The 72,089-nt window shown below is 34.4% G+C and overlaps 5 protein-coding genes across 5 annotated transcripts; 2 read left to right on the top strand and 3 right to left on the bottom strand.

Annotated features, from left to right (window-relative positions):
* Window positions 1–383: 383 nt before the first annotated feature.
* On the bottom strand, window positions 384–12,704 carry LOC124539696 (myrosinase 1-like). The gene is made up of 9 exons (XM_047117025.1): window positions 12,574–12,704; window positions 9,074–9,186; window positions 6,758–6,940; window positions 4,994–5,386; window positions 3,799–3,893; window positions 2,480–2,627; window positions 1,853–2,004; window positions 1,140–1,378; window positions 384–582 (listed from the first exon to the last, which is right to left on the bottom strand). Exons 1-9 carry the CDS (start codon window positions 12,600–12,602, stop codon window positions 402–404), a joined length of 1,533 nt encoding a protein of 510 aa, XP_046972981.1. The 5' UTR covers window positions 12,603–12,704; the 3' UTR covers window positions 384–401.
* Window positions 12,705–16,030: 3,326 nt separating this feature from the next.
* LOC124539853 (myrosinase 1-like) lies at window positions 16,031–23,970 on the bottom strand. Its single transcript, XM_047117210.1, has 6 exons — window positions 23,836–23,970; window positions 19,175–19,290; window positions 17,433–18,103; window positions 17,035–17,340; window positions 16,710–16,954; window positions 16,031–16,239 (listed from the first exon to the last, which is right to left on the bottom strand). Exons 1-6 carry the CDS (start codon window positions 23,859–23,861, stop codon window positions 16,080–16,082), a joined length of 1,524 nt encoding a protein of 507 aa, XP_046973166.1. The 5' UTR covers window positions 23,862–23,970; the 3' UTR covers window positions 16,031–16,079.
* A 14,752-nt stretch (window positions 23,971–38,722) lies between these two features.
* LOC124539884 (tetraspanin-33-like) lies at window positions 38,723–53,672 on the top strand. Its single transcript, XM_047117243.1, has 7 exons — window positions 38,723–38,962; window positions 41,102–41,176; window positions 44,717–44,845; window positions 45,684–45,857; window positions 47,812–47,991; window positions 49,625–49,800; window positions 52,540–53,672. Exons 1-7 carry the CDS (start codon window positions 38,879–38,881, stop codon window positions 52,550–52,552), a joined length of 831 nt encoding a protein of 276 aa, XP_046973199.1. The 5' UTR covers window positions 38,723–38,878; the 3' UTR covers window positions 52,553–53,672.
* Window positions 53,673–57,885: 4,213 nt separating this feature from the next.
* Window positions 57,886–64,955, bottom strand: LOC124539857. The gene is made up of 6 exons (XM_047117215.1): window positions 64,748–64,955; window positions 63,737–64,108; window positions 62,957–63,054; window positions 62,263–62,471; window positions 61,406–61,625; window positions 57,886–58,089 (listed from the first exon to the last, which is right to left on the bottom strand). The coding sequence occupies exons 1-6, from the start codon at window positions 64,878–64,880 to the stop codon at window positions 57,886–57,888; spliced, it is 1,236 nt and encodes a 411-aa protein (XP_046973171.1). The 5' UTR covers window positions 64,881–64,955.
* Window positions 64,956–65,457: 502 nt separating this feature from the next.
* Window positions 65,458–68,463, top strand: LOC124539832. Its single transcript, XM_047117189.1, has one exon. It carries the CDS (start codon window positions 65,764–65,766, stop codon window positions 67,873–67,875), a length of 2,112 nt encoding a protein of 703 aa, XP_046973145.1. The 5' UTR covers window positions 65,458–65,763; the 3' UTR covers window positions 67,876–68,463.
* The last annotated feature ends 3,626 nt before the right edge of the window (window positions 68,464–72,089 follow it).

Genomic DNA, 72,089 nt, shown 5'->3' with positions numbered 1-72,089 from the left:
CAGTATTGCATTGTTTCGAATGGTGATATAGGGATGAATGGTTATAGCGCGTCAAGTGTAAGTTGGCGTGTGGCAAAAACATGTACTATTTTTTTTTGTTCATTTATATCTTGTTTTATTTACCCTTATTAATAAAACTTACCCAAAATCTATTAAAAATGAGACGTAGAGAATTATTTTCTAGGGAGATATTGGTAAAATAAACAAAAAAGTGGCAAGACAAAGGATTTAGCAGGTGCTGCCACAGGAACGCCAAATTATACTTGACAGTCTATAATATTGCTTACAGCGCTTGTGTCTATGGTCAATGGTGACTTACCATCAGGGTGACAGTTCGTCTACATTAAAAAAAAATAAACAAACAAAGCTATAAAACGAATAATTTTACTGCATAAAACATATCACAATTCTACTTTTGTATATCTTTTCTTCTTCGTTATCGAAATATTAAGATTATCTGGTTTCCAATCTTCTTCCACGATTCGTTGTTCTATAATTCTTTTATAAACTAGTGCTGATAGTCTGGGTTTCCTCGTCTTCTCTTTAGATTCGAAGTTAACTTCATATAATCCGAAACGTTCGCTGAAAATGACGTAAAGTCATATTAAAATACGAAATTGCAACAATCTGACAAATACATAGTTTTATTAGTACCTCGTGTTTACTGAAATTTTGTTAATGTCGAATAAGTAACTACATAATCTTTAATGATATCGTTGGTTTATTATTATAAGTTTATTTGTTTAAAAGCTTGTATACGACGACCATTTCAATTTTAAGTCCTTGTTTTAATATTTTCTTTTTTTCCGCAAATACTTTTAACTATGCCGATTCATAAAGCCAAATTATTTATTTAATTATTCTTTCTTAATAAATAACTCATATTATAGATACAATATTACAATCATAAATAGTTGATAAAAAAAGCTTAGAGCAAATACTAGTTGACTTGTAGGCTAGATATATTATACATAAGAAATGGAAAATAATAAGTACTGCGGTGGTAGCTTCAGTTAATTGTTAAATGACGATTCAAAAGTGCTTGTAAGAGCCCACTTGAATAAAGTTTATTTTGATTTTGCATTTACTAAAATTTAATACAATTCTCCAAAATGGTCGATTTGATTTTGATTAGTTACCTGGTACCAGCGGTCCATTCGACGTTGTCCATCAAACTCCACGCCGTGTAACCCTTCACGTCAGTTCCGTCTTCAATGGCCAAGAGGAGAGCTTTGAAATAGTTCCTCAAGTTTTTGACCCTGGAGGAATCCTTCAGGCCTTTCGTGGTGGACCAGCCGTGTTCCGTGATGAAGACGGGCGGATAATCGTAAACTTTATTTATATGCAGGCTCATTTTGTACAAGCCATAGGGTGCGCTCTGAAATACCAAACAAAACCTTTTACTAATTCAATGTTATTATTTTGTAATTTGATAATTTATTAGACTTTCCCTATTTCTTTATAATTCTAAAAAAGCTTCTTGGTGATAAAATTGCTGATAAATAATCTTTCACCAGGACTGGCCCTATACAGGGTTATTGGTAATTCGACGTATATCCGTTAGGAGGTGACAGGAGTGACTATTTGCAATAATTTTAACCCCCATATGCAAGATGCAAAAATGAACCATTTTGGAGTTATCATGTTTTTATTTTTTTTTCAAAGTTCTTTTTTTGTCTTTTAAGGCCAAAAAATTATTGAAATAATTTCGTTTTCCGTCTCCTCATATTATAACCCTGTATATCATCGTTTATTGAGAACCGAAAGGTATTAACTCAACGATTAGCTTAAAGATAAAGACAAATGACATATCTTACCAAAGGTTAAAAAGCAACAGCTTAAAATACCTTACCCTTAACCAACTCGATTGAGAAGTCTGCCAATCCGACGATTGACTCAGCTCAACGCCAATGTCGTCATCGATAGAGGGAGACGGCAGACGTTTCTCTGCTCTCTTCACAAAATACGTTGTGTAATGGTTTGCACCCAGGAAGTCTGCTGAGCCTGACAATGAGAAGACTTTACCTTACAGACTATTTTGTTAGGAAAATAGTATCTAATTTTATTTACTAAGCCTTTTAATATTAGCTTTCTTTCATTTCTTACACGAATATTTTGTATCCTATACAAAGACCGCTATTTGAAATGCAAAATGGCATCCAGGAACCGCCATCAAATGCGACCTTATTAAGTTACATAACACTTATTTTTAACTCTGTATGATCAATTATCTTAAATTTTGTCTTGCAATCGTAAGCGATTATCCCTTAGCGGTGAAGGAAAACCTAAGGAAACCTGCATGTGTCTAATTTCAACGTATTTGTGAATCCAGTAACCCGCATTGAAGTAGCATGGTGGAATATGCTCCTAACCTTTTCCTCAAAGTGTGAGGAAGCCTTAGTCAGTTAGTTTAATTTGGAACAAAAGTTATGTCCTCTTACTTATGGACGCCTTAAGTTTATAAGTAAAATAGTATTACCTTTCAAAAGCTTAATCTCCTCTGAGCTCAATTCCGGCAGTCTAGACTTACGGTAACCCTGTTCGATACTTTTTTGTAGGACTCGTTTTTTGACTACAGCCGGGAAATCCCCTTCTTTTGACCATATCGGATTCATGTACAGGCCGATCTGAGGATTTATAAACTTGTTCGTAACGACGATAAAGGTAATGTACAAGTAGTGGTAGTGTGTGTGTGAGTGTGTGAGTATTGCGATCGTTGTCATTGTTTATTGTCTATGTGTGTGTGTATTTATTATGAATGAATTCGTTGTGTGAAGTGTTAATAGATTATACTACAAAATTGAAAAGTATTGCTATAAGTACAAATTAAATATATGTAAATATAATCATTAGAACTTTCTTTTAGGTTTATAATAAATACTAGGTGTATACTAGCATAACTGGAAATCATTGGAAGACGTATGGTACACCGAATCTTTTTTTAGATCTTCATTCCTATTTTGTGTTTTTTTTTTTGTAGATTTATTTACTACTTAGGTAATGTACAGAATTATTTTTTTAATCTTATAAATAAAATATATTATACACATTGGTCGACATATGTATGTGACATTATTCTTATCCCAATGTAAGTAGCCAAAACACTTGTGTTATCGGAACATCAGAAGTAACGACGGTACCACAAACACGCACACCCAAGATGTTGAAAACTAATAAACTATTTCTACATCGGTCGGGGATCGAACCTGGGACCTCGGAGTGGCGTACCCATGATAACCTACTATATATTTATGCCGTGTCCTAAATAAACATTTCTTTTTTTTCTACCAACAAAAGACAGATGAACAAACATTATAACAAGTATTGTACTCATACTAAATCACCAATTTTAGATATTAACATTGTAAGTCAATTTTTGTCTTGGTTATTATCGGGCGATAACTGCACATAAAAATCGATTAAGGCCTCATTTTAAAGAGCTCCCGCCGTAAATGTGCAGAAAATTAAAGAGAATTCATTATTTTTATTTATTAAATTGTTACAATTAAATAAATAAATTATTTTGAGAGAACGGCAATAAGTTACGGGCCGGTTATAGAATAATAATGTATCTGACATTAAAAATTAATTCAAAAGAGGTTTCATCGGCTTTTAAATTAAAACAAAACTGGTCATAGGATTTGAAATACCTTAAAAAATCTAATTAAACGCGACCGACTAGTTGATTATAAATACATATTATTAAATCCGTTTATCTTTATCAGTGCTGATATAAAAATATCATAAATAATTTCAAGCGTCCGTTATCTAAAGTAAGTTTGTAAAAAGATAACTCACCGTAAACTCTCTGTACAAATCAGTTGATTCCACATTTTCGGTCGTATTATCGATTGAGTCAGCCCAGTTCAACGCTAAAGATATGCCCACGGAACCTGAAAGAGAATCAATTAAAATTAATATAAAAACTTCTTGGTTACAATTACAAAATATCCAAATAAAAAAAAATCGAACACATTCTATTTAAAAGAAAAATTTATATTTGGAAATGCTCTTTTTGATTTTTTTAAGAATGCATAGGGGCTCAACATCTCTCACTGGTATGAAGCACAGATTATAAAACAAAAGAAAACAACGATTTTTTCATTAGGTCTAGATAATCTTATATATTAATAGCGTAAAAAGGTTTTTGTCTCAATGATATCTGCATATAAAAATCGATTATAGTCTCATTTTGAAGAGCTCCAGCCGTAGATGTGCAGAAATTCAAGACTATTCTTGATTATAATTTTTTTTTCTTTTTTTTTGTATAGGTTGACGGACGAGCATATGGACCACCTCATGGTAAGTGGTCACCATCGCCCATAGACAAAGACTCTGTAAGGAATATTAACTATTGTCAATGTGCCACCAACCTTGGGAACTAATGGGATGTTACGTCCCTTGTGCCTGTAGTTGCACTGGCTCACTCACTCTTCAGACCGGAACACAACAATACTGAGTACTGTTATTTGGCGGTAGAATAACTGATGAGTGGGTGGTACCTACCCAGACGGGCTTCCACAAAGCCCTACCACCAAGTAAATTTACCAAATAGTTACAGTATAACAAAGAATTCATTTTAGAGAGCTAAGAATGCTGCTAGCACCATTCCACGAGGTCATAATTTGTATAGTAACAATATATATTTAGTTAGTTTATTACTGGTATATAGTAATGCCTTCATTTAAAAAAAATATCGTATAAAACAAAATAATGTCGACGTGTAACTGTAAACGCTACAAATTCAAGTCTTTAATTAATATATTTAAATGGATCTGACGTTTTAATATTTATCAAAATACGTTGACCATATCAAAAGTTGTATCAACTTAATTTATTCATACATATAAATTTATCATAAAGTTTCTAAGAGACGTAAAATCAAAGAACTACAACCACAAAAAATAAATACAAAGTGGCTCGAAACATAATGATAACGTGGGTAAATTAGAGAGGCCTGGTAAGTTGATAATATTTTAGTATTGTAACATACCTTTATATTTGGTTTTATATTCCGCTTGATACAATCTGTAGGCTTTTGCATGCGCCAGTAAGACATTCTTAATGCACAAATAATCTGCCACACCACTGGACCCAACGGCTGGAGCAAATTCTATCCCACCATAACCGTCCACGCATATCGAATTAGGTTGGTTGATTGTGATCCAATATTTGACCTTGTGGCCAAACTTTTCGAACACGACCTTCGCGTAGTCTTCGAACCATTCAACGGAGAGCGGGTTGGCCCAACCTCCCAAGTCTTGCAATATTTGCGGCAAATCGAAGTGGAATAACGTGATCATTGGTTCTATATTGTATTTGATCAGTTCGTCTATCAAACTATCGTAGTATTGAATGCCCTTTTCATTGATTTCGTTGGAGAAACCTAAAATACAATGAACATATGAATATACAAATTACATTAAAGATTTCGTGGCGTAGTATTCATGACAGGTTAATGAACCATCAGATGGTAAGTGCTCACCATTACCTATCGACATTGGCACTGAATGAAATTTCAACCATTTTTTTATATAACCAATGCACCACCAACTTTAGGAACTAAGGTGTTATGTCCATTGTGCCTGTAGTTACACTGGCTTAATCTTCAAACCGGAATACAAAGATACTAAGTATTCCTGCTTGGTGGTAATATACATGATGAGTAGATGGAACCTACCCACACATGCCTCACAAAACTTCCAAGTATTTATATTGGATATAGTTTTTCCTAAAAAAAATATTACGAATGAACTACAATTATGTAGTAACACTTAATTTTCAAAGAACTGCAAATTTACTAAATATACTCTTTTCCATTAAAATCTTTAACTAAATGAAAATAAAATGAATAGATTTAATAAAAAAAAGTATTTATTGGCCTAAAAAAGTAAAAACATATGAAATTAGTATAACTCCTGTAGAATAATCTGACAAAAAAACATAATTATTGCTTTTTTGAGTTAACTTTGTGATTTTTTTTATATCGTATCAAATTAATTAGGTATGAAACGTTTTGAAAAACTATTTAAAGAAATAAAAAACTTTCCAGCTACAATGTGTGGCTAAACATATAAATACCTTTTGTCAATTTTACCGTCTTAGCATATTGCGCGGGAAATTAATCTACTATTTACTTATAGTACATAATTATATGCGCAAACAGTCTATATCAATATTATAATTTCGAAATTAATTATGTCTGTTTGTATGCTACGCTTTGGTGCCAATGCACCGCTTTTTAATAAACGCCAAAAAAATAACTTTTTTTCAATGTTGTCTGTCTGAAAATCTCTCGAACGGATGCAACCGATTTTGATGAAACTTTCACTGGCAGGTAGCTGATTTAATAAGGAGTACTCAATGACATTCTAATAAACAGATATTTTATACCCATATTAAACAACAGAAAAAGTGTGCCGCGGCGGGGACCGTTTATTTTACATTTCGTTACAAGTAAAAATGATAGCTTGATAAAAACAATGAGTAAAAGAGATAATTAGATGTTTTAATTACGCAAAACGTATTACTACATAATTATGATGTATTATAACATATTCCTGGCATAGTTATGATGAAAACGACTAAAGGTAAACGTCCCAATCAGGACGTTTTCTAGTCTTCACTTTTTGCGCGTCAATGACATATCTGTTTACTAGAACATCATTGACAGTACTAGATTCTATAAATATAACGACAATAACTTATTTGTTAAAAATAAAAACGTATATTTTATACCTTAAAAATATATATTTACCAGTGGGGAGTATTCTGCTCCAGGATATAGAAAATCTGTAATGATCAACCCCCAGTTCTCTCAGCATTTCCACGTCCCTTTGGTAATTGTGGTAGGAGTCGCAGGCATCGTCGCCGTTCCTACCATCAGCTATCACACCCGGGTGGTCGTGTAGGAATCTGTCCCAAATACTTTCGCCTTTGTCTGTTCACAAATATGTAAAGATACATTACTGTGGAGATTTTGATGTAGTTTTAAAGATTTGTATACATGTTGAGTAAATATTGTAGCTAATACGTCCTTGATAGGTTTGTAATTGTATATTATTGTTAAAATATAAGTTAATTGTAGTTTTTATAATAGGTATATATTTTGAAAGCATTGGTTATCGTGCCTTAGAATTGTTCAGACTAAGCGAGACAGAAAACTAGTTATAACGGATTTTAATCGCGTATATTAATTATTTTGGACATCCCGACGTTTCGAGCACTTTGCAGCGTTCGTGGTCACGGGTAGACTGTCCATTATAACAAGTTTTATTTAAATGTGTAATAATCGCGAAAATTTAAGACAACATTAAGCAAGAAAGGCTTTGAATTACTTGCATTAACTTTGTTGTATTTGATTGTATGTTGTTTATATTAATATTATAAATGTGAAAGTAACTCTGTCTGTCTGTAGCTCTTTCACAACTAAACCGCTGAACCGAATTTAATGAAATTTGCTATGAACACCAGGAAAGGGTATAGGCTACTTTTTCCTGACTGAATAAAGTTTATTTTGATTTCATTTCATATATAATCAAATGAAATCAAAATAAACTTTATTCAAGTAGGCTTTTACAAGGACTTTTGAATCGTCATTTGACAATTAAGTGAAGCTACCATCGGTTCGAAAAGTAGATTCTACCGAGAAGAACCGGCAAGAAACTCAGTAGTTACTCTTTTTCAACGTTTAAAAAATACAAAGCATGAGTTAAATACAATTATTTAAATTAATATATCCTGTTGAAAGTCAACAGGATATATTAATTTAAATTTGATTTTAACTTTGCCGTTTAGTAAATTCAAATCGTTTGTTAAAAATACATTGGTAGAAAAAGCATACTATTCGATACAAGATTTTGTAGATGATAAAAAAGCGTGGAGTTAATACCTGTTGACTTCCAAGCAGGATACATTAATTGAAATAATTGTATTTAATTAACATGACGTTGTATTTTTTAAATGTTAAAAAAGAGTAACTACTGAGTTTCTTGCCGGTTCTTCTCGGTAGAATCTACTTTCCGAACCGGTGGTAGCTTCACTTAATTGTAAAATGACGATTCAAAAGTGCTTATAAAAGCCTACTTGAATAAAGTTTATTTTGATTTGATTGATTTGATTTGATTTGATTGACTGCACGCTTTTTTATCATCTATAAAGTCTTGTATCGAATAACACCCAACACCCTAAAACGCGAGCAAAGCTGCGGGGAACTACTTGTAATATATATGTGTGAGTGTAGTGTGAAATGATTATAGTTTAACTAATGCAAATAAGTTTATATAATGTAATTAATATAACGCGTCTCGCCAAGAGTATAATGCAAGAATGTATTTGACGATTCTTCCATGACAAATATAGGCTATATTTATCTAAGTATATATATTATTCTATATTCCAATGAAAGTAGGAATAAAGTTAAACAAAATTTATATTATCGTATTTCATACGATTTGCTAATAACGCAGCTGTATTGTGCACTACTAAGAGTTTATGATTAACATATCTCTTTTTATAGTATAGTTTGGCGGACGAGCATATGAGCCACCTGATAAGTGGTCACCATCACCCGTAGACAATGAAGCTGTAAGATATATTAACTATTCCTTACATCGTCAATGCGTCACCAAACTTGGGAACTAAGATGTTATGTCCCTTGTGCCTGTAGTTACACTGGCTCACTCACCCTTCAAACCGGAACACAACAATACTGAGTACTGTTGTTTGGCGGTAGAATAACTGATGAGTGGGTGGTACCTCCCAGACGGGCTTGCACAAAGCCCTACCACCAAGTAAATATAATTTTTATAATGCAACACTATTACACTTAACTGCTTACACGGGGCCATTCATTTATTTCATAAGGCAATATTGGCTAGTTTTTGACCCCTACCCCCTACATCCCTATCTCTGTTTATGTTTCAAAGTAACGTTTTTTTAAATGCTCATTTATAATTTCAAAGTTCTAAAGGTACGCATCCGAGTAAGCCACGGCAATCGGTTTCCGCGCTTTTTCAATTAATAAAAAATGAATGCTATCCCAGGACATGGAGTTGATCAATGATCACCTTACCATCAGCATCCCAGGCCCCCTCCACCTGGTACGCAGCTGTCGCGACACCGAATAAGAAGTCATCACGAAACCGTCTCACTTTCGTGTCCGTCCAGCCATGGATTCCTGAAACACTGTCATAAAACATTCAGAAATGATGTCCGATTAATGCTACAGCCATTTGTCACGTAGATTTGCTATTTGAGAAAAAATATTATATTGTTCAAGTGTGTGCGCAAACAGCCCCTTTATACGCCCACACAAGTTTATTTTACCCAAATCTTATCCCTCGGTAAGAAGAAGAGAGTTCAGTACCAATGAAATTACTTCAACTGTCAGTATCCAAATTTTAGTCTGTTGCTAAGACCTTGACGGAAAAATAAATATGTCTGCTGTTGCGATCCTGGATTTTAACCCAGAACCTTATATCAACATTATAAGCTATTCACTAAACTATGATGAAACTTTAGGATTTAAATCTGCGCCATATTATGAAAACGATTATTGTTTATAGAATTCTAAATTCAAAACGATTAAATATACGGTATAGATCTTTTCTTTCATAAAGGAAAACCCTAACGCATTAACAACAACAGCCTGTAATTTCCCACTGCTGGGCTAATGGACTCCTCTCCCTTTGAGGAGAAGGTTTGGAACATATTCCACCAGGCTGTTCTAATGCGGTTTGGTAAAATACACATGTGGCAGAATTTCTATGAAATTTATCACATGCAGGTTTCCTCACGATGTTTTCCTTCACCGCTGAGCACGAGATGAATTATAAAGACAAATTAAGCAGATGAATCAGCGCTGCTTGCCTGGGTTTGAACCCGCAATCATCGGTTAAGATGCACGCTTTCTAACCACTGGGCCATCTCGACTCCCACTGGGCCATCTCGACTCAACGCATTAAACTATTGCCTTACTAGTGTTTATTATCTTGACTAAAATAAGAGTAAAGTCAATGAAGACAGACGCATTAACCATTTCTTACATCGCCAGTGCACCACTGACCTTGGGATCCTAGAAATTGGTGCTCGTACTTGTTAGAATTATATATCTTGAGGATTGAATATCGGATGAGGGAGTGAAAGCTACCCAAGCCTAACTGATGATGAAAGACTTAGTTGATGTGAGAAGTGAATTCGAAACGTTAGATCATTACTTGATAGCAAGGCTAACTTTAAATTAAAGATAATACAATTTTTTCATAATCTTATGTTGTTGGAAGTAGAAAATTGAGACAAAACCATCTATAATGATCGATATCAACCGCAATGGAAGACAATCAAGATTCTTAATTAAATTCTTAGTTTAATGGCTTTTAGTTGTGCCGGCTTGGCATAGACTATTTCGCCAATATCAAGAATCTCAGTGCGGTTCTTTATAATGTTGACAAGTTCTGTTATTCTAGATTTAGGATTAACAAGGAAATTGCTACCAATACATCATCTCACGTCCTGCTCTTATCCCAATGTTATTTGTGGTCGGCGCAGCATGTCTTCTCTTTCCATAATTCTCTGTCTGACGTCATCTCACAAGTAACATTCTATTTTTTTTATGGATTAGTTTGGCGGACGAGCATATGGACCTGATGATATATTTTTTTTTAATTTGGCAAGAGAAGCCTTTTTAATGCTTTCTCTTTACCAACTGCATAGAATAGATATTTACATATGTTAGGATTTATTCGCTATTTCATTTTTTTTATAGTATACGCCGGTGGACGAGCATATGGATCACCTATAGACAATGACGCTGTAAGAAATATTAACTATTCCTTCCTAATTCCTTGTGCCTGTAGTAACACTGGCTCACTCACCCTTCAAACCGGAACACAACAATACTGCGTACTGTTGTTTAGCGGTAGAATATCTGATGAGTTGGTGCTACCCGGGCGGGCTTGCACAAAGTCCTACCACCAAGTAAAGGTTTACTAGATAGGTATCTAACCTTCGCCTTTCACACACATCCATCGTTCTTTGGTCGTCCTCTACCTCTATATCCATTCACGTCCATGCTCAAGGCCTTAATGACTACTATAAATAATAAATAAATATGAGATAACATCACATACATTACTCTGATCCCAATGTAAGTAGCTAAAGCACTTGTGTTATGGAACATCAGAAGTAACGACGGCACCACAAACACCCAGACCAAAGACAACATAGAAAACTAATAATAATCTACATCGACTCAGCCGGGAATCGAACCCAGGACCTCGGAGTGGCGTACCCATGAAAACCGGTGTACACACCACTCGACCACGGAGGTCGTCAAACTACTACTATACATGCCTTGAAAATGTAATTTAATTTGTTATTTCAACAGTACCGATTAATCTCATTCGCGTCTTCACCATCCTACGTGACATTGGCGAAATAATCTGTGCCCCGTCTAAAAAGCCTATTCATCTAATTAAACTAAGAATTAAATTAAATAGTTGACAAGTGGCTTACGAAATTACGATGCGTTTATCATAAAAAATCTGTAATTGTTATTGTCATGATGAGTTTCTAGTTTTTTCTCACGAAATAGTTTTCATATGAATAATTATTTTTCTTGTATGATTATCATAGGCTTTTATTTTTTGTTTGTCGGCATTTTATGAGCTTTAGTATACCGAAAAAAAAAGATAACAAAATAAATGTTCGATTTTTGAATTTACCTTTTTTTTATTGAAGAATACATTTTCTTATGAATTATTATTTTCCTTGTATGTTTGTCAAACGACCTTTTTCTTTACCGGCTTATATTCGATTTTTGAAATTTTTGTTCATGTGATTTTTTTTTTTTATTTTTAAAAGGCGAATATTTACTAATAACGAGGAATTGGCGTACAACAATGTATTTAAACAATTTTTGTTTACATTTAAATATAAAGTACTACACCAGCGTCGAAACAGTGAGGTGGGGTATACTTTAAAGTATTCTTCAAACAGGATTGAGTACCTTAACCCAGCTGTGGGCTTACTGATACTAAATTACTGGTACTAATGTTTGATTGTTTTAATTTTACATACTTCTTTTTTTAGTGTCCGTTATTCGTCAATGCATCGATTACTTTTTTTACATTTGAGCCATTTTAAATATCTGTTTAGTTTGCCAGCCAGTAATGGTTAACGGGCAGAGAATACCTACAGAGCATCAATATCACTGTCTGTGGCATACGATTCTTTAAAAACAATAAATAAAAAAGATCATGTGTACTAAACGCACGAAAAAGACTAATTGACAGGAAATCATAATAGAAACTGTAATGACAGATAAAATACATCAAAAAAATTGTATAAACAGCTGTTTAAATACAAGAAGCAATATTACGGGAGGATGAATATATAATTTCAATACCAGAATTAAAATAAAAAAAACATTGCATTTGAATTCAAATAAAAAACATGTAGGTATTAATTACGTTAGAACAAAATATTATTCAACGATGAATCGACAATTCTAAAAATTATTGAATATTATTCATAATTTATTCAATACGTGTAAAATAAAATTAAATAACTCACCTGATTAAAACTAAAATCACTGTAAACATTATGTCACGTCAATAATACAAGTTTGAATGAAGAAACACGCGATAAAGATAATAATTAACTGATAATGTTAGCTACACAAGTGTGTAGTATTGTATCTATAAAGGCATGTATACATATGTTATATTTACAGTCGCGTTCGGAAACAAAACAGTCTATAAGATATTCCATAGTATGAATCAAGATGAACAAAAATTAAGTACCTAATTCCAATTTTTGATAGCAATATTTTACACTTGTAACTGTTTTTGATTAATGTGTTATATATGTAATAATACAAACTTATTGTACTTAAGTAAACATTTTTCGCAAATCAATAATGAATATTCATAAGAATTGCTCTTAACCAATCAGATACCGTCAATTCGATGTCACGTGTAGCTTAATTGGCTTTTATCCAATGGCGTTTGAATAGTCCGTAAACGTAACTAAAACTATCGGATGTCCGAAAAAAAAATCTATTCGAAACCGTAACTAAATAAAGAGTAAGTACTGAGTTGGCCGGTTTTTTCCTTTAAAATCTGAATTACGAACTTTTGTTAGCTTCAATAAATATGGTTTGTAAAATGACGATTCACAAGTGCTTGTAAAAGCCTACTTGAATAAAGTTTATTTTTTGATTTGATTTATTCCGAAAGAATTTTCTAGGAAATTCTCTTGGATTTGACAAATAATTCCTACCCTCTAATTATTTGTAAAAAAATTACAATGTAGGGTAGACCAAAGAAGCTACGTCAAATTTATCACGATATCTATGGTACGCCGATTTTCGTTGTTTCTTTACTATATTTTTCATGTATTATATACAAAAACCTTCATCTCGAATCACACACAAAAAAAACGTAATATAGTAATTTGAAAGATCTAATATACATGCATACATAGGGACAGACAGCGTTAAGCGAATTTGTTTCATACTATGTAATGATAATGATGAATTAATAGCGTGATGTTTCTATTTTAATTTATCCTAATTCTGGTTTCTAATAATAATTGTTATTTTCTTTTTCTTGTGACTGTACTTAATACTAAATAATTGGCTGTTGATAAAATCAAAATATTATCATTTTATTTTATGTTTTACTATTAATATTCTAATATTCGCAACTAAAACTATCCGAAATAATTCCAAAATCGGAACCGGTAAAATATGATTCACATATCCTTAGCCATGTGCAAATTCCTATATATCATATACATAGCATCAGTGCTATATCATAGGTACATAGTAGATTAATCTCTTTGAGCTAATAACGTGGCTTTCAAACGACGATATTCGAAGACGTCATTAACAATAACAACAACAACAACAGCCTGTATATTCCCACTGCTGGGCTAAAGGCCTCCTCTCCCTTTGAGGAGAAGGTTTGGAACATATTCCACCACGCTGTTCCAATGCGGGTTGGTGGAATACACATGTGGCAGAATTTCTTTGAAATTTGTCACATGCAGGTTTCCTCACGATGTTTTCCTTCACCGCTGAGTACGAGATGAATTATAATGACAAATTAAGCACATGAATCAGCAGTGCTTGCCTGGGTTTGAACCCGCAATCATCGGTTAAGATGCACGCGTTCTAACCACTGGGCCATCTCGACTCATTTTCGTCATTGAAATCGGATGCTTTTCTGACGGAACGGACAGACCGAAATTTTACTCGTAACCTTTCTGGTAAGTGTCCACTATCAACTTCAACAATGTCACTGTAATAATTGTAAGCAACGGGTGCTATGGTCTTTATACGAGTAATTACTGAGTCACTATGTCATAAATGACAGCAATATAATTATTACTGAGCTACTCTTACCAACGCGCTATAAACAAACGTTAATGTCAAAGGATCTTTAATATTAGATATTGAATTACTGACCTTGTAATGAGCCTGTATTAAAAAAATAGCAATTACGCACCAAGGTAACAAGCACGCTTGGTTACAGTTGGATACAGAAGGCGCTTAAATAATCGCTAATACATGTGTATTTGATATTAATATACATGGCGTTTTGGTGGTAAGGCCACTGTATCTATTCCGTGTTAGCTATTCAACCGTTCATGATAAATAGCTGTATACGTTCAGGGTACTACATCCCACTGTGTCAATCTCGTCTTAACTATTCAAAAAGTTACAGCCCGTAAATTTCCCACTGCTCTGCTAAGGCCATTAGAGATAGGGTTCGGAACATATTCCACCACGCTGTTCCAATGCGGGTTGGTGATAACCGGGATGCACGCATTCTAACCACTGGGCCATCTCAACAACTATTCAACCGATTGTGATAAATAATTGCATATGCAAGGCTGACCATAGAGTACTTATCGCACGTACTTCATCCCTTCCTAGCCGTGGGAACTAGGTTTTATACGATTATTATTGTAGTTTCCTATTGGATTTATAGTGTCCTATTAATATAAGAGTGAAGATATATTTGCATATAATATATCGCAGCCAAAAAAGTAAATCCGTCTTTTAATTAGCCTAGTCGTTTTGGTAAGCACTTCAACCAGCGGTTTGAATGACATCAGCCGTTAGTAGAATATTCTGATATCTTTCACTGCCTACGATTTATAAAGTGTAATTGCGTTCTCCTACGCAGATGATGGTATAATATATGATATGAGATATATTATATGATACTAGCTAAACCAGCGGCTTTGTCAGCTTGGGATTCACATTGTGACGAAAATCCTTCAACATCTTGTACATACACATATATTCCAATAATTGTCCCTCAAAAAGTGGAAAAAAAATTGGGTATAGGTTCTCGTACGATTTCATTTCATGAAATTTGATTCAGTTATTTAGCCAGGAGAAATTTAACAAACAGACAGATGCTTTCGCATCTATAATATCAGAACAGAAGTACAAAAAAGTATAATGTGTCGCACTAGTTGTCGCTTGTGGCTTTGCTCTTTTGAGGTAGTTGGTTGTCATTAGTTCGGCAAAAAAGTTGCCCATGTCCTTCCTTGGAGTTTAAATTTGTTTCATACCAAATTTCATCAAATTCGGTTCATTAGTTTGACCGTGAAAGAGCGACAGACAGACAGAGCTACCTTTATAATATTAGTATAGATTGTGATCTCATGTTTGATGACTCCCTCTTGAACTATTGCAACACAGTACCGTGTCTTTTTTATGGTTTACGGACGAGCATATGGGCCATGTGATGGTAAGTGGTCACCATCACCCATAGACAATGAAGCTGTAAGAAACATTAACTATTCATTACATCGTCAATGTGCCACCAACCTTGGGAACTAAGATATTATGTCCCTTGTGCCTGTAGTTACACTGGCTCACTTGCCCTTTAAACCGGAACACAACCATACTGAATACTGTTATTTTGCGGTAGAATAACTGATGAGTTTGTGGTACCTACCCAGACGGGCTTGCACAAAGCCCTACCACCAAGTAAATAAAACATTATTTTTGCTTATAATAATTTATTTACATCATTATCGTTGTCATAAATATAGTCAGTCTAATGTCCTTCATCGATCCACATGGTGAGAGTGTCAGGTTCGTAGTTGGGATCGATGACACGCGTCCTCAGGATCTCCTTGTAAACGAATGCAGATTTCCTTGGGGTACGCGTCCTTTCTGGGTCATCGAAGTTCACGTGGTACAAACCAAATCGTTCTCTGAAATTTTTAATTAAAACTGTTTTAGAGACATTTTCTATGATATTCTCTGACATCAGAATAAAAGAGAAATGACCTTGAAAAACATTTGTCAACGGCTAAGATACAACTGTCCTGTACCTACATAACCAATATGCACCAACCTTGGGAACTGAATTGTTACGTCTTTTGTGCCTGTAGTTATTTTGACTCACTCATTAAATATTACCGCTGGGTTGAATATGTGAGTACGTGGTACATACCCAGACGGGATTGCACAAAATCCAACCATGCAAAAGCAATTATGTTTTCTATGCTTAATATTGCACATAATCGCATAAATACTAAAATTATTTGTGGTAGAAAATCTGATATCTGGTGATAAGTGGATGGTTCCTGCAACTAGACCTCCGCAAATGCTATATCCCTTTCATATAATCTCTACAACTATTTAAGTCTTTTAAATTAGATGGATTATATTCGATACTCACGTGTATCCTTCCATCCATTCGAAATTGTCCATCAAACTCCAGGCCATGTAGCCTTTCACATCAACACCAGCTTCAATTGCATCTAACACGCTGTTCAAAGCCGACCTGTAGTATGTAATTCTATCTTCGTCTATCAAATCACTTTCCGGTAAAGTGGACCAGCCATTCTCAGTAATATAGAACTTCCTATTTTTAAATTTGTTGTGGAGATGTGTAAGGCTGTTGTATATGCTATTTGGCGAGAGCTGGAAAAAAAAATATAATTTTAATTAACGGTTCGAATAGAAGATTTGAAGGTTAAATAAAAAAAAAATTCATAACTCACTTTCAACCAGGCTGAAGCGGAGGAGAGCCACTCTGGTGGTCTGTAGGAACCAACATCGATGTCAGCAAGCAATGATGGAGTAATGTATTCGGTCTTATATTCGTCAGCTGATATGTAAGTGGCAGTGTAATGATTCACTCCGAAGAAATCGGAAGATCCTTGAACGTATTTCTTTTCTTCGTCTGTGAATTCTGGCATACGTGATTTCTTGTAGCCCTGCTCGAGACTTTTCTTCGCAACGACCTCAGATATCTCCTTGGGGAAGCCTCCATCTTCGGAAAATATTGGATTCGCGTATATACCCCACTTAAAAGAAAATGCAAAAGTTTCATTATTATAAATATTATAAATTAAGAAGTACACTCATGATAATAGTAGCTGTACTACTCAGTACTTACTTCTGCTTGTCTTCTTAATTCGGCTGCATATTCATCTTCCGCACTATCAGTCAAAGGTCCAAACCAGTTGACACTGATAGTGATACCACACTCGCCATTTTGGGTGGCCTTAAAGTCATTAACGTATGCTTTGTATGCACTTGCATGACCAATAACTAGATTTTTGGCGCAATAGTAAGTACCGATATCGGTTACGTTCAGGATCGGAGCTTTAGTGGTCCACCCATAACCTTCGTAGCAAATTTCTCTCGGCTCGTTAAACGTGATCCAGTGTTTGACTCTATCGCCGAACTTCTCGAAAACGACACGAGCGTAATCCTCGAACCATTCAGGGAAGAGTGGATTAAGAAACCCGCCTAGATCTTGCAATTTCTGCGGTAAGTCCCAGTGGTAGAGCGTTACCATTGGCGTTATGTTATATTTAATCATTTCGTTAATGTAGTTATCGTAGAAAGCTACGCCGGCTTCGTTGATGTGGTTCGAAAAGCCACTTGGTAAAATTCTCGACCAGGACAATGAGAATCGGTAGGCATCCAGACCCAACTCTCTCATCATCTCGACGTCGCGTTTGTAGTTGTTGTAGGAGTCTGCGGCAATGTCACCATTGCTATTGTCCTTGATGACGTGAGGCTTAGTGTGGGTCATGCGATCCCAAATATTTTCACCCTTACCTGAAACAGATCGCCATGACGATAAATATTGAAACAAATATTTATAACATCAGCTATCAGATCTTCCGCATCTGGGTCACAGGTCAATGATATCATGCTGTTATAATTAATTATTACGCCAATGACGTATATTTTTGTGATTGCGCGATAAGAGTTCTTGAGTGTGATGTAGTATTTTTCTTATTCAATTAAATTATGCGCAGATAGATGAATAAAAAACAAGTTTGTAAAACATTAAACTTAAATGGCAATAGGCTATTTGACTGGTTTTTAAAATACATTTTATATTATTTAGTAGATGTTAAGGAACCCAGTAAAAGTAGATTTTTTTTTATTTCTAGCATATATTTGCCGAAAAATATCATATTAAAAATTCCATATTTAAATAACGCGCCAAAACCCTACTTGGACAGTATGGCGCTGCAATGGGGTCGGCGACGTACTTTGCTGTATTTTAATCTGTGGTACATATAGGAGAAAAGCAAGGTTTACAACAAAGTGACTTCATCATAATCCCGGCCAATCAGGAGCCTTCTGTGTCACGTGACAAACGTTTGAAAAAATGCATTTTTATTTATTGACTTTTAAATAAATTAAGTATTATTTTCAAGTTTCGTTAGTATATAACCCTTTTTTTAAACTCATAATATACACTGATTACAATAATTCACAATTTATTTTTCGCATTGTCAAATAGCCTATTGATCTTTGTATAGTATTGTTTTAGATAGTGCCAATCCCTAAATGTACTATGAGATAAAAATCCTTATCTCCTCTTAAGCAATCTTGGTGTTTTTTCCACCATCATCATGAGGTTTCGGTGCTTAGTGTATACATGGTCTGCATTTCAATAAACATAGTAGCATTTATCCTTCACGAGAGTACGAGATAAAACGTGAATTAAACACGTATTAATCACTTGAAGAGTTAGTGATACTCGCTCTGATGTATTCATACGATTATTGAAATGTTGCCAGTAAGCAATGTGAATTTGGAATGACATTAAATTTGATCTGATATTTGGTTTTTAATGTATTATTTTTAAGTGATGTGTTATAATTGATTAATTACCATCAGCGTCCCATCCTCCTTCGATCTGGTAAGATGCTGTGGCTGTTCCAAACAAGAAGTCATCTGGGAAACGCCTCTCTTGCTTCGGCAGAGCATTACAGCTTGCTATTATTAAACTGCAAAATATAAACAAGCTACTATTAATATAGGAATCAGGTGACACTATACCCTTACAATAACAACAACAACAGTCTGTAAATTTCCCACTGCTGGGCTAAGGCCTCCTTTTGAAGAGAAGATTTGGAATACATTCCACAACACTGCTCCAGCGCGGGTTGGTGAAACACACACGTTGCAGAATTCTATGAATTTAGACACATGCAGGTTTCCTCACGATGTTTTCCTACACCGGCGAATATTCAGTGGTGCTTGCCTGGAATTGAACCGGCAATCATCGGTTAAGATACATGCGTTCTAACCACTGAGCAAACTCGGTTCAAGCACACCAATGAGTAATTGTAGAAAGTAGGCATATGTAAAATCATGACCCCATAAAATGCTATCCCGAATGTAAGCAGCCTTTCCCGGTTTCGATTCTTTTCTTTAAATAAATATTATGATTACCCCCTTTATATTATATTTTTATTTTTTTTCATTCTTTCTCTTATACATATATTATATCATACATATAAGGTCATATGATCGCCTGACGTTTGAGGAACATAAGCATACTTGCCAACTTGCTTTTATCAAAACCCATTTTCGATTTTAATATGCGGTGTGCCTTAAACGACATCGAAATTGGGCTCCACACCCCAAAGATTTATATTTAAAAATTCGAATATGATTTTGTAGTGTTGTAACATTCGATTTTTGTACAAATTTATTAATATTGGCTGACACATTTTTACCTTCACAAAAAAAAATTATATATTTAATGAAATTATTTCCTTAAATACTATATTATTTTAATAAACATAAATAATGTATCCTCCAACACTGATAAATGTATTCAATATAGCGAGAAGTTGTAGGGATGGCCTGCAAGGTCGACCGCTTGTTCAAGTAACACTATCAATAAACGACAATACAACACTTGAACACACAAATTGATATAAATTGAACATGAAAAAAATATTCATTAATAATCAAAATATCCTGTCCAGGGGACCACTGATATTGAATGGGTAGAAGATCAGACTAGACATATTTTCCCAATAGTCGTAAGATGGAGTGTATGCACAGATATAATCTGGCATCAGAAGTAATCGAATAGTCTAATTGTTGATAAGTCAATATATGTATGTAATAATCCTACATCAGTAGTTATACTAAAATTTTTTAAATCGAAAACTAAAGTGATCACCAGCGCGAAATGTCAGAATATGTTATGCGACGTTGACCACGATAATTAGGATGATGTCATGACCAATTTCGACCACGATGACTAAACTGGAGACTAAGGAGACACAAGTGAGTGCACAACACTTTCTGTCTCGTCAATCTTATAATCCGATAGTACCGTAAAGGCTTCAAACATAGGAGCAATGGATACTTCCAAATTCCAGGCACAGTGTAACAGTGTTACTGAGAATTAGTGGACAGAAAATTCAATCATTATTTACCGGGTGGCTTGGTTGAATCCAGGGCCTCTGAATATATCTTGGTTAACACGAAACCAACGCCTGTTTGAGTTATATAATTTATTCGAAACACGTATTAAAATGCCGTATTATCGTAAATTGGTTCTCAAAATTAGAGTTAAATACGAAATGAATTACTAGAGAATCGCGCTGTAATTCTCGAAAATGTTTATTTTTTGTTAGATACACATCACTCATTGGTAATGAACCAATCAGCACGTCAAGCAATTATTGTTGACATGACTTCCGCGCAATAATCTCGTTGTAGTTCTAATAGGTGGCAAACGAGCAGGAGGCTCACCTGATGGAAAGTGACTACCACCGCCCATGGACATCTGCAGCACCAGATTCTAGCAGGTGCGTTGCCTTAAAGGAAGGAGTACACTCTTTTCTTGAAGGTTCCCATGCCGTATTGGTTCGGAAAAACCGCCGGCGAAAGCTGGTTCCACAAAGTGGTTGTACGAGGCGGAAAATGCCTTAACGCTGTTGTGGATTTTCGGACATCCTCACAAGATTACCAAATGGATTGTTTACTCAACGATCATTGGTCTTAATCTCGTTTCGGTTAATCGTGTATTTTTTATAAAATATTTAATAGGTTAATTGTCACACAAACTAATGTTGCTTGAGGAGGTTTTTTTTATGGAATAGATTGGCGGACGAGCATATGGGCCACCTGATGGTAAGTTGTCACCATCACCCATACACAATGACGCTGTAAGAGATATTAACTATTCCTTGCATCGTCAATGCGCCACCAACCTTGGGAACTAAGATGCTATGTCCCTTGTGCCTGTAGTTACACTGGCTCACTCACCCTTCAAACCGGAACACAACAATACTGCGTACTGTTGGTACGTATACTGAGATACCAATACCTGATACATTAACCAATATATAATATGTAATATTTGAGCTGACATTTTTATAAGAATAAAGTAAGATGTAAAGGTCAAGCGAAATCAAAGACATTTTAAACTTTTACAAGTGGATATAATAAAATTTCAATTGAGGATAATAAATTGAATACTATATAAGTAATTGGTACAAGGTCTTTCCTGGTACTTAAGACATGTAATACAAGACAAGTATACACGACTCCAATGGCAAAACGAGTAGATATACATATACAATTATGACCTTGAATTAAGATGATATTATTGGTAGAAATCTGAAAATAATCTAAGGTACCATGAAGGAAGTCACTTTGAGCAAGAAAATTAATTAGGCTGGAAATGTCTTCATTGTAACTTAATTTTAATATAAGCATGTTACAGCTGTATTTATTTTAGTTTATTTTTATGTTGGCTATTGTTTTTAGTTAATTTTGCGATCATTTTAAAAATCGAATTCGTTCTTGTTCAAATATACGAATTTCCACCATTATTGTTATACATTTGGATAGCTAAGAAAACGGTTATGTAAATAAAATAGTCTGCAAGACTATTTTCATAACGTTTATTTTTTAAAGATCTTTATGATGAAAAAGTGCAACTAAATAATATTATTTGCTGTTTCGCATTTTTAAATTTTGACTGATAACTATCGTTTTAATATTAATGAATAACCAGCGTTTAATTGATTTTTAAATGATAATAACAAATAAAATTTAAATCAATACTTTTTTAAATTAATGTTTGTAGTTGCATTTTTGACTCATGTTATAAAAAGCTAAAAAACGTTATAACTTCAAAAATGGATCATTTTCGCATTATCCTCCTAATATAAATGTGTCGAATTACCAATAACTCTGTACATATATCTACAAGTAAATATATATTAATCACAATTTATTTTGATTGCATAATGTAACAGAACTATTAGCAAAACGCATAGAATATGTAAATTTAAAGTTAATCGTTTACCTTCATTCCACAGGCTATTGGAATATAGATAACTTATAAATTAACTCATTAATAAACTAATTTAAATACAATGACATCATAACTGACATGGTGTTACACAAGCTTCAATAAAAAATACTTTAGTATGGGTGCTTAAAAAATTAAGTACTTTTTCAATTGAAAAGGATAAAGTTAATGGATACTTATATTAATAATATCAAGCTATTAGGTTGTTTGTTTGATCGCGCTGATCTCAGATTTAATAGTACGATTTGAATAAAATATTTGTATTGAATAGCCCATCTATTGAGTATCATGCGACATACATAACCCGCGGGAGCGGAACAATATTGTTAAACACGATTGAAATCGCGCGGGGCTGTAAGTTTATATCTTTTTTCATCTTTTATCATATTTATATATTTTATAGCCCGCTAATTGAAGATGCTCTAGGCTAAATACATAATAGTCACCATTCGAGTATAAAAATAAACCAAGCGTCTGTTCATGACAAAAGTCAATCAACTTAGAAAAAAATATGTATTCATTAAAATTGAATACCTATCGTCAGACGCGTTCGCAATTTATAATAATTTAATTAAGTATATTATTAATTATAATCCTTTTGTAAGTACGCAAAACATAAAAAAGGGTCCAAGGCTAATCCATGTGGAATATTTACCCATTAAAACCCCTACCTTTCTTTTTGTACTAATTTGAAGACGTCAAATTAGAAACTGTAGTCAAATGTCAAAAAACGCCTCTGCAAGGTCAGTGCAAAATGAAAATCACGGAAATCCTAACCGATGTAAGACGAAATTTATAATTGAATAAAACCAATTAATAAATATGAAGGATAATTAATCACAGCATTAACGATTTTACTCTCATTAATATAACAATATATGTATATTGAATTCAAACAAATATACTATTTATATTGAAGAAAGCATGTGCAACTATTATCATGAATGTTAATTTTGAAATGTCATCCCTAGATTATATTAAAATTTCACCGCAAAAAAATTCACTTAAATTAATAAATTCATAGATAATAGAACAAATAACCCAGAAATACTAAATATTATAAAACAAATATAATGAATATTTTGATTACAAACATAATATACAATCATAAAAATACACAAGTCAGTATTTAAATTTTACTTTGTATTCACAAGTGTTTTTGCGTATTAAATACTTACAATAAAATTAAATTTATAATAATACTTACCCTATGTATAATAAGTATCTCAACATTGTTGTGTGTACTGTTTTATGACATGTACAAAGTTGGCAAACGCTGTGTCGGTTTATATAGCGCCCGCTATGAACGAGCCACTCCAACTGACTAATCTTGTAATCAGATAATTTTCATGGCTGACATCCTCGTATTATGTATAATATTGTGTCCATTATGTATTAAAAACCAGGACAAGTGTATAGAAATTGAAGCTTAAAAGTTATAACACGATAACAAATAAAATACGATTAAGAGACATTTAATATTTTTCTTCATATATAGATAGGGTTCGTAACCTTAAGATCTATTTTCGTGTGCTCAGTATGAGCGATAATCTGCTTTACCGATTGAGAATGACATATTGCACCGCAATGATTTGATGTTTAAATTCAAAAGGTAGCAATACTTTGAGACTTGATAAGGAATTACTTTGAAAACTGAAGAAGGTTTTCTTACTCTGACTGTACTTATTTCTTTATTTTATATTTTAACTTATAAATAAAAGAGATATTTCGATGGCCTATGCCTCTGCAAAGATTACTTTTAAAGAAGTGAAGTAAAAGTATCTGTCCTTTTATCCAAAGCACTTTAATTCTTGCATTGATCTAGCTTAACTTATCTAGGTAGGACTACTAATTTAGTGCCATTTACTAAGTAATCACAACTAAATAAAAAATACAATATATATACGGATTTAACTAAGGCTTTTGACACTGCTATTCATGATTTTATTACTCATAATATTATTATTTTTAAAATGAAAGGCTTTCTATACAAGCTCATTTTTAGATTGGTTAAGACTGATTGTTCTATACTATTTCAATTAGATACGATTCGCCCACTTATTCGAACGAGTCAGGTGTACCTGGGGGATCGAATTTAGAGCCCGTATTATATATATAATGTCTTTTTGACCTCTTTTTATCACTGATTAGTTTCTATTTATGCTGATAGTAAATGCGTAAATAACAAATGCCCTACTCTTATGTTGTGTTCCTGTGACCTTTAAATTATCTCTATAAGCTCTTAGATGATAAGTTTGTTGTTAATAATTCTGTAAATGTATTAGCGTAAGTGATTGTAAGTTAACCTAATGAGTAAATAAAAACTCGCGATTAAGTCCCAAAGTAACTCTTTGCTTGTGTTGTCACCTTAGATAAAAAAATCAGGATTTGTTCTGAAAAGTTAATATAATTGGTCACCCTAACGTAGATTGACGTAGGATTTCTTTGCAGTTTCTTCAATGCATCTCAAGTGTGTAAAAATTAAAAATATTGCGTTAATTGTTTGTTAAACGGTTTGATTTTTTATGACCGTTGGTTATTGGATAGATATATGGTTAGATAGATTTCCATTACTTCTATTTTTGTTTCAATGACACTTTATTTATTTATAAATAAATAAAAAAATGGTTTCAGTAATTTTAATGATTTGATGTTGGCGTCTAATTTCTCAAATTTATTGTTCGTGATAAATTTTATAACGTAGTAGGTATGGCAGACAAGTCTAATGTGGACGGACGATGGAGTTTCGGGCAGCATTTTGTCCATCTCGGCCCGAGGCTCATCAACGCCGCTGCCGCTCTCGGTCGCCTCCTTCCGAATGTGGGGGGGGGCGGGATCCCTATGTCAGCGTCTATATTCCGGCGTAGTGAGGTCGATGGCGCTGTACGGTGCCCCGATCTGGATAGACACTCACCGCTAAAAATCGGGCCCTACTGCGAAAGCCGCAGAGGGTCATAGCGGTGAGAGGCATCAGAGGGTACCGTACGGTTTCGTGGACTGCGGCGACACTTCTCGCGGGCGATCCGCCCTGGGAGCTCCAGGCGGAGGTGCTCGCGGAAGTGTACCGGTTCCGGGTCGAGGTGAGGGACCGCGGCGACCGTCCAGGGTCAACGGAGATCGGGCGGATCAGGACTCTAGCCCAGCAAGCCCTGGTCGTCCGATGGCAGGAGGATCTGGGGTCACCCACAGCAGGCCTGGCGACAGTGGAGGCGATCCGTCCCCACTTGAGTCGCTGGGTTGAAAGGAAGCACGGCACACTGTCGTACAGAATGACGCAGGTACTTACCGGGCACGGATGCTTCGGTAAGTACCTGCACGCGATAGCGCGGCGGGAGGAAACACCCTCCTGCCACGAGTGTGGTGCGCCATTGGACACGGCGTACCACACCCTGTACGAGTGTGCTGCGTGGGGACCCCAGGGGCACATCCTTGCGGCGACTATGGGTGGAGACCTCTCGCTACCGAGCGTTATCAACGCCATGCTCAGTAGCGAGATGTGCTGGCCAGAGATGCGCTCCTTCTGCGAAAGTGTCATGTCGCAGAAGGAAGCCGCGGAGCGGGAGCGGGAAAATAATGCCGCCGCCGACTCGCTCCGCAGAAGACGACCGGGGAGGAGGAAAAGGCGCTACGCGCACCTTCTCCCCCCGCCTCAATAGGCGCCGCAGGGACCAGGGGGGGTCCCAGTACCCCGGGAATTCCCCGTAGGAGTTGGAGGCCCGCATAGGCGGGCCGACCGTCAGGGCGTCACGGTAGCATGCGTAAGCGATCCCGTGGCGTCCGCCGAAAGACGGAGAGGGTACCGCTGGTTTTTTAGTGGGTAAACCCGGCGTACTTAGGCGCACGAGGCGTCCAGGGCTCCGGGGAGTCCCACACACCCCCCCACTTTCCATCACGTGGGGGAAGCGCGTAAAGCGTTTTTCCAGCGAGAAAAAAAAAAGACAAGTCTAATGTCGCTGGTAATGTAGTGACTCTTCTTCAAGAAGGTTGTACTCAACGTTATGTGGCGTTCAACGGACCTGGAATAGGTTTCAAGAAATTTGATCTTTGAAAAGAAGGCCTGACATACATGTATTGAGGCCAGTGACAATCAATATTTTGTGAGCTAAGCTTTATGAAATTTGCAGTGTACCTACAATAACATCAATTTTTTAAATGTTTCTAGAAATGTGAGTTTTTAGTGTAGTTTTAGTTTTAGCTATGGACTATCAAAAAGAGACTTTTAGAAGTCGATATACACTGTCAAAGATTGCCTAGGGTAGTACTCTATGGGCACCGTATTATAAAAAGCCAAGATTTTTGCAAAATTGTGGGCTGTGGACCGATGTAGAATGGAGCAAGGTTTTATTTTCTGATGAAGCCAGAATCTCTTTATTTGGAATGACGTTGTAAAGTTCTGAGGAGATCAGGAGAGCGGTATGGAGATGCGTGTTTAAAGAAATTACACCGATTGGTTGTGGTTTGGGGACACTCTCTCGTTTTGGGCTGGCATAACTTTTGAAGATCATACAACATTAGTTTTCATAGAAAATAAATATCTAAATGCACAAAGCTACATCACGGAACTCCTTATTCCTCGTGCATAACCAACGTTAGCTGTTGCAGGTATTGTTTCTGTGTTTATAGACGACGATGCTCAAGAACACCCACTGGATGACGTAGACGTTTACTTAAGTGAAGTTGAGATCCGCCGTTTAGATTGGCCGGCACGAAATTCCGACCTCGAACCCATTATTGAGTTTATATTAAGTATAGAGCTGTCCCCCATCAGGTGGGGACTATGTACTAGCTGAGAACCACCTCGTCTCGTCAATAGGGCGTCTCGGGTTCACGTGGCCAAAATACCTCCGCCCCATGATTGTCTCCTATACCTTGGTTTTCGCTGTACAGAGAGTGATCCGACGACTTTTATGTTTTTTCATTCGGTGAAGCGGGTTATCAGAGGCACTTTACTCACGTTCCCGCTCCCTAGCCGTTTAATTCCAGTACCTGTCAACCGTACATATGTCCATCAACAGTGATTGGTACCCCTCAGAGAGTTCCGACGAATTATAACTTCATTTCAGGACTCCACACTAACGCACGCATTTGTAAGCCTCCCTATTGATTAGGGACAGAATTAATTAAATAAATTTGCTGCTCGTAAATTCATGGTAAAGTGGCCTCAAGTACATGATTTGGCATTAAAATTTCCTAGAACCGCTATTTTGTGAAATGCCAATACCATAACTCGGACAGAACTCTTCAAGTCGTGGTTGGGGGTAAAATATGTCATCACTACTATATTAAATACCCATGCTGCAACTACGAAGTCCGAGCCTCATCTGGAAATATCCAGCCAGCATTATAATTGGGGTCAAGACATCATGACGCTTGACTTTTGCCTCCGATACTTATTTTATAGGAAGAGATATGACAAAACAACCCTGAGAATTTAAGAAAACATTGACCTAAAATCAAATGCAGCATTTCCTAACTAGGCTAAAAATGGGTGTCTTACAAGGAGTAAGTTTAGGCCCTATTCTATTTTTCAAAAATCAAAATCAAAGTATACTTTATTCAAGTGGGCTTTTATAAGCAATTTTGGTTTATAAAACTGTCGACTGGGTTAATAAATCCATATTCCTACCCAAGGGGATTTGTATCAAATCCAGCTAAAACATTTATAAATAAAGCAAAGTAATACAACAATTATTTATCGTTAAATAAATTTAACAATAAATAAATAGTTATGAATGAACAATTTACACATACTTTGTTGTGGAAAAGAGTTATAAATATAACTTATCGTTTGTTTGTGTACATATCTGAGGTTACGTAATATTATGATCTTTCCAAATCCAAATATGACAATGACACGTTTAGATACTTTCGATCAGCCTTATCGCGTACTTGAAGTATATTATAATCTATGTATTTTGTAACAAACAAACGTCTTACATAATTTTATTGAACTTTGAATGCCTATTTGACGGATCGATTTTATTACATGCTAAAGTGATTTCGTTCGAAAGGAAATCGATGATAAGGATATTTATATTAGTAGAACTGAGATGGCCCAGTGGTTAGAAGGCGTACATCTTAACCGATGATTGCGGGTTCAAATCAAAACAAGCACCACTGAATACTCATGTGCTTAATTTGTATTTATCATTCATATCGTGCACGCTGGTGAAGGAAAACATTGTGAGGAAACCTGCATGTATCTAACTTCATAGAAATTTTGCCACATGTGTATTTCACCAACTCCATTGGAACAGCGTAGTGGAATATGTTCCAAACCTTTTCCTCAAAGGGAGAGGAGGCCTTATCCCAGCAGCGACGAATTTACAGGCTATTGTTTTTATTGGTAGTGTGTGGGCGTCTACAGATTTGCGTTATGTTCGTACGTATACAGTCGTTTCAGTATACGCGTTTCAAAAAATCTTTATTCGTATATACGAGCATATACCAGCGTGTTCGGATCCGGTGAGTGAGAGGACTTAGTAGTTATGCAGAAGAAATATTTCTACTACTTTGTTACTTATTCACCGTTGACTTAAAAGACGAAGAAGACATTGGATGTCACCGATAACTTCATAGAGACTAAGAACCGGTTAGTTTAATGCATTTTATCAATTAATTTACATGTGCCTTTGAACACTTTTGATGAATTATTTAATATATTTAAATCAGCGTTAGCTCACAAGGATCAGGATCATTTTTAAGGAAATGCGTAATAAGTCTCTACGCTCTCTCTCTCTACTATACGCTTACGCCCAGGGTCGTAGCCAGGATTTACTTTCTTGGGAGGGTTCGTGCGCCAAAAAAACACAGATTCATTTTAAAATAAGCACAAATGTATTAAAATTATACATAATTTATACAAATTTATTTAAATGTCAACCTATCACATTTTATGCTATAGGAGGCAAACGAGCAAGAGGCTCACCTGATGGTAAGTGATTACCACCACCCATGAACATCTGCAACACCAGGGGGCTTGCAGGTGCGTTGCCGGCCTTTAAGGAAGGAGTACGCTCCTTTTTCTATGGATCTGAAGTCGTTTTTGTTCGGAAAAATCGAACTGGTTCATCAGATTTGTTGTGCGAGGTAGATATTGACTTAAAAATCGCGCTGTTGTGGATTTTTAAACATCAAGGTTTTGCGGTGAAGAAGCTTTGAATTTTGGCGAGATGTCTGAAAGTGAAATCTGAATAATTCCTCGGAATATTTCCCGTGAAAAATTCGGTAGAAGATGCAGAGTGTTCCAACATCTGTAGAAATAATATGATGATTTGCGTAGGCAAAGCCAAGGGATCAAGCAGGTCCGAAAAGGCTTGATTGTCGATACTTCGAGCCGCTCAGCGTTGGATACGTTCAGATGAAAGAAGCTGGTAATGGGGATCCGCCCAAAGGGAGAGCAGTATTCCACGTGGGGCCGAATTTTGCGCCTTGTATAGTCATAGGCGATGGGCCGATACGAAATATTTTGCCTTACTGAGCACACACAGCTTTTTTAAGCCAACTTGGCTCGCCTTCCAGTTGACCGCGGAACTGAACAAGGCTTGAAATATCCACGTCAAGTATTCCGATACTAGATGTAGCGGCTATAGCAATCTTCTGAAGTTGTGGAAATATGACAAATGGTAATTTTTTTAGCGGTTAACGCGCAAACTTGCGTCTCTTTTTGGGGTTGAAGTAGAAGTTTAGCCAGGGGGTCCGTAGCTACTAAGTGAGCCGGTGAAGGCATGTTAATAGAGTAATAAAGCAATCATATATGTACTCAGTTTAGCCGGCCCCAGACCGAGAATTTGTTTAATGAAGACTCGATTTCAGACACAATTGAGTTCCGGTTTATTCCGGCCGGTGATCGGTGTACGAGGTGTCTACGGTACTGCCGTCTACATAGCAGTGAATGTTACAGATTTGCAGCAAGTCATTGAAATGCAGAAGAACTAGAGTGGGTGACAGACCGCAACCAATTGGAACACCAGTATTGCACCATATATGTATAACGACATTAATGCCCCGATCCGCCAAAAAGCTGATTCAGTTGCATAATTTCCCGGGAAACCCGTAAAAATATGCGCTAATGCCTCCCCTTGCTCTCAACCGCTTCCACCCACCTATGACTAAGGTAATCTAGAAGATCATCGGCTGAATAGCCCCGACGAAAACGAGAACAAGGAGGTGATGGCTATAGGTCAAAACACAAAACGTTTAAACACTGCATATTTTTCAATATTAAAACATTAATTATCGGTCCAACAGACGACGACGGGACGGAAAACGATACTATTTATATTTTTTCCTCTAAAATACCTTAAATACAATAAAAAAACATTATGAAACTTGTTCTACAGATTATCTAAAAAACATAAACGTCTCAGCTCTCCGAAAATACATAAAAACTAGGAATTTATTTCAAAGCAGCCGAAATAAAATGATCAGACAGCCAATGATAGAAATGTAAAAGGGCGCGCTCTTTAAAATTCCAACAAAATTAACTAAAAATAACTTACTTACTTTAACATAAAATTTAGAAACATAAACAGTTCAATACTTAAGTTATAAGTAAGATATTTTGTATTATAGCCTAAATAAAGTATTAATTAGCGAATTCGAGAAACTCTCTGTACAAAGCACAGTCCACACAGCATGTTCTAGAGTGAATAATGCACAATATATCCTCGTTATTATCCTCACGAAGAGGTCCCTGAAAGGAGAGTTATATACACGATAACCGCGACTTTTCTTGTCTTACCGAAAAAAATATGGGGGGAGGGTGTTGAACCCCCAAAAGCCCCCGCTGCCTACGGCCCTGCTTCCGCCTACACGTGCCTAAATACGCTTCAAAAATCAAATTTACACATTGTATTCAACAAGTTAACTTATTCGTGTATAAATAGCTAGTCTGCCGCCTTAAATCTACCCTACCGACTTGGTTCTGAGCCGAGGTGCGATCTCATAGGAGACCCTCAGGACGAACTTTAAATTTAAATTCTACCGCCAAATAACAGTACTCAGTATTGTTGTGTTCTGGTTTGAAGGATGAGTGAGCCAGTGTAACTACAGACACGAAGGACATAACATCTTAGTTCCCAAGGTTGCTGGCACATTGACGATGTAAGTAATAGTTAATATTTCTTATAGCTTTGTTGTCTATGGCTGATGGTGACCACTTACCATCAGGTGGCCTATATGCTCGTCCGCAAACCTATACTATAAAAAAAAACTCTGCGGGGCCTTTTTTTGTCCAATTCATTACATAGATACATATTATATATGAAAAGAAAAAGCCAGGGGGATATCGTTTAAAAAAATAAATAAAATAAAAATGTTTTTATTGCGGACAACTTTGATCCATAAGCAAATCCATCCAATCTGATCAGCGGACAGTCTCCGCTGTTGGCAATTTCGCTCAGTACATTGTTTAAATCCCAAGGTGTTATCGTTCCAACCTTTCGCACACAAGCGTTCCTTAACAATTTTTTAAATTTGGCATCAGAAGCATTTTGAACGCTTTCTGGGATCCTGTTGTCGAAGCGTATACATTGCCCCACAAAAGAGTTACTGACTCTATGCAGTCGAGTAACAGGAGTAACAAGATTGTGTTTGTTCCTTGTACCAATGTTATGAGAATCACGTTTTCTCATAAAATCATCAATTTTTTTCTGAACGTACAAAACATTACAGAATATATATTGATTGATTTGTATAGAGGTCACTTCACTTTCTATAATTTTACGTTCGCTTTCAGTGGTGAGTTGCGAGTTTTTTTCTTACAGAATAAATCTACTGATAACATACAGTTAAGTACCGGTGAATTTTCAAGTGTATTGACGTGGGTGGGCAAATCTGATTACGAGCGATATCTAAAGATGCTTAAGATCTCTAGAGACTGATTAAGATGAAAAAAAAACTGAATCATTCATGTTTTGTAAAATTTCCAGCGGATCCTGCTTATCTATGATGCTAATGCGTAACATGTTATATTGATTTAAAAATACAGTATAGTACGAGACAACATTGATGTAGCATCGGCAAAATTCGTAAAACCCATTACTGCCGACTACCATTCAACGCTATTCGTCGCTATAGATTCTCGCGTCAGTTCAACCCGAGAAAGCAAGTGCATGTAAATCGACGTGTCAAATTGTCGAATATATTAGGTCATATGATATTACAAGTTATTACGTTTATGTAAAGATCATATTTATATATTCATATTAAGAAACAAATATTGATAGTTTGGGAGAGCGTACTTCATTCGGATGTGATCGGTTTGACGAATTTTGCCGATGGTCCATCTAAGTTGTGTCGTACTATACGTTATGATTAAAGTAAAGTAAAGTAACAGCCTGTACATTTCCCACTGCTGAGATAAGGCCTCCTCTTCCATTAAGGAGAGGATTTGGAACATATTCCACCACGCTGTTCCAATGCGGATTGGTGGAATGTGTCAGAATTTCGATGAAATTAGACACATGCAGGTTTCCTCACGATGTTTTCTTCACCGCCGAGCACGAGATAATTTATAAACACAAATTAAGCACATGAATCAGCGGTGCTTGCCTGGGTTTGAACCCACAATCATCGGTTAAGATGCACGCGTTCTAACCACTGGGCCATCTTAGCTCGTTATGATTAAAAAATAATAATATCTGCACTATTGTCTACTGCCGGCTCATTGGTGATTAAATGACCTCCTGATTGTAAGTCCCACTGTCTATAGACGCTAATAAATTAACATTCTTTACATCGAAAATGCACCCGTAACCTTGGGAAATGAGATATTTCGTCCCCTGTGTCTGTATGCCACCAGCTCGCTCCACCGGAACACAACAATACGAAGTTTTGCTTTTTGGCGGTAAAATATATAAAGATGATAGCTACCCAGACGACCTTGCATAATTTTTTTCCAAGGATGGAAAGGTGTGCCGATTCCAAGGAAAACTGTATGCAGGTATACCAATTTATTTTTTTCCAGAAGGCTTAGAGGTATATTAATATTGAAATTTTATTTGATTGAGAAATACCTAGATGGTTACATTTATATCGCAAATAATTAATAGGTATCTAAATTGTGATAAATTGACAGATTTTATTTTTACTGTAATATTTTATAATAATGAATCAGGCTAAAGTTCAAACAAACAATACATAAAATTGCAAAACAATATTGCGTACTTTTAATTGAATATTTCCTGTCCTTTTTTGTGTCCCTGTAGTTAGGAATAGACCATGAAATTGTCGGGTCCTAGGCCTACTTAAATCATCTTTATTATGTGTGTATTTTTCTCATGAACGCAATCACTTGAACAGGCTTCAAGTGTCAAAGAGGACAACAACATTTGCCATAAACATAGCCATATCCATAGGTATTAGAAGGCAAGCCATACCCAAGCTATCTCGTGAATCTCTGAAGAGATAAAGTGGGTAGCTCTAGCTTCAAGTGGGCATTTCAGCGCACTTCAAGCTGATGGAGCGAATATACGGTTTTCCCCCAAAAAAAGGTACTCGACTAAGTAACAAACTAGTCCGACGACATTCGTAAGATCGCCGGTAGAAGCTGGATGAGGGACGCAGAGGACCGAGCAACGTGGAGCGCTCTGGGGGAGGCCTATGTTCAGCAGTGGACAGCAGTGGGCTGATGATGATGATGATGATGACTAAGTAACAAAGTGTGTAAGTGTTATTGTTGATAGAGCACTGTGTTGTGTGTTTACTTTAACAAAAAAGTTAACACTTAAAAATTATACAAACCTGACTTTTCTCATATTTAACGTAAAATGAAATGTCGTCTAATCCAATTATCTATATTTAGATTATAAACTAGCGACCCGCCCCGGCTTCGCACGGGTGCAATACTGATACTAAACATACTACAGAATTTGTTTGCTTACGACATCACATTATAAACTTCTACAATTATATTGGCGCATATATTTCCAAAAATTTGTATTATTTGCGTATAAAAAGTAGCCTAAGTTACGCCTTAGTACATTACCTACCCGCCAATGAAAGTACTGTTCAAATTGACCCAACCGTTCCAGAGATTACCCGGAACAAACAGACAGACAGACAAAAATTCTAAAAATGTGTGTTTTGGTATGTGTACCGTATATAAAGACAAATGCATGTAGCAGAAAGCGGTTATTTTAATATTACAAACAGACACTCCGATTTTATTTATTTGTATGGATGTGAAAGTAACTCTGTCTGTTTATTTTTCTGTCGCTCTTTCAGTACCGACTCAATGAAATTTGGTACGAATCAAATGAACTCCAAGATAGGACATACACTACTGTTTTCCCTTAAAACGCGAGCGAAGCTGCGGGCGATGACTAGTTTTCAATCAGATTTTCTGTTATTCAGTTGAAAATGTTATCAATCAATCCTGGCCCCACTATTATCGGGGACGGAGAAGAAACATTTTACGTCAGTCAAAGTTACAAAGTGAAGTTATACTTATTTGGCGCGTTATGGTAACTTATGTTTTTTTTTTTTGCTGGTGAGACCCCCAAATTGGTTTCTCATAATTTGTAACGCGTAGTACTTGTTTTTACCCGTCTATCGTACCCAAGTCATTGGTCCTGCGCCTGAATGCCTTTCATGTTGGATTTACCGACCCATTGGATTATGAAAGTGATAGAATATAAATAGCACCTGCGTTTCTACATTTGTGAACATACTTGTGCACCATTGTATCTCCTGCATAGTGAGCGGGTCTGTATTAAAATTTAGCCCAGCAGTGGGAATTTACAGGCTGCTGTTGTGGTTTGTTGTTTTAAAAGTTAAATACCTTTCTCATACCTAAAATTGAAAGTAATCCAGAAATGCATCAATTATGACTTCGAACTATATATTGTAGGTATATAGTATTGAAGATTAAAATATTCCCCCCGAAATAATTCTCAAAATTCCAAATTGCAATTTGTATCGAAATAGTTGCGTTATCCCCAAACACCAACTATGTTGCTCTCTTGCTCCGACAGAGTTGATTATCCACTATCGAACGGAAGTATTCATTAAATTATTTTAATAAAGTGCGCATGAAAATAGTAATGCCTTTTTATGAACGTTCGAATTCAGTATAAAAACAAATAAAATGCATTGCCTTACGTAACACGCACAATCTGCACAACACCGTAAATGAAAAAATTACAAAATAAACGAATCTAAAAGATGAAATAGCACGTATAGCACGTAAGTGTCACTTGCCGAAATTTATAATAGTCCCAATAATTATCTTCTACTAGTACCTATGTACAGTGGCGGATTTACCAACAGGCTAAGTAGGCTGGGGCCTAGGGCTGCAAACTAGCCCAAATTTGTTATTACCTTACAGAAATTAATATATATAATTATATGTATACACATTACGTTCGTAATCCGTATACTCGTCACTAGATAGCAGATTGGAAAAAATAATCTAGTAACTGACAGATATATCACCTAGTTTATAATCATACTAATAACGGAAAAAAACGGTGTAATGAGGACGATAGAACACAAATTGCAAATTTTTGCAAAAATGTAGTGGCGGTAAAAATTGTGTAGCCTACTAGCGTACTAGCGGCAGATTTGTAAATTTGCCACTGTCTGTGTACATTCATACACAAAGAAATACTAAAACCTTTAAATCTTTACAATTTTTGTATTAAATATGCAGAGGACCGCGATGGGAACCAGCCATGCTGAGAGACTACCGTTGGAGACTCCAGAGGGATTCTGCCAACACTGACTATAAAAGAAAAGCTAGTTATCGAAAACCATATGTTTTTCTAGAATACCAATTTATGTTGCTAATTATATAGATAATTTTAAGTAAAATCAATAAATGCGTTTCACTATTAAACATGATGTGATACAACAATTTTCAATGTTTCACATAGTTTTAAGGTAGCAAAACATAATTACATACTGTGAACCCTGTGAAATAAAAAAGTACTTTGTTGCTTAGTGTGCATGTGCATTATATGCTTTTATCCCGTGAAATTTTCCTTAGATATTATTCTATTAATTTACTAACATATATTTAAGTCTTGTAAATATACAACATAAAAATGTACAGGCCTAATTAAAAATATATTGATCTTTTTTCTTGCCTCAAAGTAAAATTTAAATAGGAACACTTAAAATAATCAACGCTTGTACAATGTTACATCGGTCGGACGCTTAAATGAGAATGGCCACAATAAAAGTGCATTACTTATAATGGCGTACTACAAGTACCAAATGTAGACGAATAAATATATTTTCGGTCATGTCTACATTTATTTTAATTCACGAATAAGTGTTAGAGCTAGCGCGCACTGGTGATTTTTGTCACGGTGACTTTAAAATATTTGTCATTGTCACGTCACGTTTAAAAAGTGGACTGCGCTCATTAATAGAGATAGTGACAAAACATTTTCGAAATCGAAGTGTCATTTATATATCATGTCACCACTGTGGGTTCGGGTTTCGAGGAGACGGTGGTTCTCTGTGAACTCGTGAGACTCGGGAGAAAAAGAAAGCGAAGACAATACTGGGTACTAATTTCTTCCCACGCTTTAATTTTCACTTGAATATCTGATTATTTTTTAAATTTTTTATCATAAAGAGCTGGTCTCTTTTCCACTTCTTCTATTAGAACATCATTATCAGTATCGTCTTCACGAATGTTTACGTTTTGAATAGATGGTGACGCCACTTTGCGCGCGCAAAGTTGGCAGTCAACGTGCAGATACCGAAAGACTGACGACGAGAGTGACAAATTTGTCGCTAGTGCGCGCATTGCTACGAAAAAACGTAAAGACGCTGACAGTTTCGCCACGGATTTGTTCGCCGGTCGGCGGACACAAATGTCACCTAATTGTCACGTCGTAACATGTGCGCAACTCCATACATATTCACGGACTTGACAAGAGTGACGAAACAGTCACCATGACAAAAATCACGAGTGCGTGCTAGCTCTTACGTAAAATTGGTTAACGATTGTTAAGAGTGATGTACAGTAAAGAATATAAAATTAAAAGTATTTACAATGTTCAACTTGTGCTGAACACTCAAAAAGAAATAAATTAGGAACTAAATCCAATGGAAAGGCATAGTAAAAGTGCAGATAATAAAAGTTGAAGAGGTTAAAATAATATACATTTTATTAGAAATAAAACATGTACATATTAATTTTGTTTATTATATATTAAGTTTGCGTTATTAATTAGAAAAAAAAATAATGTTTCGTGACTTGTGTAATATTTGGTTGAAACGAAGTTTCTTTCGGTATAAAATAACAGACATAATGTAATCAATTACAAAGTTCGTTAATTATTAAATGACAAGAAATAAAACTGTTATTCAATAGCCCATAAGAAAAAAATAAGTGTTACGAGAGTAACCTTAGCCTTCAATTAGGTTTTATGACATTTGATTCTATATCATAATTTATATCACATTATTATTACATATTTGATATTATTAATATAGCAGGAGCTATTGAATTTACTTTATTATATACAATTATTATTGTAATTAATTGATCAATAATTTGTAAAACTGTAATTAATATTATTTTATATGACATAGCAATTAGCATTTAATACTGGCATGTAACACTATTTCTTATTTTAAATATAATTGAGCTGTCATTATAAAACAATTGGACGATAGCGGGACATTCTAACAAAAGATAGAGACATTGAAGCATCATTGTAAAACGATAATATTATTTTGGCCATCCCGAACTACTGAAATTACATAAGTTTAATTAATGTCATTATTATACTAAGCCGCATATAATAAAAATATACAGAGAGAAAAAAAGATTGTTTGACTGAGGCATAATGCTTTTTCCTAGTTCTCTGTACTATAAATGTACCATTATAAGTCTACTAAAACTTCGTTTCAAAAAAACTTTAAACATATGGAGTAGCAACTCCTAATGTTTTATTTAGCAATCATTTTTCTTGAATGCTTTGACCAATATTTTATGAGGCGAATAATGGATGTATACTAAAGTATAAGCTTTAAATGTACATTGCCTTTAACTTTGAGTATTTTTACTCTGTAGAAACATAATGTAGTTGTTACGTACTCTGTGCTCTGTAGTCTACTGTCTATGTCTGAAACTGAATTGACGGACGACGGACGATCGGTCCAGGACGAGTTTTGTATATTACTCATCGTAAATTTATGCTGTGTTTTTAAATATCAAAAATTACAAAAATATTTGTTATCGAAAATAAACATCAATATATATCATTATTGCGTGTATATAAGGCAGGATGCATCGTCGTCGAGGTCCTAATTTCACCTACGTTAGTGGTTGTGTGAAATATATGATTTTTGTTTTGAATTTTATTTTTTGGGTAAGCACCATATTTCATTAATATTACTGAGTTTCCCATATGGAAGAAGAATGAAAGTCTCGTTTTTGTATATGTAGTATGATTCTATTGTGTGCATGTTTTAATTTTCATTTATTGTTCAGCCTGTGTGTGAATCACAATCATTGTTTGAAGCGATAATGTGAGAAGATTACATTCATGAACAATATATATATATAAAAAAGTAGATATCTGTCTAGCCGTTTCCGCTAACGAAATTACTAAATTGTTCAATTTAGTTCCATTATGTTACGCTTAAAATTAGGCTTAAACTCACAGTTTAAAATGACGTGAATTTAATAATTAGGTTCCTATATTTATCGAATGCGGTTTTCGTGTTCGAATAATCAATTTTAATTTTCTTGTTTCGTTATGTTAATAATTGAACTTTACTTTCGTAATTCTCAGTAATTGTTAGTTTGATATTAACATGTTCAATTAAACCTAAAATGCATGCAGAATAAAATAAATAAATATAGTATAGCTCATAATTTGTTTTTCGGAAATGCGTTTTGTTTTTAAATGGAATATAATACCGAATCACTATGTAGTTAATTTCAGTAAAAAAATTATATTTATAAATATATTTAACACAGTATATGGCCTCAAAAAGATTAATTAGTACTATAAACAAACAAAAATCTATTAGTTGAATATCTTTTTCAATTTACAAATTATATTTGTTTATACCTTTTACATTAAGTACTGATAATTAAAAAATATACAAATTATAAATATTTACTTTGCTTGTATTGTATTGGTTCAACCTGGTCAATATTTAACAATAAACCTTAATAAACTGAACTAATCACGACTGTGACTAATTTTGAAATCCACAAAACACAAAGGTAACTGGTAATATCTCTTTATTTCCTAATAATGTAAAAAAGATATTTAATATTTTTGGTAAATGAAATGGGGTACTTGTTTATTCACTTATAAATATATGTTAAATTTACTATTTGAATTTTCAACATAAGACCATATGAAATTTCATAGATGTTTATTTGAATTTCCGTAAAGCTATGTTTATGGGAAATTTCATATTATTAATGTATTATTTCATTTTAATGAAAAACAAACATTAATCTCTCATTAAACACTGATTTTACTGTAATATAATAAAGCTACTGTATTAATTTCCTTAAAATTAAAAATATTTTTTTCAATTCAAAGAAAACACAACAACATTTGATATTGAAATTAATTGAAATTTTCTTATTACTATTGTATACAAAATCCTTTACGACGCACTCTAAATTCAGCTATAGGTTTTGTGTAAATAAATCTTCTTTGTTATACTTATTCATGGTAAGTAAAAAAAGACTTTAGTAAAATCCATTAGCTCAGGAGTCGAGCCGACTATTAATACTGCTACTTTTTATATTCTAATCCCTTTGGATTAAATACTTACTCTTTTCTATGTCAAGGGCAGAAGTCGTTATGTAAATATCTCGCAAACAATGTAAACAAAATATAAACAGTCTTATCAGAAATTTATATTCAAACACTGTTCTTTTTCAAATCTTTTTTTTTTTAATACTGGCCAATTAGCCATTTGATGGTGGTAAACTCTGGTAATAATAAGAAATACATATGTCAATATCCCATTGTCAATGGAATACAAGATATTATTTTATATATATAGATAACATTTATGTCCTGAGTAATCAAAATATAACAATATAATGTAATGCCATTGAGTAACTGTAGTATGAATGAAATTGCATTACCCGATAAATTGGCTAAAGTTAATAAATAACATTTTGATAAATAAATATTGAATTGGCTCATCGCTTCCTTATAAAACTGCTAAATCTATAGTAATATGTGCAAATCCTGAATTGCACTAAAGTTCTTGGATCGGTATCGGTAAAATTCTCAGCAATACTGTATAATGTATGTTGATAATGAAAATCCTGAAAAACTCATAAAGCCGATGGACCAGCACTTAATAACAAGGATTGTTATTACATCTGACTGTGAGATTAAGGGTTGATAGCCTGTGCTAGCACACACTTGTGCATTAAAATAAACTAGCTATAATATAATTGAGGTTCACGACAGTTGCTGAAATGTCACTGTTATGATGTTATGTTTTAATGAATGATAATTTTTCAGCTGTTTGGCGGTTTACTGATTGGTGTTGGACTATACGCGTTTATCGACAAATGGCAGGCGACTGGTCTTATAAAGGTAAACAATTACATTATATACTTGATTAAAAATATGTACATGATTTAAAATTATTATTTAATTGTTGAAAGAGAGAAACATTATGTAAATAATTAAGGTAATTTCAATAAATATAATATTCATCTATAAAGATTAAAAATGAATTGTTTTTTTTTTTTATAAATATTACACAGTAATAGTCATGTCTAGATATGGTGGTAGGGCATTGTACAAGTCCGCCTGGGTAGGTTACTCATTCATATTTTATGGCCAAACAACAGTACTCTACTGAGTAGTATGGACTGGACCCAACAACACTTTGTTGATTGACCCAACAGACTTTTACCAATACATCGAATTTTGTCTGCGCTACAAAGATGCACAGACGAAAATGCAATAGAATTCTGTGCCGATTCTGTGTCCTGTAGACCTACAGACTACACCTGACACTTAAAACTAGACCAAAGCCACATGCGACAATTTATATGCATTAAAAATAGTATAATCTTCTATACATATAATAAAATTGGAGTTTCGGTTTGTAATATTAAAATAGCCCTTTTTTACTCAATGCATATCTATGTATGTACACGGTGCATATAACTATAAAAATGACACTTTTTACAATTTTTGTCTGTATGTTTGTTCCGGCCAATCTCTGGAACGGCTGGACCGATTTTGACGGGACTTTCACTGGCAGATAACTGATATAATAAGGAGTAACTTAGGCTACAATATTTTTTTTTGTTAATTTTAAACGCGTACAAGGGCGCGAGTACATTTAGTCTTTAAATAAGGATGAATATTTTCGTCGCTAAATACTATGAAATTGGAGCGTGTTAACTTTTACCTCGATGTGATGACGTCACAAACAATTTAGTGTTCCGAACGGAAACATGCTTAATCGTTTTAAAATTATTTATTTATAGTAAGCCTGATTTTAAACGATTTTTTTTTAAATATATAAAAAAGGATAAAGTTTACAAATACGAATGTAATTTGTAAATCTGAATTTAAACTTCAACAAAAACAACTTATTCACATGACAATTCAATGATTACGTCATCGTTAGAGGTCAATGGACAGTCATTACTTGATACAGTCATGGTAATTCGTAAAAATGAAATTGTTAAGTTACCTGGCAATAAAAAAATATTAATAAATAAAAACTTTTTAGTCGAATCGAAACGCGCACGATGTCGCAGGCAGAGTGAGTTTTTGTTATAAATCAAGTGTAAATAGCAACAACAAATAGTTTCTTGTAGAAAGTGATAAAGAGAAATGTCATGTGTGTGTTTTTCTGCTGGTTCAATCAAAGCGCGGAAATTCCGTTCCAAAAATGCCAGTGGAAGATAAAATAAGCTGTGACTGCTGTCGTTCGAAATGCTTGAAACGTATTTATTTTTACGATCGATAATGGCACAGTGTGATATTTTTATGTTTTTAACGTCACGATTATGCAATTTGCAGTTTAATGTTAACTGTTCTGAGTAAACAAATCTGTGCATGGAGTCGACTTCACACTTGTCTCTTAAGCCCTTTTATCTATGTATATTAATATTATAAATCTGAAAGTAACTGCCTGTGTGTCTGTCTGACGCTATTTACGGCCAAAACACTGAACCAAATTTGAATTAATCAAATCAAAATAAACTTTATTCAAGTAAGCTTTTACAAGCACTTTTGAATCGTCATTTTACAACCAAGTGAAGCTACCACCGGTTCGGAAAGTAGATTCTACCGAGAAGAACCGGCAAGGAAATTCAGTAGTTACTCTTTTTTAACATTTAAATTAATGAAATGAATGAATGAACACACTAAAAAGCGAGCTAAGCCGAGGGCGACTACTAGTATATTTCAAATCTGTTATAGGTACTGGTAGGCAAAGGCTCATTGCAGTTTAAAGATTATCTGTGATTTACATTATTAATAAAACAATTTCCGTAGTTTGATTTCATGTATCTTGGTGGTAGGGCTTTGTGCAAGCCCGCCTGGGTAGGTACCACCCACACATCAGTTATTCTACCGCCAAATAACAGTACTCAGTATTGTTGTGTTCCGGTTTGAAGGGTGAGTGAGCCAGTGTAACTACAGGCACAAGGGACATAACATCTTAGTTCCCAAGGTAGATGGCACATAGACGATGTAAGGAATAGTTAATATTTCTTACCACTTACCATCATGTGGCCCATCTGCTCGTCCACCAACCTATATCATAGAAAAAAGTCTCTTTAGCCTTTTTTGAACATTTTTCGATGGGCAAAGGCTTTCTCTGTTTGTTGTTTCTTGTCTCTCTTGTCTGTCTCCACTTTAGACAGTTCTCGACCACAAATGAGATTCATGTCTTTACAGCTTTAATATAAATACGTTGTACGTAAACATACCTTTGCTTATCATACGTGAGAAAGATTTTTTGAATGTATTTTATAGTATTTTATTTTTCATTTTATTGCTCTCAAATATCACTTAGCCTTTTATTTACAATAATAATATAAGGTGAAAGGAACTTCGTACGAACAGGTTGTTTCACTAAAGGTTTTAGAGCATCTCATAACCCCCCCACCCCCTCCACAATATTGAAGCTTATCTAGAGAAACTTACACTTACATCCTTAAGCTTATTGCTGGACTGATGTTGAGGATAATGACAGTCACTAACTGGTTCACGATTTGTTAACGAGACGGTACAATTATACGGACTGTGACGCACTTGATAGACACTCTGACTTACATATGTAATGCTTCGAATTTTATACATATATGCCAAAGAATATGAGATACACAGATGTGATTTTAGTCATACAATATGTTACTTTACTAACTGTTTACTTTAATACCTATGTGCATATACGGGAAAAGCTATTGTAATTTCAGTAGTTCGGGATGGCCAAAATAATATAATCGTTTTACAATGATGCTTCAATGTCTCTATCTTCTGTTAGAATGCCCCACGCTATAGTCCAATTGTTTTATTATGACAGCTCAATCATATTTAAAATAAGAAATAGTGTTACATTCCAGTATTAAATGCTATGCCATATATAATAATATTAATTACAGTTTTACAAATTATTGATTAATTAATTACAATAATAATTGTATATAATAAAGTAAATTCAATAGCTCCTGCTATATTAATAATATGCAATAATAATGTGATATAAATTATGATATAGAATCAAATGTCATAAAACCGTATTGAAGGCTCAGGTAACTCTCGTAACAATCAAAATCAAAGTATACTTTATTCAAGTCTTTTGAATCGTCATTTAACAATTAAGTGAAGCTACCACCGGTTCGGAAAGTAGATTCTACCGAGTAGAACCGACAAGAAACTCAGTAGTTACTATTGTTTATTTAGTCATGTTAGTTAATACAATTATTAAATTAATATATCCTGCCTGGAAGTCAACAGGTATTAATTCGACGCTTTTTTTATCGTCTACAAAATCTTGTATCGAATAATAGGTACGCCTTTTTCACCAATGTATTTTTTATATTTTTTTATAAAATCTTTGTTGATGTGTGATCTTCGCTCTGTGACTTGTGATTGTCTTTACAGCTGGACACAGTGTACGATGTGATGCTGAATATAAGCCTGTTGATCGCCCTTCTCGGTGGCGTGGTGTTTATAGTGAGCTTCGCTGGATGCATCGGAGCGTTGAGGGAGAACACGTGCCTCTTGAAATTTGTAGGTTAACATTTCGTTCGTATTAAATTATATGGTGCTTATATTGTACAGGAACTAAATTGTAAAATGACAATATTTGGCAAATGTATATCATGTGTTGACAGTTTTTGGAACTCAGAAAGAACATTTGTTCATAGTAAACAATATTAGTTGTATTGTTATAAAGTTGATTGTGTTTACACTGCCTTCCTTGAGAAAGCACGTGAAACGATTGGTCATGCATTTTAACTCTCCGGTCATCGGATTATATGAGATACGGTTAAAAAAAAAATCGTTTTGTAGTTCCCGAGTGTACATATCGGTTACTAGGAAACGAAATTCTGACGTGACCAAAATTATGGCCCAGTGGTGAGAATATTAACCGACGATTAAGGATTTCAGTAGGTACCAGGCAAACACCACTGGATTTCCTTGTATTTATTTTGTGCTTACGTTAATCTATAATATATCCTTTCGGAAACATCGTGATGAAACCTGCATATGTCTTATTTTGAAGAAATCCGCCATAAGCTTACCAACCCGCATTTCAGGAATGGAGAGGAAACCTTACCCCAGCAATGGGACACTTATGGGCTGCTTATTTAAAAAATCATTATTTCATAACAAATTTTGTCTTTAAGCAGTAATACTTAAAGTTGTGTTCCTGATAGAGGTTTTCACCCTTAAATACAAGTGAGGTACCACTACACCTACCATTGATTTTATGTTTAATATTCAAGTTCATTAGTGACGAAACAGATCATTAGCAAACCTGCGCGTGACAGTTGAACCTTCCTCATGGGTATCCTGCTCACTTTAAAATTGTGCTCTCATTTAAAAGACATATTAATTTTTCCAGTATTCCCTCTGTCTCCTCATACTGTTCCTGGTGGAAATGGGGGGGGCGGTCTGCGGGTTCGTCTTCCCCCGCTCTCTTCACGGTCTTCTCGAACTCAGCTTCACGGAACGCGTCGTCCACGCGTATAGAGATGACCCGGATTTGCAGAACTTTATCGATTTCGCTCAGAGTGATGTAAGTATAGAACGACACAACTTAGATGTAGCATCGGCAAAATTCGTAAAATCAATCACATCCGAATTGAGTACGCTGTCCCAAATTATCAATATTTATTTGTTATGTGAATATGATCTTTACACAAACGTAATAATTTGTAATATCATATGACCTAATATATTCGTCAATTTGACACGTCGATATACATGCGCTTGATTTCTCGGGTCGAACTGACGTGAGAATCTATAGCGACGAATAGCGTCGAATGGCGCGATAGGGAGATATTTCTAATGGTTGTGTAAATCGGCAGTAATCGGTTTTATTTAATTTGTCGATGCTAGATCGAAGTTGTGTCGTAGTAATATTCATTTCTGAATACACAAGCCTGCTTTACTGACTTCGTTTGGAATACCAAAGTTATTTACTACTTCATCCATGAGCCACATACCGGCTTCAAATTAATGCATTTATTCAAACATATAAAAGGAATTATCGATATCAGTCCAACTGCTTAGGCGTTCAGTTACATAAACACAGACAGAAGATTCAGAAGAATATTGAAACGAAAGCGCTCCTAGCGGACGTTGACTGCAACTAACTATTACGTCATACATTGCTGGGGTCGTGTGCTTCTACAGATTTGAGGTCTTTAATACACACGCATAGAACTGTCTCCTTTCATTTCCGATCAGCTTTAAGTGATCTTAGATTGTAATTTCTGTGTTTGTGACTATTGACTTCAGTGATATTAATTCTAAAGCAAAGTTTTCATTTTTGAAAATTTCTATTAATATTGGTTAAACAAACCAAACGTATAGTCAGCCGCCTAATGTGAGCAGGCTCATTATGAGCCCCAGTGTATACTTTCACGTAGCCAATCAGCGTCCGCGGCGTAGTGACGCTATATTAATCGGCCGCAAAATGTCTATACATAGCAACGTATTTTCAGTTAGTCGCGAACGAAAAAGTGACTATGTATGGAAATACAATAAACTGCTGATTCACTTTCGGCGGCTGAGTTTGGTGTGAACGCAGCCTAAGGATGTAAAAGTCATGAAAAAATGGCGTTAAAATGTTTCGTCTTTGCTCATAATTCTAAATATATTATAATCTACTATTCACAAAAATACTGTTAACAAACAAACACAATTACATTTAATAAAAATAACAACATAAAACAATACTTTAAACATGCAACTGAAATCAATCTTTTTTTTTTATAATAATAAATAATATGAGACAACATCATTCACATTACTCTGATCCCAATGTAAGTAGCTGAAGCACTTGTGTTATGGGCATCAGAAATAACGACGGTACCACAAACACCCAGACCCAAGACATAGAAAACTAATGGTAATCTACATCGACTCGGCCGGGAATCGAACCCGGGACCTCAGAGTGGCGTACCCATGAAAACCGGTGTACACACCACTCGACCATCGAGGTCGTCAAATTCTATCCTATATTTCTATCCTCTGTCTCAACCAATATGGCCGTCGCCTGCCCGCCTGTCAGATAACTCTAACGCTTAGTTGTATATCCGGTGACGTCACTTCATTTTCGTCCAACAATATTTAAAACCCGCATTGGAACAGCGTGGTGGAATATGTTCCAAACCTTCTCAAAGGGAGAGGAGGCCTTTAGCCCAGCCGTGGGAATTTACAGGCTGTTGTTGTTGATGATGATGTTGAAAAATCAAAATCAAAATAAACTTTATTCAAGTAGGCTTTTATAAGCACTTTTGAATCGTCATTTTACAATTAAGTGAAGCTACCACCGGTTCGGAAAGTAGATTCTACCGAGAAGAACCGGCAAGAGACTCAGTAGTTACTATTTTTTAACATTTAAAAAAATACAACGTCATGTTAATTAAATACAATTATTTCAATTAATGTATCCTGCTTGGAAGTCAACAGGTATTTTGACCTGGTTTTAGTAGGTTGTATTTAAAAAATATATTGTATTACAGTTTCATTGCTGTGGCCTGACATCTGACGGTTACATGGATTGGTCCAAGAACGAGTATTTCAATTGCTCATCGCCGTCCGTGGAGCGCTGTGGAGTGCCATTCTCCTGTTGCATCAACGCCACAGACATCAGTTCGGGTCTCGTGAACATTATGTGTGGTTATGGCGTACAGAACTTTCCCGTGAGTTGAAAAAGGATAGCTATATTTGTTATGTTCAATTCAATTAATGATATCCGGTGAAAGAGGACCAGGTAACTTTTGATGATTTAAGCGATACTATTAAAACAATTAGAAGATATGTGATTATATATGAGATAGATATATGTGAGTCGAGATGGTCCAGTGGTTAGAACGCGTGCATCTTAACCGATGATTGCGGGTTCAACTCCAGGCAAGCACCGCTGTTATATGTGCTTAATTTGTGTTTATAATTCATCTCGTGCTCGGCGGTGAAGGAAAACATCGTGAGGAAACGTACATGTTTTAATTTCAACCATAGTCTCTGTTTTGTCTTTGATAGTAATATGTTTAACGTTTTTGCGTCAAGTTAAAATAGGATTTTAAAGGCAGTTTTTACCCGTTGTTTTACAGGGTTAAAGCTACCATTGGTTAATCTGTATTTTAAAATTGAACTCACAGAAGTTTGGCGCATTTTGGAAGAACATACACATTTTCTAATTTATAAAATTAAATAAGTAGACATATAGGAGACTGGTAGTAGTATTTCTGGTAGTTTTATTTGAAGTTGTAGTAGTAGAAATAGTGTAATAGATCTTCCGCCGTCTGTACGCTTAGATCCTTTAAAACTACGCAACGGTCTTTAATGCGGAATTCATCAATAAACCGAGTGAATCAAGAGGACTTTACTTGGTGGTAGGGGTTTGTGCAAGCTTAGCGTTCCCGTAGCCTCTCAATCGCGCGGTACGGTGGAAACCCGAGGAGATTTTATTGGGTAGGACAGGGCCTTCTGCCCTGGCACGGGGCCCTTATGGCCCCGGTCGAGTCCCACATACCCATCCCGGTCCCCCGGCCGGGCGGGAGGCGTAAATGCCTTTCCTCCTCGTAAAACAAAAAAAAGGGGTTTGTGCAATCCCATCTCAGGTACAGCACACAAGGAGCTCACAAGGAACTGTTTAAACAGCAATGTTTCGTAGTGTTTGAAACGTGAGTGAGCCAGTATAACTACAGCCATAAGGCACATGACATCATAGTTTTTAAGTTCAGTGGCGAATTGGCTATTTAAGAAATGATTAATATTTCTTATAGCTCAATATGTATAGATGGTTGTTACAACTCACCATAGTACATAATTATAATAGTAGTGACAAGCCCAAAATTAATATTATAAGCCGAAAATAATATAACTATTTATGATTTTAGTGTACAGTGTAGTTGAAAGTAAAGAGTTTACCTTTATTGTACCCGTATAAAGCCGGAACGAATAGCTATAGCGAGAGTCGAGATGGCCCAGTGGTTAGAACGCATACATCTTAACAGATGATTGCGGGTTCAAACCCAGGCAAGCACCGCTGATTCATGTGCTTAATTTGTCTTTATAATTCATCTCGTGCTCAGCGGGGAAGGAAAACATCGTGAGTAAACCTGCATGTGACAAATTTCGTAGAAATTCTGCCACATGTGTATTCCACCAACCCGCATTGGAACAGAGTGGTGGAATATAATCCAAACCTTCTCCTAAAAGGGAGGGGTGGCCTTTAGCCCAGCAGTGGGGATTTACAGGCTGTTGTTGTTGTTGAGTAGCTATAGTAGTTCATAAAACATAAATTAAACAATGATTGTTTGATAATTTCAGGTCGCGGAAGCCAGCAAACGTGTTTGGACGAGCGGATGTATAGAAATCGTCCGTTCCTGGGCGGAGAGGAACCTGTATACCATCGCTTCAGCGGCACTGGGAGTCGCTCTATCCCAACTCTTCGTGATATACCTCGCCAAGACTCTGGAGGGACAAATCGAATTGCAGAAAGCCAGGTACGAAAACGTAGCTAAGTGCACGCCGCAGCATCATCGACATAGATAATTAAAAAATCATAACTTAAGATTACTTTTTTTAACTTAGTTATGTGTAAGGACTTTGTAAAATTTTATACTAAAATTTATCTGTAAACTGCCTACTTGGATTATTAACAAAGCTATTAATTATTCGGAAAAAAATATTATTAAGAAGAAACATGGCTATATACTTTTAAATTCCAATATAATTTTTAATCTATATATATATAAAATCCGGCTCGGAGGGCCATTTTTATAAAAAACATCTTTGTGCAATATTAAAAACGAGATAAATATGTTAATTTGACATAAACGACATATCGCTAATTGACATATTGTTTGTAAAATAATGAACATATATATAAAAATGTATCGCTAAGACTGAATAGCCCAAATTAATTAAAGATAGCTTGATATCTAAACATATAATATACCAAAATTCGATTATAATAAAACGAATGAAACTCTCAGTGTTCATAGACGAAAAGTACTATATAACTTTGGAAATTGATATTACAGATACATATACATATGTATATAGATACAGAACAACTATATAGTTGAATTATTGACATTACGAGAAAGCTCTATTGTAAAGTTTATTCAAGTATATTTGATTCGATTCAGTGATTACTCGTGATTAAAAACTCGAGATTTTTTTTCTTCAATTAATGTTTTGTCAATGTTCACAGTTTATTTTATTAATCTTAATTTCATTAGACATATGACCTTGCTACACATGACGTAGTAAAAAAATATTGAAACTGATTTCTTAATTCGAAATTATTTTGTTTTATTTGGTTATATGCTCAAAGTATTGTAAAGTTCGGACGCTGGTTTCATGCTTTCCTGACATCTGTCAATTGTCATGACAAAATAAACAGTTGAAGTAACCAGTATTCATAATTTAAGAGGTGTTCAGTAAAACAGTGCTGTCTCACTCACACAAGTGTCAAATCAATGTCGCTAGAAAGAGATATATAATTGTTACCAAACCACTAAACAAAGTATACAAATACCGTTTTTTTATCTATTATTTGTGATTATGGCAACATTCCATCACAAATGTCACAGGGGTTTCTGACAGCGGCCGGATGATAACAATGATTGCTATTGGTGGTTCTGTGGCTGTCAGATTGTTTTAACTGGAGGTGTGGGGGGGTTTCCCTAATGTATAATCATAATATAAACATAGTTTTAAGTAAATATGTAACCAAAAATCATTGTATATCGTAGTCAACGTTTGCCATCTACATAATAGTGTAATCTAGTACAAAGTCGATTTCAATAGAATTGCTATAGAGATATATTTCAAACGTAGTTGTAATTAAAGATTCAGAGTAGATTATATACTGTGTCGAGATGGCCCAGTGGTTAGAACGCGTGCATCTTAACCGATGATTGCGGGTTCGAACCCAGGCAAGCACCGCTGATTCATGTGCGTAATTTGTCTTTATAATTCATCTCGTGCTCAGCGGGGAAGGAAAACATCGTGAGGAAACCTGCATATGACAAATTTCATAGAAATTCTGCCACATGTGTATTTCACCAACCCGCATTGGAACAGCGTGGTGGAATATGTTCTAAACCTCCTCAAAAGGAGATGAGGCCTTTAGCCTAGCAGTGGGAATTTACAGGCTGTTGTTGTTATATACTGTGTGTCCATTAGGTAATATAAAAAACGAGTTTCTTTATACCTATGATAACATGGCTGGGGTCGGTAATACTTGAAAATCATAATGATTTTAAAATTAATTACATTCATTTAGACCAGCGGTCGGCAAACGCGGCCCACGTTTGTAGTTTTCATTTTTTATTTTTCTAGCTATAGAGCCCAAACGTATAAACATAATGTAAGTATTATGTGTATGAATTAAATTCTGTATCTTTTAAAAATATTTATCATTTTTCTTTTTTCTATGAAATATGACAATTAACAATAATTAATTTTGGGTAGGTATGTTGGGCTTATAGGGTAAATTTTATGATTGCGGCCAGCCTTTAGTTTATTTTGCTACGTTGTGGCCCTTGCCTACCTTATTTAATAGATGTAGATTAAATAAAATAAGAGGCAAAATATTTTTGTAAGTTAGTTATTTTTTTTTTCTTTCTACGTCGTAAATTAACTTAAATTCTGTGTTACTTTTGTCATTACTTTTTTCTCTTCTTATTTTTACTCATGTGGTGTGATCCAAATAAAGACTTTATCTATCTTTATCTATCTACCAAAAGGTTGCCGACCGCTGATTTAGACAATCAAAATTGCTTACCAATAGTAGATAATACCCCTTACTGATTTCATCTAGTCTGGAACATGTTTTACAAAAAAAATCACAACTTGTTGAAAGTGCTTTTTCTATTGACATCGACTTTATACTATCGATACAATGACTGATTTTACTTAGTATATAAAAAGCTTAGTATATATAAATTACACATGTAATTGGATCATAATATTATGTATTAAGAGAACTATGTAATTACAATGTATATAATAGAAATCGTTTTAGACGTGTTTTGATGCGGCTCTAGTAATTTTATAGATGTCAAATATTGATAAGTTAGTTTTAGGCGTGGTTATGGGTAGATTATATCTTTTTTTTTTACTGAGATGACGTAACCTTGCGAATGAACGAAAGAGTCATTTCAGTAAAGATACTAAAGAGGGAATTAATTGTAACAAAAAGAAAAAACGAAATAGGTGATTTCTTTTTCTAGGTGGCAAACATGAAATAGGGGTGCAGCGGGCGCTTATAGGGACGAGTGCCGGCGTGCGCTGCTGTAGCCGGGACTCGAACCCGCACCGCCCGCTGCGCTGCACATGTAGGCGACCCGCCGCACTGTGCCATTGGTAGACTATCAAGTGATCAGTGTCGATGCAACAAACACTTGTACATTTCGAACATTTCGTTCTCTGACCGGTGATTGGTTACATCATTCTGTCTCCCTCTTTCAAATGTCAAATCAGTGTGATCGAGAGAGATGGATATATTTCACTGAACACCCGTTTGAGGATTTTTATTGATGTTACTTTTGCGAAAGTGAAGGTGTTATATAAGTGTTATTATAATTTTAATTATAAATAATCGCTTGATTAACACTATTTGTAAGGTTAGTGCGCTGTTTGATCTGTGTCCATATATAATACTCCATGGCTCAATTGCATAATGGACCTTAAGTCAAGGTAATAAGGATTGGTTTAGTGTTTATGTTTGCGGCATTGATCCTGTGCCATTGTATTTAAGACTGAAGCGATTTTAGTCTATTAGATATGTAGAACTTAATAGGATATAGTTCCAAAAAATATATCAGTTATTATAATTTATATTAATGAGTTCAAATTAGGAACTTTTTCGCATTTATATGATCTGAATGTTTTATTAATTTTTACTTTTAATTCGTAGTGATTATTTTTTGAAAATGGAATGAACACACATAGATAATAACGTGTGTTCATTGGTCAGTTCAAATTTGATTATGTAAGTTAGCTTTCTCATTGGTTATTACGTGATAGAGTTAGAAATTTAAGACGCCCCAAGAATATTAGTGAACTTCCATAATTTTTCTTTCTATACTATATATTATAGTAGTAGTCGTTCGTGGCTTCACTCGCGTTGGTGTTGATCCTGATATTATGAATTAAAAAATATCGTATGTCCTTTGGATTTGAGGCTTATTTAATTTCAAATTTGATCAAATTCTGTTCAGTAATTTAGCCGTGAGCAATACATTTAATTACGCATTTATAATATTAGTATAGATTAATGATTAAAACAAGAAATATAAATACTCTTTACAATACAAATGTTACATCAGAACATTTATAACAGTTACTATGTTAAAAAAATCGTTGTTTATGCGATAATCATCTAATAATTATAATAATCTGAAACATTATCATGTATGTAAAGACATTGACGCTGTAACACATCACACCAAAACTAAATCAACCTTCAAATCAGACACAATATTTGTTGGCTGATGGTTACATATCTGACGAGTATGGTGTTGGGTCATTTTGTAACCTTCTGTAAATGACAAGCCAATGGCACCTTCGAATTATGCTTAGTAGACAATTATACTAAGCATAAGCATATAATTGATTGAATATAGTAACTGGGCTTATTTTGATACTGAAATTGTTACTATCATGCCCCATAAACAATAAACTCCAAGGATTATTAATCTGTGACGGTTTTATTTTTAAATAAAATGCATTAACTTCAATAGATATTATAATTTATCATATAATGTTTCATCTCAATGAACACTGCCGTAAAACTTTTGAAATGTTATCTTTTCTATAAAATAATGACAAGACAGTTAAACTAAAATTCTATTCATACTAAATAGTAAAAATAAATAATATTAAAAATACATTCCAAGATTATTTTCTTAAACAACTCTATTTTTTTTTTAAATCTCTTGCTTACATTTTCTAAAGACGGATTTTCTATAAATAACTAATGTTGCCAGACCAATCAATAATTTAAATAGAATTAACATTAATCAAAAGTTAAATCAAATCATTGGTAAGCTATCTAATGCAGAATGTATTGTGTGCAATATTTTATGAAAGGGACAATTCCACAAATTTTCACCGTATAGTAAATAACTGGGAAACTAACCATAAAAAAATAGTAGAATTTCCCTCAATTACCATTGATTGATTGGTGTGGTACCATTTAGATGGTAGATTCGTCTTTTCGTTCATTGACATATATAAATAGTTGAAATCATATATGATCCTTTTGGTGTGTATAAACAATACCACTGCCATTTAGCATAAAAAAAAACATTAGTATGTACATACATAATATGACTAATGGTTTCATGATAAATATAGTGATTGTGTGTTTATATGTTTGATCTGATCTCAGGAATATATTCGTACAGTATTACAGAATTTATAATTTTTGAAAAAAAAAACACTAAATTTTTTGGAGATATAAAAAATGTCACAACTACTAAATAAAAGATACTTATTTTATAATGGTCTTAACTAAAACGCATTTATGGCTTTGGATAAGTCCTCCAAAGCGTACCATGAAGTATTTAATAACATTCCTTTAACAACTTGCCAGTGATGAAAATAATACTGAAAACTTTTTGATTTAGTAGTCTAGATTCGGAAGAAAAACATGATGGATTCCATTGCGATAATTAGGGATATTATTCCAAATTAAGAACTTGATTAAAAAAAGAAGAGTTATTTTACACAAAAGTCACTCTCCTATCGTTCTCATTTCTCACTCAAACTCACTCTATACCTTTTTTAATGTAGCAACTCTCAGCTAAATGTAGCTTTACAAAAAAATGCTCAAAACGCTAACCGAATAATGTATTATTATAATTAAAACATGAAAAAATTTAATCTGTGTGCAAATTTGCAACATTCTATTGTAAATTAAATTTAATGAGTATTCGAATGCTTCGATTTTTAAATTTAAAAAATTTCGAACGCGACTTTATTGATTCGAATTATTAATATGTATTTTTATAAAAAGAACAGGTGCAATATTGTAATGGAACATTTTCAAACTGTAAACGTTAAATTTGTATTACAAGTAGATTAAGGTGCATTTTCGATGCATTTATTTTCAACACTTAATATTAAACATTTAGTTAAAAACGTTGTTCAAGTGGTAATACGTAAATATTGCTGTCTCCTTCTATCGAATATTGAATCACTCATGATAGAAAGAGATGAATATATGTTTAGCTGAATGACGTTTGTAACGCCGTTAATAAACAGTTATTATATATGATATTCAATTGTTAGTATTAATTAAATTAGTGTAGCTTTATTTGATATTGTCTTTATTTACCGGAATATGTAATTAAATTACAATTGTTTGTATTTCTATTATATATATTGTAGTTACTGGTTACTCGATCACAACCAAATAATTTGTATATAGGTTTTAAGTATTTTTACATTGTATCTGAAATATTTTATGCTTATATTTGAATATCGAATATTTCATACTATAAGAATTATAATTACATCTGTTATGAAATATATTTCGATAAACATAGTCATGGAAGCCTTTAAAGTCTACATATACTAACATTTCAATATTGAGACTAATTTTTTTTTATGTATATTTCGGTATATGTATGTTCGTATATGTAGTAAATACAATATTGATGTGTAGCATCTTGAAATATTTGATAGTAATATGGGACGGAAGTTTGTAACGGCATTCGAACCGCGCGTTTTTTGATTTGACCAATGAGAGCGCGTTACTAGAACTGTATAACGGCATTTAAACCGCGCGCTTTTTGATTCGACCAATGAGAGCGCGTTAGTAGAACTGTATAACGGCATTTAAACCGCGCGCTTTTTGATTTGACCAATGAGAGCGCGTTACTAGAACTGTATAACGGCATTTAAACCGCGCGCTTTTTGATTTGACCAATGAGAGCGCGTCTTTAGACTTAGCCGACCAATGGCAACAACTCTTTGACAGAGCATTGTTAATGTTGCATATTACCTACTATATGTCAGATGTTACATATCATTCGACGATCGAAAGGTTTCTTTTATGAGAATTATGAATATAAATAATAGCCCATAAATATTGCCCACTCATGGGCTTTGTCTTTTTGTCGAGGACGCGTAGAGCGTACTACACCACGTTGCTTTGTGTATGTTGTTGGATACAAAAGCAAATGTCAATATTTATTATAACCCATCAATATTGTCCACTTGTGGGCAAAGGCAAAATTGTCTTATTTTTCAAAGCCGTGAAGAGCTTTTCACACCACGTTGCTTTGTGTGCGTTGGTGGATACAAATGTTAATGTCATCAGGGCTTTGCAATGTTTTTCTAAGAGTAAGAGATGTATTATAAATCATATGATGCTCTAGCAGTGTTTGCTGGATTTGAACCCGAAGTTTTGGGTTCAAATTCACGTTTTCCACTCACTACACCATTCCGGCTAATTCGGTATTATAAATAATCAATTATATATATTGTTTAGTTTAGTTGTCCAAAATGTATTTCATAGTTTTTAATATTGTAAATATATCTCTATATATGTCAGTTTAGTAGCCATTTTTAATCTCATGGCATAATAGTAATATAAGTATTAATGTAATTTGGTTTAAGTATATCTCGTCATATTGTTTAAGATTATTGAAAAGAATTCAATTTTAAATCGGACGCGATGTCATAGTTCTGTCTCTCTTCTTTATTCACTTAACATACGAAATAGTATTTCCTGTCTCGCTCGCACTTTTTTTGTAATAGGAATAATAACAGTTTTTTTTTTGTTATGATAAAATTCACTCTAATTTCTTTTGCTGACCGTATCTCTTTTTTTTTAATACGTTTAAATCATATGATATCACAAGTTAGTTATGTATATTCGCGTACAAAATTTTTAAAAGTAAATTTTATTTTATGTGATAAATGAATATTCCAATATCTTTATTAGAAATAAGTTTTTAAATATTCGTCTGTAAGTGTATTATGTAACGTCAGGAGAAAAATGTGTAACGTTTGTACTGACCGTACTCGTTCGGCACAATTCCATTGTCTTGTATAAATGAAGATGTTATTCTTATACATTGTATATGGTGTCGTTTAAAAGATAGTCAATAAAACAATTTGTAATCACTTTTATTTTATTTTCATTTTCTTAATTTTTAAGAAATGTCTTAAAAGTAACTCCATTTTTAAATTAAAGTATATTTTTTATCTACACATGGAAACTATCCTTTAAAGTTCGAATATGATAAAAAAAAACAATATTAATAATGTTTTTATGACAGTGGTAGTCCTGCAAACGGGCTTTTTGATGTTAGTGGTCACCACTGCCCATAAATTCCAATTATCGTTTCTTACATAACCAATACGCTACCAACATAGGAAACTAAGAAGTTATGCGTACAGTTATACTATTTATATACTTAAATGTACGACACATATATATTGGTCTATCAATATTATTAAATAATAAATCATAAGGACTTGGTTATTTTATACACATATATATTGGTCTATCAATATTGTTAAAATAATAAATCTCCAATAGGACTTGGTTACTTTATACTGGGTTACTTTTTCCCCTTACCCTTCCCCTTCCCCTTCACCTCGGGCTCCGGTTCCGGCTGCGGTTCTGGTGGTGGTGGCGGCCAGTATTTGTCGAAGAACTCGTCGTCAGCCGCGAACGCGAGCGGTAGGATGTGCGAACGACGGTTCCAGTCCTCACGGTCCTTGTCTTCCAGCTCCTCGACTTCGCGCTCGTCTTTAGCTTTGAGCTGATAACCAAGACAGCTTACAACAACAACAACAGCCTGTAAAATCCCACTGCTGGGCTAAAGGCCTCCCCCTTTGAGGAGAAGGTTTGGAACATGTTCCACCACGCTGTTCCAATGCGGGTTGGTGGAATACACATGTAGCAGAATTTCTATGAAATTTGTCACATGCAGGTTTCCTCATGTTTTCCTTCACCGATGAGCACGAGATGAATTATAAAGACAAATTAAGCACATGAATGCCGGGGCTTGCCTGGGTTTGAACCCGCAATCATCGGTTAAGATGCACGCGTTCTACTGGGCCATCTCGACTCAAGACAGCTTATCATGACTATTATTACAATGGTTATTTATTGATTATAGCCTCCTCGAAGGCTTAAAAGACTTTTGACTCATCGTGTTACAGAATTGACTTCCAAACTAGATATATTTCGTATGTAATGGTATGTAACTAACATAACTATATTAAATGTTGTAAAAGAACAACTAGTGTAGAACATCAATATGACGATTCAAAAGTGCTTGAAATATTGCATGAATCTTAACACGTTCAGTGCCAGCGACACGCCTAGCGTGTTCATGCGAATTTCTATAGCCACGCCGCGAACACGCTAGGCTTGTTCTAAGAATTTCAGTGATATCTTAAAAACTAGGCTAAATTATTCATTCAAACTAATTGTGTGCAATCTTCAAGCGATAAGCTACTGAGTTTTTAAGTGGCCCGTTAAAAATAATATTTTTTTTTATTTTACAAAAAAATGTCTTTCGTAATGCCGGCGACACGCTAGGCTTGTTCACTTATTAAGGATAATCATAGATTGTCAAACTGTTTTTTCAACAAACCACATTTTATTTATGGCTTATTACCAATTTGTTGAAAATTGAACTAATTTTGTTATTGTTTTCTCAAATTTGCGGAACTTTGTTACATTATTTTTTTTGTACAAATATCTATTATTATAAAAATTTATACACCTTTGTAGTATAAATAAAAATTTTAACAAAAAGAAAAACCGACTTCAAACAAAACACTATTTTAAAACAAATTAATATGCACGAAAAAGTAATAAAAATAATTGCGTATTCAACATATTTTTTAGAGTCTTCCTAAGTTAAATGAAATGAAAAATATTAGACTACTTAAAAGTCGATTTACGATTATATAATGTAGTTATAGTTATTGAATCGAATTGATAACCTCCTCCTTTTGGAAGTCGGTTGAAAACTATATAAGCCGTAATTCTGCCATTCCTATTTAATGACAAAGTTTATACTAAATTGTCTTACTTTGTGTTATGTTGATACTGATTATGCATTACAAGTACCTATATGTTAGTTCGATTAATCATTAACTACCACATACATACACCAAATATATAAAATTAAACACTAAATAAGGCTGATTTACCTTAAAAATGTAAACTTATGTCAACTTCAAATTCGTGTTACAAGAATTGAAGTAATGAAACAATAAAACGAGTTTAGCTTACAAGAAGCTTGATTATTTTTTAATTATTTGTTTATTAATTATTACTTATTTAATTGTTCTTTATTATTATATCAAGACATGTGCACCGAATCGATATCCTATGACCTTTGAACATTTCTAGCAACTAATAAGAAAGTGAACGAAACAAGTGAGATAAAAATTGATTTTAGAAATTAATAAGTATGTATTTGAGAAAACAAAAAAAGAAGGTGGATTTTTATGGACACTTTATGAAGCGAAATTTAAACTCTGTTTTAATTTGTATTGAAAGTTCTATTTTATTTTATTTGATTATACCTTGCTACTTTCAAACTGACCCGCGTCCTTTGCAGGGATACAACAGTAGATAACAGGTAACAGTATATATCATGAACAATTTTTTTATTGAAATACGAACTAAATCATAACGCGATAAAAAGTATATATCAAATTCGACACCAATATAAATATGATATGTGGGAATTTATTAAAAAGTTTTACAACCACTGATTACATTATGATGTTTACTTACCATAAAAGCGGTTTTTTGTCATAATTCCAGGATAAAACACTGACAACATTATTCTAAACACCTTAATTATTGCATAACACAAGAAATATTAACTAACAAAGACCGTTTTAACAAAAAATTATCATTTTTTTGTTCCTGTGCCAGTGGACACGCTACGCTTGTCCATACAATTTATCTAGCGATGCCGGGGACACGCTTAGCGTGTTCGCGGCATTATGTATGGCGGCATCGCTATGAGCATAGGAAAAATTTAGGTGGCAGTGAACGTGTTAACAAATATTGAATCGAATAATCTTTTTGCTAAATCCGAAAGTTGACCGAAAACTAGAGGAATATAAATAAATTCACATAATACACGTTTTACTGTATTTTATATATATAATAAAGCGAAATGTAACTTACTGTGTGTAAGTCGCAATATAAATTAATGCATTAATTCCTAAGTATGCTTTCAGACTTTCAGGTTTCACAATTTATTGACGGGAAAAGTTGGATTATTTTGATGTTTTTCTATAAATAATTATGTTTTCAACGGTATGTAACTATCTTAATTCCGTGAACTAACAAGCATTTCGAAAATAAGGCGAAAAAAGTTTCGAATTTTTCTGATGCGTCGAGTTGCAAAAAACGATCGTTAACTGAACTAGATTACTTATCAGTAACCACATCACGTATAAACAAATTGAATGAATGTCATTGAGACATCGCATCGCGTACATTCACGTTCACGGAGAAGACTTCAAGCTAATATTGTCCTTAAACTATGCTACGACACCAACTTTATCTAGAGATAGATCTCATAATAACTCAGTATTTAGGACAATTAAGTCTTAAACGAGTTCAATAACCTCCAAAACTTCTCCGGAGACGAGATAATACCTATCTTCAGGCGTTTTTAGTCTGTTCGTAAGTGTTACCTTTGACACTTCAAAAAATACAAGTTATTCTTCCTACAACTGCATCACTAACTTTGCAATCCAAGATAAAACCTCCTGGTTCAACTATGCTAAGACACCAACTTTAGCTCCAGGTTCAGTCGTAACTAGCATGTGGGGAAAAGTATAAAAAGTCTTTATGTCAAGCTTTAGAAGGTAATATGAGACAAAATCACAACATCACATACATTACTCTGATCCCAATGTGGGTAGCTAAAGCACTTATGTTATGGAAAATCAGAAGTAACGACGGTACTTCAAACACCATCGACTCGGCCAGGAATCGAACTCTTGGAGTGGCGTACCCATGAAAATTAGTGTACACACCCCTCGACCACGGAGGTCATCTAGGTATGAACAACATAGTAATGTTCCCTGACTCACCTCAAGTAGCGCCAAATATTCCTCCGTGTCGACCTCCTTTTTCTTCCCTTTCGCTGGTGGTTTATCTTTCTTCGGAGATTTTTCCTTCTTCGGTCTCGGCTTGAGTGGGGCAAAGAGCTTCTTAGGGTTTTGCATTTGGAATGGAGCGTCCAGTATATTGTATTCTGGAGTGAATGTGAAGACCGAACGGACGAGATCATATTGGTAGTCTGTGCTGAATCTGTAGGTCGTGAAATGTATTTTTTAGGTAGTTTAAGTAGGCTTTTGAGTAGGCAGACAAATGGACCACCTGATTTTAAGTGGTCTCTTACTGTAAAAAAGTGATCAGTCTTACAGTAAATGTATCAGAAACTTTGAGAACTAAAATCTTTTGTCAATGGGCTCACTAACCAAAAATACGAAATAAACAAAAATGAACTATAGTATTGCTTTATTATTGCTTTTTGGCGATAACATTTGTATTACAATCGTCCATGACAAACTAACGCAAAGCCCTACCACCAAGTAAATATTCTAATAAACTAAAGAAATATAAACAGTACAATAATTTTCAAGGAAAAGGTACGAAAAGAATATTGCTGATATTTTTTTTCCTAATTTAATGCATTGATAAAACTAGGCCCTAGAAGTCCATTCTAAGGCCTTGTTTTACTACAATTAGGGTGGCCCATAATATTTCAGTCTTGTTCCACTATTGATCATACTGATAAAAATATACTAATAATAATATTAAGAGAGGAACTATAGTTTTATTGTAAATGTAAGAAATCCAAGCAGCTTATCGTGTTAATACGATGTCTTGACTTAAAACAGGGTACAACCCTACTAAACTTTGAGAATCAATTATTTGTACTTACAAGTCAAATATGTAATGTATTATGTTCGTAAGATCTCTCAAAGAACACTCATAAGCAGCTCCCTGGAACGTGACCGACTGTTTCGCCTCCGGTGATGCTTGCGTGGTGGTCTTCTCATCTGCGTCAGCTTTGTAAAACACCCCAGCCTCTTGCGGCGTCGGTAGACGTTCTTCTTGTGCTATGAATCTCGCTGCTGATAGCATGTTCTCCTAGATTTATAAACTTATTTTTATCTATAGTTTGATTTTTGTTAGAAAGACTGGCTACTGGATAGATGATCTGATGTGGTCGCTTGGTCTAATGACGTTATATTCTTTGCGCTTGATAATACATTGATTCATTCATTATATAAACTTGAACACTTGGATACTGAATAATTTATAAGGTATTTATCAGTAGAACAATTGGTAAGTGAGTGGATAGTACCCACCCAGATGTACCACAGAACTAACTTATTTACTCTTGTACCTAAATTTTAACACAAATAATAATTAATGTTATGATTAACTAAATTGTCCTTGGGTAACACAACACCAAAACAATAAATTGATATTTCTGATAAAATACTTAAGTGGAGAAAGCTATATCCAACAGTGGACGAGTATGGACTGCTGATGATAATGATGATAAAATGCTAGCGTGTAAAGGTGATAGAGATAAATAATTATATAAAATAAAGTAGAAACCAATTCACCCGAAACCGTCTCAACGTTCGCTGACGATCAGCCGCGTCGAAGTGTTGTATCTCTTTCATCCACTCGCAAAACCAAAGTATTAGGACTGCCTGTGAAACTACAAAATACACAAACATTGTCATGTCCTGTCCGATTGCGCACACTCTTGAGGGAAGCCAGTCAACTACGTAGGACATATAATACACACACACATACAGTATTGTGCACGATTTATTCCCATCGATGTGACTGCAAATGGGGCGGAACTAAAAAGAGCCCGGGCTCAGACTTCAGGTGCTTCTCAATGGAATCTTATGAATTAAAAAGTAGGTACCATTTCAACTCTCAGACTCCAAAGTGTTACTAAGAAAATTTTGACAGCTATATTAAATAATCTTTTATCAGTCCGCCTGTCTTCTTCAGCTCGAGAAGATATGCGAAAAAACACAATGATGAACTCTTAGCCCAGCAGGAGCTCATCATTATATTGAATAGTCATAAATATGATTAACACTTAATCCTATGGAATTACTAATATTCCCATGTTTGACCAATGACGTGAAAAGCTAGAATTGGGGATGACTTGAAGAGGAAATTGCCGGAAATAGCAGGAGGTCAGTACTGAATCGTCGAATTGACTTTCAAGATTTGATTTGATTATAAACACTTAAAAGATCTTTAAAATATTAGAAACTACTTTTAGAGTATTAGTTTTTTTATGTTATATGGGGAAACGAGCAGAAGGCTCGCCTGATGGAAAGTGATTACCATTGCCCATGGACATTTGTAATTATACAAACATTTATCCATTTCGTCTTCCTGCGCACGTCTCAGTAAATTGGTCAATGTGTCCAAAAACCAGAACTCAGCTAAACTTTTCTTATACTGCGTACAGCCTGTGATCGCTCCCAATATATCAATACATTTTTGCTGCGTCGTCATGTCTACTTTAGGTATGGCAGCTGGATCGAAATCAGTTTTGAACTCATTTGGTAGAACGTGAATTCTATTATAACTCTCTATTTCTCGTACCCTATCGGGTAGGATTTTCCTTAGCGACGGCGTGGGAAATATAGCTACTTGCTCTTCCTGTACCTCTTCAACCATTAATTCTGTTGTTTCTTCTTCAACAAATTCTTCTTTAACTTCTTCTTCCTCTTCTACTACAGGAGCTGTAATTAACGCTTTTACATTAATCTCCATTTCATTGGATGCTGCAGTTTAATGATTATCTACTTTACTATTGTTAGGTGTTTGGTTAGGTTACCTCATATTCTACGAGATATCTTGACCTAAACTTGGTTGTCTGAAAGAGATCGCTACGTAGTAAGGTCGCCAAAATTGTACGCTTCTTCAATTTGACTGTATCCATGTTGTATTTTTTTATTTTCTTTGTGGTGTACAATAAAGTGTTAAGTAAAGTATTGTTCACGGTGCCATAATTACAATAAAAACTTGACCGCCTATGATTACAAGGGTCACTTATATGCCCAGTGGTGTAGCTAGGTGAGGAAGAGCCTCGATGCATAGAAAAAGAATCGGCCCTCACTTCCTCTTTCCTATCCATGTTTAACTAATAATTACCCTTTAAAATTATAGATACCAAATAAGAAATCTTGTCTGCAGGATCGTGATTTTCTAGCTGCAGAAGCTTATGGATTAGTTTAGAGGGCCCCCTGAACTCACCCTGGGGATCTGCAGTGCACCTCCTCGCCCTACTATAGCGACGCCACTGTATTTGCCTGCTCTTAATATCAATTAAAAGTATATGCTCAGCTTATTTCTATTTGATAAATGAGAATAATTATAACCTTCTTCAACTTCCCCGGATTCTGATGACGATACTAATGTTTCTGGCGCCGATCTCACGCACTCCACACCAGAGTCTGAGAGTAGTTTGTCCAGAAGGAGCTTGTGTTCATCTTCTGTTTTACGAGATGACATTTTGGAATAAACTCTGCTTGACTTGTTACTATTCTTTCTATGCGGAGTCGGAAGATGTTTCGAACGATCAGTTGTAAAAACACCTGCAAACTAAAATAACATAAAATAAACATTTTATTAGATAAAATGATGATTTAAAGGTAATATAAGTCATGTATTAAACACAACAATCATTTTGGTGTATGCAGAGGTGCAAATATCGTAACAATAACAATTTTTTGGGACCTCTATGGGCGCCACACCAATTGTCCTGTCCACCTTTTAAAAATACTTTTTTTTACTGAATTAAAAAAATATAATGTCTATATTCAACTTTAAATACAACTAAAATATATCCGTTTCAAGTGCATTATATATTGTAAAACACGCGGCCAAATTTATTCTTAATCTAAGGTACTTGATACAAATAAAGCCTATGCTCAAATAAGGCCTATAGTACGAAAAGGTCGTTTAAAATATATTTACATCAAAAATACTTGACACACACACAGACGACAGCTCCACGGCTCGGCACAGAAGGCGCAAGAGGCCCGCTCGCGCTCACATCGACAGTAGTGACCGCGAGTTTGCAAATGACGGGCATTTTCATAGCGCGTTATTAAATTATAATTATTTTTGTTTGATTTTTTTACGTTATTCTTTAAAGTTTTGTTTCATGATATTTATTTGGATCATAACATAACTCTTCAAAAAGGTAACTACGACTTTAAATTTTAATTTGTAAAATATGTGAATTAAATACTGTTTATAACATTTATGAAATATGATATACTAAATAAAGCCTACTTTTATAATAGGCCTTATTTTTGATCCTAGGCCTTAATAGGGGTTCTGTTGAATTTAAACTTTAATACGTTTTTTTTTTCAGATCAATTATCTTAGTATGTCTTCTTCAAAACCAAAACGGGCTATGTGGTCCGAAGAAAACTTAAAAGCGGCAGTTAATGATGTGAGTTGTGGGCGATTGTCGAGTTATAAAGCTTCGGCCCAATATGGCGTTCCGAGAAGAACAATCAGAAATCATATTAAAAGTGGTATCTTACACAAGAGCTTAGGAAGAAATGCTATTTTTACGAAAGAGCAAGAAAAAGATTTCGTCAGCCGTATTATAAAATTTTCCGAAATGGGAATACCTCTGACGTCGAAAATGATTCGAATTCAAGCATTTGCTTTTTGTGCAAAATATAATATTAGCAATAATTTCAACAAAGCAACAGGACTTGCAGGAAAAGGCTGGTTTAGATTATTTTTACAAAGAAATCCAAATTTAGCAAAACGAAAAGTGCAACTCTTAAACCCAGCTCGTGCCCAGAAATTAAATAAAACCATCGTCACTCATCATTTCAATGAAATTCGTAAGCCTTATGACGAATTTAATCTTCATTACCGTCCTGAAAAGATTTATAATATGGACGAGAAGGGCTGTCGGCTTACACTTCATCACCAACAAACCGTGATTGCTCAGAAAGGAGTTAAAAGAGTGCACATGATAGGATCTGAGCATGGTGAGAACGTCACTGTTGTTGGATGTGTCAATGCCATAGGGAATCCGATACCACCCATGATTCTTTTCAAGGGTAAACGAAAGAAGCCGGAATATGAAGATAATTTGCCTGTGGGGTCAATTGTCCACATGGCACCAAAAGGAAGTATGACAACGGAACTTTTTATTATTTTTATTGAACATTTAGCTAATTATAAAACACCTGGAAAATGCCTCCTCATCTTTGACGGTGCCAAATGTCATTTGGATTTTCGCATTGCCGAAGTCGCTGAAAAACATGAAATTGTACTATATTGTCTACCATCCAATACGACACACGAGTTACAGCCTCTTGACAAAGCCTGTTACAAACCGTTTGAATCATACTGGGATCAAGAAGTTTTGCAACATATGTACCAAACACGTGCCAAAAATGTTACTAAAACTCAATTTAACCTAATTTTATCCAAGGTCTGGTCAAAGAGCATGACCTATGAAAATATAACAAATGGATTCAAAGCTACTGGGCTTTATCCATTAAACGCTCAAGCAATACCGGACTCTGCTTTCGCTCCTTCTATATTGACAGAGCGTCGTTTTAGTAAAAGTAATTCGAACAACTCTGCTGAACCTCAAGAAAATTTTACAGGATCCAATACAAATTTTGAAACAGATACTGACTCACGTCAATCCTCACCCATCGGGAACATTCAGCATTTGCAAAATTTGATCAATGCCGAAAGCGTCTTACCATCATCTCCTACCACTCCTGATCTTCGAGTATTTTCATCTGCTTCCCCAATAGATCACAGTACACCACCTCGAATAAATAATGATGACCAAAATTGTCTCGAAAATATTCCCGGGCCCAGCGGCTTACAGATTAACCACCGACTAGTAGAATATAGTGATAGTACAGAAAATGAGCAGGACAGTATATCGTCTGAAGATAATATGTACGCATTTATAAATAGGCTTATTCCACCAAGACGCTTAAGAATTTACACTTCTTCAGACACAGATAAGAGCGACGTCGAAAATATTAATCCCAATAATGTTACTTTACCTAAGTCCGATGGCGAAGACATTGAAGATGACGAACCTTTGGCTAAAATAGCTAGACTTAAGAAGACTGATTTCCAAAAATTTATGCCTACACCTGACTACAGTATTGTTAAGAACCGTCCACGTAAAAAAGCTTTAAATTATAAAGGTCAGAGAGTTACCAAAGACTTATTTAATACAGATAAAGAGCCAAAAAAGAATAATTCGAATAACAAAAAGAAAGGAAGGAAACCTATAAAGAAAACCGACAAACAAAAAAGAAAAAGTTTGATTAAAACAAAATCAACTGAAGATAGAGAACAGTGGTACTGTCTGGCATGTAAAGAAGAGAGGATTGCTGATATGAGACAGTGCGTAGGGTGTCGTCAGTGGTACCACGAGGATTGCGTCGGCTTGACAAAAAGTGATTTAGATGCATTTATATGTCCTAATTGTCAGAAAAATTGATTTTATAGTTGTTTACTTATTACCAGTAAGACTGATTAATGTTCCTAAGCAAATATGCTTATTATTACGTTCCAAGGCCTTATTTAGTTACCTTGTTTAATTAAGGCCTACTAATTTTTATTTTTTTTTAAATATTTAATATTATTATTAAGAAGATATGTTACTTATCTAATTATCTTGTATATGGATATGTTTTTTTTTAATATTCATTTTTATTTCTTGTTAATATAGTGACTTCAAGTCTGACTAGCAAATTAGGCATCATCTTTAGTAAAATAAATTAAAAAATTGTTCTAGGATCTCAAAGACAGACTTGATAAAGGCTCAGAAATATATATTTTTGTATAAGTACTATTGAGTATTAACTCTAATAAGAATATTCCTATAGTTTAAGTACTAGGCTTTGTTAAGTCACTATGTTTTAAATAGGCCTGAGGCTAAGGTTTTCGAATTACCTCTTTAAAAGTGATTTTTGTTAAAAGATTACAATATGTTTTCATAATTACTTAAAATTTATAAACCAAAAAATAATATCTTGCTTTTATTTATTACCCTTTCGAATAATTTATCAAGATAATGATTGTTTCAAATTAGGTAGGCCTTATTTATATCACTTACCTTATACAATATTTAGTAATAGAAATCTCAAAAGTTACCTTTCCAAATTTGTCAAGAGAGAATAAAGCTTAACAAACTTCCGACGGGAGGTATATTAACTGTCAAATCTGTATGAAGGTTTATCTGAAAAGGTTGCCACCAAAAAAGTTTTGTTGTAACTTTAACTAATAATATTATTGTAACAAAGTATTAAATTACCTAGTATACGAATTAGTGTAATGCTTTAATGAAAATACGATACAAGGACCGCGTCAAATTAAATTAATTCCTGCATTAATAGTTCCGCTAATACCACTTCACACAAATTTCGCGTTACACTATCTTGAATTACAAATTTTAATTTACAATTCAACGATTCGTCCGTATAACAATACACATAAAGTTCAAAATACTATATATAAATAAAAAAAAATTCAAATATAAACAAGTACATCAAACAAAACCGAGATTTCATTAATTTGACTTGACAATTAGTGAACACTAATTGGAAAACCAAAAATGGGGCCCTGTGAGGGGTTAGGTACCGAAATATAGTAAAAGACAGACATAGTTTATGTATTTCAATGTCATGGGTCGATGAATGCAATAGTTTTGGGGGAGAGGGTGGTTAGTGGAGACTAGTTTTATGGAAACATGTTATCGGTATATTGTGTTTTAAAGCGCAGTCCTTTGCCTGACAGTTAAAAAAAATATCAACGGCTTCTAAAATTAAATTATAACTGAAAGTGAACTATTAATCAGCATGACAGCAAAAGTGAAACTTCGTTCCAAAAATCATTTATTTGTATATAATGAAGTTTTTTTTTTAAAACGTCATGTTATATATAAGAAGGGAACTTGAGCAACGATCTCTACAAAACGATGAATAGAGAAATTAGTTATAACTCTTATATTATATAAAAATAATAGGGAGAAGACCAAAGAGGTTTTATAAGATTGTAAACGATTTAAATAGGAGCAAAGCTAATTAAACAACATTTGAGAGCAAACTGACGCGATATCATTGGCCGAGACCTTGATCTATCATAATATATCATATCATATTCAGTATGGTATTTGTAAAAAAATTGCGTTTTGAAACTTATTGGAATTTTTAAAACAACATTAAAATACAAATAAATAGTTAAATGTATTATAACATAAATAGAATGGTCAGGGTAATTAATGAATGACATGATTTTCAAAATAACATATACCTAATATGTTGTGGAAGAAGCGACAAAGGCATTCCAAACTTGTCGTCTTTAAGAAAGTATGAAGACATGAATACATTAAGAAATTAAAATTAAAAAAGTTGGTGGGTGAACTTTTTTTTAAGACCATAACTAATAATACGTAATAATTTATTAGCTAGATCCATCTAGCTAATAAATTATTACTTAATTAGTTACGTATAGATGATGCAGGGAATGGTTAATGGTACGGTGTTAAGAAACACTTACTGTCAGGTGATCTGCCTAAAAACTTTAGATAAAAAATCTGAAGTGTTTATTCAAATATGCTCCACTTAAAGATGTACTTACTTAAGAATGTATCTTTAGAAGAAACGCTAAATTTGAACCCTTGAAAAAACCCACCCCTCTTCAACTAAGTATATATTATTTATGTATCATGCAGAGACATCAACCTCCAACTCATATATATATATAATTATATAATCTTGTATTGTAACATTGCAAGAAGATGCATCGAATATCGAATAAGGTTTTAATACATAATTTAAATATATATTTATGACGTCATAACTGAGGTATTTCATATTCTTTTCATAACTGTAATTGAAATACAAAACATACAAACGTCTACTAATATATCCGGGAAATCTGATAAAAATATTACGAAGAAGGTTTTACTGTTCGAAAAAATAAGCAAAGATCTTAAATGTGCTTCCTAAAAATAAAACTAATGTCAATAGGTACGAAATAATGAGAATGTGTGATTTAAAATAGGAACGTTAACATAATTCATTAATAAAGCAATGAAATTCAAACAATACGCACTCGAAAGTTTAATTACGCCATTTTTTCGACAGAACCGCCGTCAAGAACTAGTTAATGCGTAGTTAAATATATGCAGTAGTTTTGGACCCTTCCGAAATATAATGAAGGGAGTCCCCTAGTTTATTCCACTCTAGTTTTAGGCTAGATCTGAACAGGGTTGCTAGTTTACAATTTTTTTGTTTTTAAAATTTCACTTTTTTTTTTTAATTGCAATGATTATTTTTTGCACAGATATAACATATTTATAATTATAGTAATACAAAGATAATATATATGTTAGTTTAAGAAACATTATGAAAAAAAAAATAAGCCACACGCCAGAGAGAAAGAGAGAGAAAAAATGAGTCAATTAAGAAGAATTTGTAAACATTATGTACGTACACAAACATCAATTTTATCGTCAAAAGACACAGGCATTGTATGTGAGATATAAATAGGTATATATAAACATTTTTATATACCGTTAATGCTCCCCCTTCCAGGGATTAAAGATGCCCCTTGTGGCAAACACATTTGTATTTGGCACAAGGGGCATCTACTAACCATATTCACGAACATAAAATACCTAGGTATATTTGATAGAATTAGGTGCTTCCCCAAAGTCCTTAATATTAATCTATTGTACACAGACCTATTAAATTAACAATGAAATACAACATGTACATTATACACAATAACACAGGTGCGCTGTAAAATATACATATGTATCTCTCCTAAGATCCTATACGACCAGATAGCTCAATACGTTTTACGTGCTATACGAGGAACGTTCAATCATCCAGATTCCGGATGTTATCTTTTTTTTTTTCTTTTTTTATGGAATAGGTTGGCGGACGAGCCTATGGGCCACCTAAAGGTAAGTGGTCACCATCACATACAGAAAATGACGATGTAAGAAATATTAACTATTCCCTACATCGTCAATGCGCCACCAACCTTGGGACCTAAGATGTTATGTCCCTTGTGCCTGTAGATACACTGGCTCACTCACCCTTCAAACCGGAACACAGTAATGCTGCGTACTGTTGTTTCGCAGTAGAATATCTGATGAGTGGGTGCTGGGTGCTACCTACCCGGGCGGGCTTGCGCAAAGCCCGACCATCAAGTGAATTCGTTGGTCAAAAACTCTATTATTTTCCGAAACGGTAGTACTATATATTTGACCATTAATAAGCAAGTGTAATGCTTCTATATTGAATAAAGTTATACAAGTATTTTTATATTTATCCGACCCGACTTTAATCGAAGTGCTTTAGGATCTACAGTCTTATACGTTTGCCTAGTTAGAACGTATTTAATAAAAAAAATACATAATATTTTTCAATATTTAAATTTGGAACGAATGTGAATAAGATTTTACTTACATTCGACGATAGCGTGCCGTTCGATATAGTTGATAAATAAATTAAATTAATAATAAATTAAATCGATATCTTCATTTTGTCTATGAAAATGCGTTATTTAGTTTATTGTCTGTTCTTCAAGAATTTAAATTTCGAACTGATTTTATATAACGATTCAAAGCTATATTAGACATCTATGTAATTATTAATTCATCCGATACAAACTTAACTCCTAAAAAACGTTACGTCAAGC

Source organism: Vanessa cardui, chromosome 23, assembly GCF_905220365.1.
Source record: "Vanessa cardui chromosome 23, ilVanCard2.1, whole genome shotgun sequence".
NCBI classification, from domain to species: domain Eukaryota; kingdom Metazoa; phylum Arthropoda; class Insecta; order Lepidoptera; family Nymphalidae; genus Vanessa; species Vanessa cardui.
Note: the sequence above shows the minus strand (reverse complement) of the source record. Positions and strands in the feature narration are given on the sequence as shown.

Excerpts from the sequence above, each read along its gene's own strand:
- LOC124539884 (XM_047117243.1), top strand. The coding sequence starts at position 38,879 with ATGCATCGTCGTCGAGGTCCTAATTTCACCTACGTTAGTGGTTGTGTG. Across the intron at positions 38,963-41,101 it reads TTTTGAATTTTATTTTTTGG|CTGTTTGGCGGTTTACTGAT; the intron begins GTAAGCACCATA and ends ATAATTTTTCAG. Across the intron at positions 44,846-45,683 it reads ACACGTGCCTCTTGAAATTT|TATTCCCTCTGTCTCCTCAT; the intron begins GTAGGTTAACAT and ends TAATTTTTCCAG.
- LOC124539696 (XM_047117025.1), bottom strand. The coding sequence starts at position 12,602 with ATGTTTACAGTGATTTTAGTTTTAATCAG. Across the intron at positions 6,941-9,073 it reads GGGGGCCTGGGATGCTGATG|ACAAAGGCGAAAGTATTTGG; the intron begins GTAAGGTGATCA and ends ATTTGTGAACAG. Across the intron at positions 3,894-4,993 it reads ATATAAAACCAAATATAAAG|GTTCCGTGGGCATATCTTTA; the intron begins GTATGTTACAAT and ends ATTCTCTTTCAG.
- LOC124539832 (XM_047117189.1), top strand. The coding sequence starts at position 65,764 with ATGTCTTCTTCAAAACCAAAACGGGCTATGTGGTCCGAAGAAAACTTA.
- LOC124539857 (XM_047117215.1), bottom strand. The coding sequence starts at position 64,880 with ATGTCATCTCGTAAAACAGAAGATGAACACAAGCTCCTTCTGGACAAA. Across the intron at positions 64,109-64,747 it reads ATCCGGGGAAGTTGAAGAAG|CTCCTGTAGTAGAAGAGGAA; the intron begins GTTATAATTATT and ends CGTTAATTACAG. Across the intron at positions 61,626-62,262 it reads ATACATTACATATTTGACTT|ATTCAGCACAGACTACCAAT; the intron begins GTAAGTACAAAT and ends CACGACCTACAG.
- LOC124539853 (XM_047117210.1), bottom strand. The coding sequence starts at position 23,861 with ATGTTGAGATACTTATTATACATAGG. Across the intron at positions 18,104-19,174 it reads AGGAGGATGGGACGCTGATG|GTAAGGGTGAAAATATTTGG; the intron begins GTAATTAATCAA and ends GATCTGTTTCAG. Across the intron at positions 16,955-17,034 it reads CCGCTTCAGCCTGGTTGAAA|CTCTCGCCAAATAGCATATA; the intron begins GTGAGTTATGAA and ends TTTTTTTTCCAG.